Here is a 72,089-nt window from a genome sequence, read left to right as displayed (position 1 = left end):
AATATCTTTCATTTGCTAACTATCCCTATCAGTAGTTAGTGCCTTCCATAGTTTGAATCTTTTATTTAGCTGGCAGTAGTGGCGCTTGCTGTATTGCAGTAGTGGGAGTAACCAAGATTTTTGTGAGGTAAGCGATTTGTGAAACGCATAGGTTAATGTTAGTCTGGGCCATTTTTTTTTGTAGGGATTTTTGAAAGTCGGATTGCGTTGCGCTAAAAAAAATATTGTGTGTCAGTTTAAGCACAGTCGTGTATAATTCTTAAAAAAGGGGACGTTTCAATTTAAGTTACGACAGTCCTTGCAACAGATAATTTGCTGGAAACGGCTGTGCAGTTGTTGTACATAACTATGAAGTTGAAGTGCGAAATAGCCCGCATCTCGTGGTCGTGCGATAGCGTTCTCGCTTCCCACGCTTGGGTTCCCGGGTTCGATTCCCGGCGGGGTCAGGGATTTTCTCTGCCTCGTGGTGGCTGGGTGTTTTTGTTGTCCTTAGGTTAGTTAGGTTTAAGTAGTTCTAAGTTCTAGGGGACTGATGACCATAGATGTTAAGTCCCATAGTGCTCAGAGCCATTTGAACCATTTTTTTGAAGTGCGAAATAAACAAACCAAGCTTTGCGAGACTTTCTTTCCTTTTTGCTTCTAAATGGAGACTTAGACGGTATATGAATTTTAGATCTCTAATACTGTTCACATTACAGTACTCGAAATACTGCTTGCGCTTCCAAGCGATGGAATCGATGACCATGTAAACGTAATTTGACCTTATTTAAGTGATGTCAGCCGTTGACGCAACACTGCGCTTTTCGGACACTGAAAAACGTACGGTGGAAACAAAGAAAGAAGGAATAAGTATATTAATGCAAAGATAAATCCTTAAGCGATATGAAGAAATGCCAAATACAACCTATACGATCTGCAATACACATGAGTGTACCTCAAAGTATGACACACCAACGTAGATATCTCGTTGAACATTAAGACTACCTGTTCCTACCGAGCACTACAGTATAACATTAAAAAAATCACTTAAAATATAATTAAAATAAGGCAGTGATACTTACATTTCTAACTACTAATGCATCCTCTGAGCAAAGCGCTTTCGTCGTGCCGGTGGGAACACACAGTTTCTAAACAATTTCCCTAATAAAAATTTCCCGTATTATTGTACAACCATCAATGACTAATCATTATTGCAACACCTTTACATAAGTTGCGCCAATATGCGAGCAGCTAAGACGTTGAAATCAAAAGCAGGAGCGTTCGAGAGCTGCTTCTAGAGCTTCGCCGTTGGTTCGTCAGGTTTTCGTAACTTTACATTTTTCCGTTTATTCAGTCAGTTTCTCTATTACATGTGTCATTCAGATGCCGAGAGACGGGTTTTGTTAGTCTTCAGGACGTGATCTAGTTTATGTATTCACATAAATGAAGTTCAGAAAGCAACGTCAAAACTGTCTGAAGCACCATATTACAGTAGGATTGGGACACTCATGACTGATATATTCGGGATACGAAAATTATACTTCCAGATGCACGATCATACATTTTTACCGGTTTGAAAAGTATCAGACAGTATTGGTTCAAATGGCTCTGAGCACTATGGGATTTAACTTCTGTCATCAGTCCCCTAGAACTTAGAACTACTTAAACCTAATTAAACTAAGGGCATCACAAACATCCATGCCCGAGGCAGGATTGGAATCTGCGACCGTAGCGGTCGCGCGGTTCCAGACTGTAACGCCTAGAGCCGCTCGGCCACCCCGGCCGGCTGAGACTGTATTCTGCAGATCAGTACGCAGCGGTAAGACCTGTATTACACTGAGCAACTTGCGTTGTCTTTAACATCATAATTTTTCGATTGACTTCGTGACTTCTGCTTTTCTCAATTCAACGTGAACGCAACAGTATAACACAACATTTATAGATCCTGTGAACTCCAACGTATATTCAGTACGCCGGCCGCTGTGGCCGAGCGGTTCTAGGCGCTTCAGTCTGGAGCCGCGTGACCGCTACGGTCGCAGGTTCGAATCCTGCCTCGGGCATGGATGTGTGTGATGTCCTTAGGTTAGTTAGGTTTAAGTAGTTCTAAGTTCTAGGGGACTGATGACCTCAGATGTTGAGTCCCATAGTGCTCAGAGCCACTTGAACCAGCCATATTCGGTATGGTCAAACACAGTTGAAATAGTCTTGCATCGCTACTAAATTAGCATTAATATGGGAACAAGTGCGTTCTGTTGTAGAGAATGCGGCATTAGATACACTTTGATTGATTTGCAAGGAACCAGTTTTGACTCCCTGGACTGCCAATCGTCATTCGATATGTTAACTGGTTACATGACTGTTAAGGTCGCACGAGATTCAAACTGCAACAACTGATATAATTCTGAAATATTAAACTTTTGAACAGGTAACAGCAGGATGACAATCACAATTTACGCGAGATAGGGTGAGCAGTATTAGTACAAACGCAAACGTATGTTGTTGTGGACATGAAAACACAACGGCTACTGGGAGCATTCAGGCAACACGATACACGAGTAAAATGAAAAAGTGTTTGGTCATTATCTCCCTGAATAACAGACGTTCAACACTGACTATATCCCATGGACGCAGCAATTTTACGATGTTTTTTTGTACTTTTTAAAATTATTTTCTTTGAAACCACGTCCACACAGCCGCACTGATAGTTTGCACTACATTACGACTTTATTGGTATGAATTCTTTATGCAAAAAAGAATTCTTTCTATCATATATTAATAGTTAGCGTAGTATTATGCAGTGGTCTGTAAATGCGTCTCGAAAGCAACAACTTTGTCACGCAGGTTTGCATACCACAACTGAAGCTCAAGAGCGGTTCTATGAACCGATTGATTTCCGTTGATAGTTTGTGCGACAGACCAAAACTAGACATGATTTATACCTTATTCTTCACTGCCAAGAACATCTAGCGTGAAAACTTAATTCGCCAAATGATCCGACTCGCCTCATTCAACTTTTGACAGTCAATCAATCACCTTCAGAAAAGACTGTTAATAACTGGATCGCAGAGGTTCGTCGTGATCGTATTTCCATCAGTGATGAATTTTAGCAACTCGATGAATTTTAGCAACTCGGTGTTTGTTGTTGGGAAAAAAAGGTTGGTGCACGGCAAAAGGCACGTGCCTTACTGTGAGATAGAAGCACTACTAGACATAGAAAACAGCGGTACATTTGATTTTTTCTATTTATTTGTGAGAGAGATCCGTTCTCGGTGGATTCTGCACTATTTCACTGAAGCTCAAAACCGACTCGTCTCAACTGGAGTAAGCAAATGCATAACAAATTCGACCGAGGAGTTACAAACTCTGTATACAACACCTAAACATTGGTAACAGGAGACAAAGCTTGGATACATTCGTACAAGCCAGAAACATCGCTGCAGTCAGATGTTCGGGTGTTGCAAGATTACCCAAAAACGATAAAAGTTTTTCGTGCGCGAAGCACATACAAAAAAAAAATTAACGCTCGTTAACTGTTCATGTCGTGACCATTTGCTGTAAGGCATCGAAGGACAGTTAATATAGAATGGAATGCAATAATTTGTTCGCCACAAGTCATCGGGTGAAATCAAGACAAATACTTCATTATGATAACGCCAGCTGTGTCACAGCTCGTCAAATGCGAGATTATTCCGAACTTCCTGACATATTAAAAATGTGTGCCGGATCGGGGATCGAACTAAGAACTTTGCTCTTCGCGGGGGATTATCTTACCGACTGAGTCTAGAGTCTGGTTGAGCCATATCTCTCCGTAACGTCTTTAGTTCTCGCACTGCCAATGCCGCAAGATATGTAGTGGAACTGCTAAGTTTGGAAGGAGGAAATGAGATACTATAGAATGTAAAGCTATGAGGGCGGGTCTGTGTCCTGCCCGAGTAGCTCATCGTTCGACTCACTTGTATTATTAGTAAACATACCAACAGGTGAAACAAGGGAGTCGCTGAAAGTCTTACCTGGCTGAATTCCCGGGAGTTATTTGACAAGGGAGTTGTTTATGCTGATGATATTTAGAATAAATAACAATGATTTTCGTAATCTGTTCGGGAGAGTATGGCTGAGCATGTGGAGGAGGTTCTTTATTTATCTGTCTGTACCTTACTTTCTCCCAAGTGTGAACATCTTGTCTAAATTTATCGTGTGTATACTGAGATCGGGTGTGTACTGTGACGAGAGAATTAAAACCATAATTTCGTAGAAAAACGGTAGATAAGACCGTGGCTCTTGAAAAGTAACGTTCTAGGTTCGAGTATCGGCCAGGCAAAAAGTTTAAATCGACCAGGAAGATTCAAAACAGCGCACACTCCGCTGCAGAGTGAAAGATTTATACTGGAATTCATTATTCGACGAGAAAAAAATCGAGTTTAGATTTCATTGGCAGTATTAAGTTGATATTGTACCCTTATGCCAAACAAGATATGCGTGCATAACGATTTCATCTCTCCAAGAAGCGGCACGAGCCTTCGAAAATCTTTTTTTTTTCAAGAAAAAAGCAGAAAAAACGTTTCCAAATTTGGTTCGAACACATGCATAAGTGTGGCAGTTTTAAAGTGGAATATGTGGGGAAAACAGAGAAAAGATGGGGCAAAACAAGTTTTTCCTCCGTGGTTTTTACGAAAACTTAAAAGACTGCTCTCATACCAATTACGGTGGAAGACTTACAGCGAAAGAATAACAATGTACTCTACGTACATTGCTCCGATTTGGCAAATTTCTGGGAGAGGAGGTAGTCGGGCGAGTTGGAAAATTGCGAAGTGTTTCCCCCGCGGCCAACGTAGAGAATAATACACCACGCGGTAACAGTACAGTATTTCAGCGGGCATAAAACTACAATGATGTTTCCAGTGTGCTGCCTGAGCTACGGGAAGGAGATAGGGATGGCTGTTATAGTTGAAACAGCCAGTTTTCGGTTATCGGGTTTTTCAACGCCATTTTAATTTGAGCGTTAAAACCGCTCATAATAACCGGTTTCTGAAATTACCGAGTTTCGGTTTTTTATTCTTGATATTTCCTGTAATAAACGTACAACTCGAAGAAAGATCGAAAAATATCGACTCCTCAGTTTCAAGAGACACAGACTCGAAATACTAAGTGAAATAGGCAAATAAAACGAAAACTTTGCCCGTCCATCCTCCGCTACTTTTCTCTGAAAGTGATAAGTGGCTGAATACTACAAAAAAACTGCTGATTCTAATTTTTGGAACTACTCAAAAATCGCGTCGTAATCTGGGACCGTACCACTATTTGGGTATCAGGAACAGTTAGTGCTAACGGATGAAAACTGAAGTTGAGCAACTCTATTTTTCGTGTTAATTCGCCCAATTTCAAGGGCTACAAGCGGATAAGGTGCATTACGTAGTTACAGGCAACACATCAGCTCCTTTCATTTTTTATTGTAAACAACGATGTTATTAATTTGCTGTCCGCAATTTCGTTGTGGCTCCTGCCATTCTTGATGTTTTAACGGAAATGGAGCATTGTGCTTCACTTGTACCATACCTCGTAAAATACTTCCAGACAAGAGTTGGTGCCAATCTGTAATACAACTGCTGTGCGATGACGACAGGGTGAAACTAAAATGTAGACCAGATGGGGCAAGACCCACACAGTGCACATTCACGCGTACCATCCAACAGGCCACGCCACAACATAACAGATAGAGTATTGTCTCATCAGTGCAGTTCTTACGCTACGTGTCTGTTGCTCGTTTCTGTCGGATTTCTTATTAAAACCACGCTGACGGCTTTTCCCATTTTCTATAAAAGTGCAGTAGCTCACGGCAATGGAAATTTTGCGAATAAAAATTAGGCCCTACTCGTTTAAAAAGAAAATCATTTAAAAACAAAAAAGTTAGCACAGCTCCTATGGCTAGATGATATTTCTGTTTTTAGTAAAAAACGATAAAAGATAGCTCTTATAACCAGGATCAAAAAACTATCGAAAAATATCGGTTATTCAGAACTAAAATACCGGTATCAGGTTTAACTGGTCGGTTTTTCCGCATCCATGGAAGTTTCTCTTCCCCCGCATACTACCGCGTATTTACACTCCTAGCTTCCCCCCCCCCCCCCAAAAAAAAAAATGCAAAGTTGCTTTGTGCGTATAGAAGGAGAGGCTGCGGCAAGTTTAGTCTAGGACGCTCAATGGCTGCCAGCATCGGAGTTGAGCGTGCAGCGGCGTCCACTTACCTTGGCTGTGGCGACTGGAACGTAGAGCGGTGGTTCATCGTGGGGCGACTGCCCGGGCAGCGCTTGGGTGCCCACGATGGAGTCGGCGGGTTTGGGGACGTAACCCGGCGGTCGACCCATGCGGAAACCTTTCGCCTTCACCCAGAAGCGGAACTTGGAGTTTTCCACCGAATTGGTCTCCTCGCCGCGGAGCGTCCTCAAGATGCGCGCGTGCTTGCGAAGCGTGATGGTCTTCGTCTTGGCCGAGTCGCCGTACGTGGCGATAACCCACGGCTGGTAGTTGCGGAACATGTCGTCGCGGATGTTGGGGTTGGAGGGCTGACCGCCGGCGCTGCCCGCGGCGTGGTGGCGGCGCCGCTTGGCCGGAGGTGGGGGCGGCGGGGGCGGAGGCTGCGGCGACGTGGCCGGCGTGTCCTGTCCCGGGCCGGCGACGCCGTTGCTCTGCTGGGACGCGTCCGGCGTCGCGGGGGCGGATGACGACTTCCGGGAACGCTTGTGGCTCGTTCGGGGACTGCTGCCCGTGCTACTGCTCGGCGACGCCGGCTCCACCTGTTCGGAGTGGCTGTTGTTGTTGTTGTGCTGGTGGTTGTTGTTATGGTGGTGTGATTTCCCCGGCGAGGAGATGAGCAGCTTGTTGTTGGGCAGGGCAGTAGCTGTCGCCATGGCGCTGGAAGAACGTAGCTCTCTGTCTACTAAACCGTTGGACATTGTCGCATCATGTGGGGTAACTAGTGGGCACTCGCCCCAGAGTTCTTCTCAACCCAGGCAGCCTGTTTCAAGAAGGCAGGCGATCACACAGACGACAGTCTATCGCCAAATGGTTTTCTCAACAATATTTACCGTGACAACTGTTATTCCCCGGAACCTTATTTTAGTACGATCGGAACTGCGCTAGTCGCTGCACAAACTGAAAACAGGCAAACCAAACACGTCACTCCCTTTCGACGATTGCCTACCGTCAAAATATTTTCTTAACAATATTTTTTATTAGGCAAATGTTATTCCCGTGAAATTTTATTTCAGCGCGACCTAAACTACCCTAGTCACTGCAGAAACTGAAGGGAAAGAGAGCATCACACTCGGTAGCATGCAGTATTTGGGTGTTCGCGTTACTGTAAGAACGACGTGCACGAAAGAGTCGACAGAAACAGCGGCCTACTGTGGCAGATATTAAAAATATCACTGACGCGCAAGCAGGAGAACAGCTTCCACACAAAAGGAATGGGCTGATATTTTGGCAACTGAAATTTCACACCAACTTCGCACGGTCGTTTATTAGGAATCTGACACTTTCTGACACTTCTCGTAAACAACACAACGTCCCAAAAACACAGAGAACAAAAAAGTAATTACTGACAATGCTTCTCAAATTTGAAAATGTATGTTGGGCTCGGAATACGAGTAGTAATCTAGTTCTGCAATCACACGGTTTCTGTAAGTCGATCACAGCTCAGTTTCTTTTTTCAGTGTCGCTGCTCCAGTCGTTGTCAGCACAAGTTTTATGTGATGCAGTCGCCTAGACGAGAGAAGATAACGAGAAACTGCTGATAAATAGAAACCACAGTCTTTCGTAATTTTATATCAATGGCTGTAATCGCTGGGAGAGTGTAAACAATATATTCTCTTTTTTCGTACGGTTCACTGAGGACAGGATGGTAATAAACACAGGTAGCGTCGATTTTCAGAAGGTACTTGCGTAGCGTAACTAAGAACGGTACTTATTTTACACTGGCCACTGCACTTTAAGGCAAAATTCTATTGCGCCAAACACCACCACCGACTGGCAAGACACGCACACGGACGTCGAATTCTTGTCGCTTCGTACCGACGGCACTGTCACTGGCACACGACAACAATACCGCACCGCAGTAGTAGGCGTCAACAGTTGCGTCCAAAGTGCGAGCGCCTCGGGCGCAGCGCAGCGACTGACTCGGGCAGGCGGCACGCGCGCGAGCACAACAATGAGAGCGGCTGCGACGGCGACGGCAGCGGGTGTGGGGCGCACGCACGCTGAAGCAGACAGCTCGGGCTGGCACGCACGGTCGCGGCTGGCGGCTGGCTGCTGGTGCGGCGCCTGTGAAGGGACTGAGCGGCGTGTTAGTCAGGCGGCCCGCAGCGGCGGCGGCGGCGGGACCCGGCCCGCGCGCGGCCGCCCCCCGCCCCCCGCTCCCCGCCCCGGCGGCGGCGCGGCCCCGCCTCCCGCCCCTCCACGCCCCGCGCCGGCGCGCCTGGCCCTGCCGCCCGGCCCGTTCCCGGAACGGCCCGCGCGCGGATATCAACAGCGCCGCGGCGCGCCGTGCTGGGACGCCCGCCACCACACGCTCTCTGGGGGCCCTTCCATAGCAGGCATGCCACTGCACTTGCTTTCTAGTTTTTAAAACTCCACCGACTCAAAAACCCACTGCTTTTCTCTACCACCAATGTCAATATACACAACTCCTCATGCAATCTCAATCCGCGATACGTTAGGAGCACTCTACTTTACGAACTTCGAGCATGCTGGAGTAGCTTGGGTCAGCTTCTGTTAATCATTTGCTCGGAATACGCTCCATAGATATCACGATCAAATACAAGGTACTTGTTAAAGATAGATAAGGTACACACAATAACTTGTGTGCCGATACAGACGATAGGTCACCTTCAAAGTTGGCGTTTCGATATATGGCAAGGTGAGTGGGTTATAAGTGATCAGTAATCTTCGTTGATCCATTATGGATCGTGGGACTATGGCTGGCATCAACTTAGTGATGCAATAATTTACCAACAGCCCTATGATTTGTAGCAGTTTATTTTATTTTATGAACCAGTTTCGGCATTACATTGATGCCATCTTCAGGCCCCATTCGTCACAGTCGTAAAATCGCTATACACGGAAGGAGCCATACAACTGGATCCGTGAATCAATCGTCCTGCAACGTCTCTTGGTGGCTAGGAGACACAGACTGTGTGGTATAGCACTTAGCAGCCCCATCAGTCAAACAAATCAGTAACAGCTTGCACAGCCTGTGTCGCCTGGCCACCAAGAGCTGTTGCAGGACGATTGATTCACGGATCCAGTTATATGGCTCCTTCCAGGTATAGCGGTTTTACGACTATGACGAGTAGGGCCTGAAGATATCATCAATGCAATGCCGAAACTGCAGCACATAGAAGTTCATAAAATAAAATAAACTTCTACAAATCATACGAATGTTGGTAAATTATTGCATCAAGAAGTAAGTGATAAGGGACGTAGAGTGCACGACTTCCTCTCTGACATAAGGGAGTGGTTGCGAATAAAATATACCGATTCCAGCAGCGGTACGGTACATTTCTCAACCGGACACGAACGTTATCCCACGCACTTAAACCGCGAGTCTGAGGCAGACATCTACATGCACACGTGGGAAGAAGGTTCCCCAGAACACACTGTCTTTTTCCCGCTGGCAATAAGCTAACAATATACAAACACTACACGTAGACTATGTAATGTCTCTTGCAGCGGTCTCTCCGTGATATTTTCAGAAATTTTATAAATTATATAACTCAGTACATATCTCGAAATATCTCTTCTTATCTTACCGATTATCAATGCAAAGTAGTTTCAAGCCCAATTATTCCTTGGAGCGTCCATTTACTCCATGGAATAGCTTCTCTGCTATCTATGTTTTCTCTTATGAAAAGAATAGGAACTTCTTGCCGATTAGTCGTAAAAGAAGGATCTATATGTACGTATTGTTGAGCGAGTCGCCATCTTGATGAGATTCTGTATGAGAAGGAATTTAATACATGAACTAAACTAAAGTAAGTGTGTTCGCGTATTATTTAACGGATTATTATTATTGACAGTGTCTGCTTACTACGTTGTGTTGCACGGGATCAGTGGGGAACGTCTGATTTACACTGGACGAACCTGCCGTTTTGAATGCTCAAGATATCCAGTTACTTCAAATAAATAGGCTAACACGGTCTTACCAGCAGATCTCCGGTCTTCCCCATGTGATAACCGAAAGTTAATAATTATTACAAATGTTTCCAGGAGATCGGCTGACAATTTTCGTCGCACCGAGACTTCGAAATTGCTTGACTGCCTTATGGAATTTAAGTTAAGCTTAATTTAATCAGGACAGAACACTATCGAACTGTGTGAATGTGATAAGTCTGCTTTGTCAATGAAAATTCCCTTAATATACGCATGTTTTTACTATCCTGATCAGTGAAGCTAAATCAGGCCGGTGTGAGAGAACACACTGTCTTTTTCCCGCTGGCAATAAGCTAACAATAAACAAACACTACACGTAGACTACACAGAAACAGACATAGATACATGCACAGCAATAAGAGACAAAGAAGAATGGGCACAGCTAAACGTATTGACAAACAGTATTTCGAAAACAACACGTGAAGAGTACCTGCGGACACGACATAACAGATATGCCTATGTGCAACGAAAGCCCAACTCCGGAGGGTGGGCAGCAATACCCACAGTGGCAGCGACGATGAAGAGGAAAGGAGGAGAAAGACGATATGTGACAGAAAATAAGCATAACATGCTGGCTATCTAGCCGAGAAATCACCAAATGCTGTACACGGATGAGCACCTAAAATTAATACAGAGGATTAGCAATACTACGAGTGTTGGAACTTTAATAGTGGCAACTATTTATTTACAGCTCGTACAAAATAGATATGTCTTTCAAAGTTTTACTGATCTTCAAAGTAGTCACCAGCATTGTGTATAGCCCGTTCCCAGCGATGTGGAAGTCGTAGGTAACTCTTAGCAGTGCTAGTTGTGTTGACAGTTCGAGCGGCGCGATCAATGCTCGACGAATTTATAGCAGTTCTGAAGCGAATGCCGCGAAGTGTTTCCTTCAGTTTAGAAATCAAGTTCAACTCACGATGGCTTAATTCAGGGGAGTACAGTAGGTGGTATAGCACTTAGCAGCCCCATCAGTCAAACAAATCAGTAACAGCTTGCACTGTACGTGCTTCAGCATTGTCCTGCAAATTGATGGCCAGGTTCTGCAGAAAGTGTCATCACTTCTGCCTCTATGCTGTTCATTTTTGGAACACAACGTCGGTAGGCAACAGGAGCTTCCAACTATAGTAAGATAATTACGTGTTCTTGTCAATGTAGATTATATTTCTATTTTAAATTATTCAGAAATTCGTAAAATTCTCCCAAATTCCCAACTGTCCCTAAGGTGTGGAGATCGACAGACTGCGCTCCAGATATCCTTCTTACTTGAAAGCCAGGAAATTACTTACCGGTACTTTAACGTCACAGAAAATTGGCTGAAACAGCGGAATAGTACTCTCCATTACGTGCTAACTACCTGATCTTTATCACAGAAAAAAATCGCGGGCTTCGACTTAACACCGGCAAATATAGATCAGCCTCTACAAGTTGTTCGGACTCGTTATGCTGACTTGGAAAGAGTGTCAGTGTGATGCCAACAGACAAACCATCTACCACATTACAGCCACTGTCTTGTTCTTGCCAACTATTAGACTTTTCTAACTGCGACCAGGATACCAACGAATACATAAAAATATCTATGTGCATGTGACTCTAATGCCATTTTGATTTTATATGATTTTTTAATGCTATTGTTTGGGTGTTATATATGACTATAGCCGCGCGGGATTAGCCGAGCGGTCTCAGGCGCTGCAGTTATGGACTGTGCGGCTGGTCCCGGCGGAGGTTCGAGTCCTCGCTCGGGCATGGGTGTGTGTGTTTGTCCTTAGGATAATTTAGGTTAAGTAGTGTGTAAGTTTAGGGACTGATGACCTTAGCAGTTAAGTCCCATAAGATTTCACACAAAAATGGTTCAAATGGCTCTGAGCACTATGGGACTCAACTGCTGTGGTCATAAGTCCCCTAGAACTTAGAACTACTTAAACCTAACTAACCTAAGGACAGCACACAACACCCAGCCATCACGAGGCAGAGAAAATCCCTGACCCCGCCGGGAATCGAACCCGGGAACCCGGGCGTGGGAAGCGAGAACGCTACCGCACGACCACGAGATGCGGGCATTTCACACACATTTGAACACATGTATGATCATAATTTATTTGCGACACCATAATACGCTGAATAAAATAACATCATGACAAGTAATACGAATTTTATCAGAGGGTTTTTTAATGTGAAAGTTGCAGAATTGCTCTGCGGTGCAGAGTACACATGAAGCCGTTGGACTTCCTGTAACTGACTGGATAAGTCAGTTTGAACGTCGGAGGACGGCAATGGTACACAGCCTCATGTAAAACGCAGCCTAGTAACACCTGAGTGATCTTCAGCCTACATACAGCTTTACCATATGAACATTAATATCTCAGCTGCAGATTTCTATTTTTTGGAGGATGGTGAGCCGGGGGGGAGGGGAGGGGGGGAGGGGACGAGTGCACGTTTTCGAACGACAGAAAAGGGCTATAAGAATAACTGCGGCTCATTGTAAAGATCTCTTCAAAACATTAAGGATTTCAATTACACTATCTACCAAGGGGGGCTTACCAGGGGTGGTATCTGTATGGTGGAGTAGGTTAAGGTCCAAGTTACCACAGCTTGAAGCCATACATCAGACTGGGCCCTTTTTTGGAGTAGTAGGGGAAAAAGAAATAAAAATAAAAAACAATTACATTTAAACCAGTTAACTGACTAAAAATAACGATCAAAGTCATTTCGAAAATGATTTAAAAACAAAAATTTCAAAACCAACTGACCGGATTCAAACCCACAACCCCCTCCACATTATGAATAAAGCTTTTTGGAATTGCTTTTCAAAAACTGTAGAGGTGAGATTACATTGTTATTTATTTGCTTCATTATTATAACTCAAGTCCGAATTTCCTCATCCAAATGCAGACAATCTTAAACATTTTTAAATATCGTAGAAGCGATAAATACAGTCATAAAGTAATAATAAATGAAAAGCACCAGTTAGCTTTTGTTCTACAATATTATTTTTATTGCTAACCGGTTTTCGGCTTACAAGGCCATCTTCAGACATTTGACTCAGTAAATGTCTGAAGATGGCCTTGTAAGCCGAAAACCGGTTAGAAATAAAAATAATATTGTAGAACAAAAGCAAACTGGTGCTTTTCATTTATTATTATAATGTTGTTCTACCAAGAACCGACGGAAGATTCTGTTAACAGTCATAAAGGTTTATAGTCCGGTCAGTTTCAGATAAATTTTCCGATAACAGTATAGACGAAATGATAAGCCACATCGATAGAGAAATTTGACGTAAAAGGAAAAGATAGTATAGAATGCGCTAGAGTGTTACATGCTGTTACCCTGACTGCCCTCTACTAGGTCTCCCAGCGCAAAGACCGCCAACGGCATGTGTCTGGGCATCTCCAGATGCGCTGTGCTTGCACCACAAACACAATACATAAAGCAGTTAATTGCAAAATTACAGTAAGTGTACAAAGTTAATATATAAGTTAATATATACTAGTATTCCAAGATAACCCGCGGTCAGTTATTCTTAATAAAATACAACTGTACTACAGTAAATGTACAAAGTTCACATATTCTGTCTGGTAATCTAAAATATACCGCGTTCAATTATTTTTAATAACATACAGCTATTCTGTTCTATTCATGCAGGAATATTCACCTTACGGTGTGGCACGTGGATACAGCCTAATGCTCAAAACTTCCGGTGGGAACAACTGACTTGCGCAATAAATATCTTTCACATCTTCAGAGTCCCTGTGGGTTCCAAGGAGGCAAAAATAAGAGGAGATGGCGCTACAGGCTTAATGTGTACATTGTTTTGAAGCTGCTGCTCCCATGTTAGATGCCTCAAAACATTTTCAGACTATTGTTTACGTGCAGATTGTTTACGATCGCTTTCTGTTCGTAATTTTTGTCGTTACACGCGATAGATGTTTTAAGTAGTAAATGTTTCATTGTTTACGCTAATAACGTAGTGTCAAAACGCATTGTCACACGTTTACTGGTCTTAAATACGTATTTCGTAAAGTAACACTTCGCATTTGCCCTCGTTAATGTAACTTTATTTTTGTTTCTTGTTTCAAATAAACAAGAAGAGAAGTACGTGATGTGAAAACGGTTCTTTCGTAATCCACTTAAATCACCTTTTAAAATATTTACAACGATAACTGATGAAGCTAAAACTCCGAAAACATTGCTGTTCGCTTACTGGTACAGATTCTTACCCTTAACATTTTCAATTTTCAAATCATATGCACAGCATATTTAACGTTCACGTTTGCAAAAAAAAAAAAAAAAAAAAAACTTACGTTTCCTTTAGTATATTAAAAGTGTGTGCAGTGAGTTAAGAAGTAAGCAAGGCATGTTTTCTTGACTTGTGAATGTCAACAAAGTAACAGTCTCTTGAAATGCCGAAAGAACAAAATTTTATTAGGCTGTCAGTGCGTCAGTCATTATAGTTTACACATCCTATCGCCTTGAAATCCTACCAATAAAATTTCATTCAGTGTGTGGCCAATAATAGCAAAAAACGATAAATACATTTGAAAGCACATCCCAGCAATTCGTAATCCAATAAATGGTGTGAGTAGACAGTTATTATGGTATTAATGGGCGCTTAAACTAATACCTCCTATATGAGTTGGTGCAAAAGACCGCACTGTGTTTGAAGGAATGGGCTAAATAGCCTAGACGCTGTAAAACGGGTATTTTGCTTCAAGATGTATGTAATTAATTTTTTTTAATTTCTGACAGCCCAACCTCTGTAACTGTACATGTTTCCTGAGCAGAAATTTCTCATACATTTTAATAAAGATTTAATTAATGGCCTATAGTTTCGCACTTGCTTTTCACACTAAATTATTGTAGCTTTTTAACAATGCTCAGTTTGTTTCATTTCCAAGAATATTTCTTTACAGGACCTCCATGTGTCATTTTTTCAGGAATAACCTGCTTGATTTTACGTTAGGCTTGCATTTTGAGATTTTCAAAGTACTTAATCGTATACCAAGCTTTGTGATAAACCAACTAGGATGCCATGTGAATGCTGCTTTTATTTATCAATTCATCCCTCACATAGGAGATCACATCAGGTACAATATACTTCTCAGATACAATCATGAACATAAGTGTACATAGTAAGATATATCATTTATATATGAAGGAGACACGGGAACAACGATCAAGGTCCATCAACACTTAAAATTTAGCTCATAGTGCCATTTTCAACGGTCATCAATTTAGTATTTGATGGAAGGTGTGGGGGATGGGTAAAAATCGTAGAGGGAGACCAAGAGATGAATGCAGTAAGCAGACTCAGAAAGACGTAGGTTGCAGTAGTTATTAGGAGATGAAGAGTCTCGCACAGATAGCTTGGAGAGCTGCATCAGACCAGTCTTCGTACTGAAGACGACCACAACAACAACAGTGCAATTTTATAGAGGAACTGAAGTGCTATTATGAGACAAGGTTTCTTTTTATGCAGAAACCATCAAGATTCTTGAAAATCTGTGCTAAGGTTTTGCAGTACTCTGTGCTAATGTATTGATGTACTGATGAAAAACGATCAAGATTCACTCTGTGCTGAGGAAGAAAGATCGAGGTCCATTTTCTAGTAAAAACTTTTTCCTTCTCCTTATATGTTTCATTTTATAAAACTGTAGCTTCACGTTACTGGCTTTTCAACAATACTTGCTAGTCACTCACATATTGTAAACGTAGTTCGAATTGTTATATTGTTTAGTAATAAATCATAAACCGATATAAGACTGCACCACGTTGTGCATTAAAAGTAGGCTGGAATTACTGTTACCGTGATTGCGCATAAAACTAATTCTTAAGTGAACTGAAGACATTAGAAATATCAGCGTATTTCTGATTCTTCGAAGCGATTATGGGCCATGAGTTACGTTGTAGGTGATGGCTTTAAGTGCTTACGATTGAAATGTTTTCCGAACATTCCAGTTATAGAAACTAGTAGGTTAATTAAGGAATTTAATCAAATGTCTTCCTATGATACAGAAAACTGTCCGGACAGAACTTATCAATGTAAATCCTGCGGTGCAAGAAAGACCAAAGAAAAATCCAGATGCAGTTACATGTCATGATTTTTTCTATGAATTTAGGGTACTTATTAATAAAGATCGAAAAATATGGTGTTCAGGAATATCAACCATCGTTCTTGGCATTACATGACATTGCCAACAGACGTCTTATTACACTCAATTGGCTACTACACAGAAAGCACATATGGAGACCAGAAGAAAACATAACAGTACCCAAACAAACTTAAAGGAGAAACCGTATCCAAAGTGCAGTAACATATATATCAACGACAGGCCGCAAATCAAATTAGAGCTTTATAATAGAAAACGGAAATATATACCAGAAGAACATGATATTTGAAATTTACAGCTGTTATATTCAGAGAAAAATCTTCCAAATCCTAGGTCATACGAAAAATATCGACTGATTTTTATGACCAACTACAACATAATTTTTGGGTGCCTCAGAACTGACACACGTTCAATGTGTGACAAATTTAGAGCCGACTGTTCTAAATTTGATTTGCAGATAAACAACGAGAAAAATGCATCTCAGATACAAACTCTGAATAAGCAGAAACAACAGCTAATGACTTAAAATGAACTACGTGTGGTGAAAACAGGCAAGTTTCACAAGGTTAAACGTTCCCAACGTTTGAAGTGCGGAAAATGTGTGATTAAGAAAGCAATGTGGATTGGCAGAAACTTCTGCTTCCTAATATTTCAACCAATGAAGCACATTACCGCAGGCAGCTATCATTTTATTTCTTGAATATTCATTTGGTTTCTTCCGGGAAATCTGTGTTTTATATATATGACGAAAACACGACAAGGTAACGTTTTGGGGCAATTAAGACGGCGGACTTCGGCTTTAAGCTTTTGAAGTCATGACAACCCCCTATACTTTTGCCTCTATGGCAGGTGCCTCCTGCTAGAAGTAAAAAGCCCCTATTGCAATCTTAGGTAACATTTGCAAAATAAACTGACATTTTGATAGACCTCCCAACACAGTTTTGTCTACGATATATACGTATCAGCGATGGTTTTTGTAAGCTCAGTTACAGTCCTCCACTGTTACATCAGCCCAATTACTTGTGCAGTGCAGTCCACTGTTCGGAATTATTTTTCGTACTTACACAGCTTTGTACTAATTGTGCGTTAGTTTTACTTGTGCCATGTGCCTGAAAGAAATATGTGTAACTAACAGAACAGAATAAGCAACATACATCGTGTAGGTATTAATTACGTTTCCCGCTTAGAAGTTCAAGCCATTCGAACGTAGGACACTCTATGCTATAGAAAGTAAAACGCTTGGAAAAAACTAAAAACACAATTTTTTTGTTTTGTATAAGTTTTGCATTAGTGTGTCTTAATAGTGGCATTCCAATGGGAGGGCCAGTGGTGGATTAAACCAGTTTGAAAGCGGCCGCACCACCTGTATCAGGATTCCCCTAAGATCAGTGGGATCCGTACCAAACGGGTCAGACTGCGGACCATGAAATGACAAGAGATAGGGAGGGACTGGGGTTGACCGGTTTTCCAACCCTCAGCAACTCGCTTTCTCTTAGTGGAAGACACAACTGCTTACGGTTGAAATATCAATGAACATCTGAGAGCTAAACTTATTTTACGCGTTCGGAGATGATTTGTGGAATCTACTTAAAGTAGAAGCTGTGGAAATGTGGATTAAATGACGCACGGTAATAGTTGCGTTTAGGGGAAAAGGTACGAACTATTACGAATTCCTGCTACCAGGTTAGGGGCTCTCAAATATCGAACACCAATATCCTATTGAATTCGTGATGTGAACCCTTTCGAAAGTTAAATTAAAAGGAAGGTCAGCATTGGCCGTAATGTTGATGGTTTATTGATAGCAAAATCGATTTTCAATCACATAGTGGTCATTTTCAGTGCTGTGGTGTACAAATTAAACTCATAGGCACTGGTATCAAGTTATCAGTAACCAAATCTGAGAAACGATCACAATAACTGTAGCAAACAGGAAAGTTGTATTTATGGTTTCTTAACTTATTGTCAGAATACTATTACAGACTGTTGTTCAGTTATTGTGATCGTTTCTCAGTTCTCGAGCTTAGCCATCACACACAAACCAGCTCACACACTCATATACACTATAATGGTGTACAGTGTGTTTGGTAAGTCACCGTCTGTCTTCATGTTACTGTAACGTTATTACCAATAATGATATTGAGACTTGGTCCGGACACACACACACACATACACGGATTCATATTAGACCTCGTGATTTTGTCTCATGTGACTTTCCTGTGCTGCAGGTTACAGCATTTCGATATAAGTTTGGCGCTCTGTGAAGCGTAAGGAACCTGGAAATAGTGTGAGTTAGGTAAGAAAAAAAGACTGAAAAATTGTCATTGGAGATTGTTCACGGTTTCACTGTTGTTGTTGTTGTTGTGGTCTTCAGTCCTGAGACTGATTTGATGCAGCTCTCCATGCTACTCTATCCTCTGCAAGCTTCTCCATCTCCCAGTACTTACTGCAACCTACGTCCTTCTGAATCTGCTTACTGTATTCATCTCTTGGTCTCCCTCTGCGATTTTTACCGTCCATGCTACCCTCCAATACTAAATTGGTGATCCCTTGATGTCTCAGAACATGTCCTACCACCCGGTCCCTTCTTTTTGTCAAGTTGTGCCACATACTCCTCCCCAATTCTATTCAATACCTCCTCATTAGTTATGTGATCTACCCATCTAATCTTCAGCATTCTTCTGTAGCACCACATGTGGAAAGCTTCTATTCTCTTCTTGTCCAAACTATTTATCGTCCACGTTTCACTTCCATACACGGTTACACTCCTGACACTTAAATCTATACTCGATGTTAACAAATTTCTCTTCTTCAGAAACACTTCCCTTGCCATTGCCAGTCTACATTTTATATCCTCTCTACTTCGACCATCATAAGGTACGTTGCTCCCCAAATAGCAAAACTCATTTACTACTTCAAGCGTCTCATTTCCTAATCGAATTCCCCTAACAAGCTTCGCCTAACAGATATACTTTTGATTTGTTTACGTGATAGCCTGGTGACGTTGGTGGTCTTACGCTCCGACGGCGTAACATTCCAGCCGGATAAAGGCACCCATTCACAGGCTAACCAACCTGCTATCATAAACAAATACGGTACGGTTCGTGAATCCAGGAATAGAAATGGAAAGCCACAGTAAACTGAATAGGAGAAGGCGGAAAAAAAACTGTCTTCCGAATCTTAGCCGGGATCGACTAAAATATACAGCATTAGCCTTATTTACATTCTCGTATAGCCATCTTTTGTAGACCTGTCTTAACAATCGTAGTGCTTAATGAAATCCTTCTAACTGTCAGTGCACACTTACTTTGTATATTGAGTAAGTTATAAAATTATCATAGTTATGAGAACTTGTTGCTGTTATAGACTTAAATTACTTACGTGACACACAGACTTAACCAATTTTCTGACGTATGCTATCTAAAGCCTATGTTTTTCTATATTGTAATTTCTTGGTCGTTATGCTACAGTACTGTACTAATCACTGTTGAAAACAAATAATTCTTATTATTACATTAAAATACTTTGTATGTATTATGCTATCTATACAAATAAATATGTAAATGTACGTTTGTTCAAAATTGTATATTTCAGAAAATTCACCAACTGCTTTGAAAATTTGGCACAACGTTGCATTCAAACACGCGAGTGTTTTTACATACCTCTCTTTCAATATATGTGGTATATATGAAGGGGAACCGTTATTACCAAAAATTTCAAAAATTATTAACCGATTTACTTCAGCTTTTTACACAATAGTTTAATCAACATTGCAGCGGACACAGTATGTATAAAGGGGAAACGTTGTTAACAAAAATCTCAAAAAGAAGTCGACCGATTTTCTTGAGATTTTATACGTTACTACACTAAACGTTTGGACACCTATCAGATGCATGTTTTTAATGTGTATAGTACATAAATGTATGTGTATGTAAAATATATAATAGCGAATCATTGTTAGCAAACAGGAAAGTTGTATTTCTGGTTTATCAACTTATTATTAGAATACTATTACAGACTCTAAATTTTCTGTAACAATAAACAAGGCTTAAGGTCAGAGAGGGGGGACGGAGGAGAAAGAGAAGATGAATAGAAGGCACAGAGGAGATGAACAAATGGTTCAAATGGTTCTAAGCACAATGGGACTTAACATCTGAGGTCATCAGTCCATTAGACTTAGAACTGCTTAAACCTAAATAACCTAAGGACATCACACAAATCCATGCCTGAGGCAAGATTCGAACTTGCGACCGTAGCAACAGCGCGGCTCCGGACTGAAGCGCCTAGAACCGTTCGGCCACAGCCGGCTGAAATGAACAAAAAGCGGAAAAAAGAGACAGGTGGCAGGAGGATATGGAGAGAGGGTGGAGGAGAACGTGAACATAGAAAGGGAGGAGATGATGGACAGAGAAAAGGATAAGAAAGGGGGCAGGAGGGGCTGGAGAGAGAAGGGCAGGGAGGGGAAGAAGAAGACGGAATGAGAGAGAGAGAGAGAGAGAGAAGGTGATAGCGAGAGAGATGCACGATGTGAGGGGATGGGGGAGGGGGGGAGGGAGGGAGTAGAAGGACAAATATAGGAGAAATAAGAAGAGTAGGACATACGCACATATTAGAAATGTGTACTTTGTCTTTTCTTCAATTACCATTAAACCAGACTGAGCCGCAACAACACGTGCCCCCGAGCTGCTAGTTGTTAATTTAGAGGGTGTCCTGTTTATCATGACCACCGAAGTAACTTTTTGTCTAGAGGCAAAAAAAAAAAAAAATATCGATCAAATGTTGTTTACCTACCAGGAGGACAATAATGAAAAAAGTGCTTTTCTTATGATGTTGGTCATTAAGAAAATATGAACAGCAGCACGTCTTTCTAAAATGTTGGTGTTGTGGTTTTGAGCTAGATTTCACAGTGTATAAATCGAAACGCAAGAAAAGTTGCCACCGTTCCTTCTGTCAGCCGAATATAAGTTGAGCAAAAACGCAGTTGTAACTGTTCTGCTAACTTAGGTCCTTCGTAGATGAGTAGCGTTTCCACCTTTTCTTCGTTGGTATACATAGTACTTACACTAGAGAGCAGAAACGGAGGGAGTATCAATTTAATGTTACGGGTCGCATACTTCACAAATCGAGTCGCCGGTATGTCAGAGCTAACGGATTTCTTTCGTTCCCGCTGTAGTTCCGCGTGTGTGACGAGCCTGAGAACTGTGGCGCTGCGGTCGCTTCATACTCGTCGACTCGTTCTCTCTTGCTGAAGAATAACCTGTTACTACTGCGGATGAGTCCACGACCTTGCGGCTGTAAGTAGCGCTGATAAGCCCAAGTGGCCGACTGTCTGCCTAAGATGGCGTTTAACGAAGCTGTGTTTTGGGAGACTGTGGAGGATTTAAGACGAAAATTAACTGAAGCAAAGTGCACAATTGCATATGTCTTCTGTTAGAGAAAGAGTGATATCTGGAATAAGTTTCACGCTATAGTCAACACTTCAGACGGAAAACATACAAATTTCGAGCAATACAAGTAAAATTATTGTGTTCATGTTTATTCCATTATCACCAGGAGGAAACGTATGTAATGAGTCAAACGCAACCTGAGCACAGAGCAACGTCACTATCATACCCTTGCGACAAAAACGCGCGCTATTTCTGTAATCATTTGATCATGACGACCTGGGTCTGTGGGCTAAAAGCGAGTTGTGTAACTTATCATTTGTTCCTGTAATTTACTTTTAATAATTAATTACCTTTTACAGATTACACTTCATCCACATGTCATGACTTCTGGTACTCACTCGGTAAAGGCTTAATTGTTAGACCTTTTCTGAACAGTATATCAGCTCAGTGTTAAATAAATTTACAGCAGTCTTCGAAAAAGTTTTATCTATATGTATAAGCATCATAATATTCACAGCTAACCCATCAGTCGTTATATTAGTATATGACTTGCTTGTGTTATTTATGCAGGTCGCTATAAAGCTACACTCCTGGAAATTGAAATAGGAACACCGTGAATTCATTGTCCCAGGAAAGGGAAACTTTATTGACACATTCCTGGGGTCAGATACATCACATGATCACACTGACAGAACCACAGGCACATAGACACAGGCAACAGAGCATGCACAATGTCGGCACTAGTACAGTGTATATCCACCTTTCGCAGCAATGCAGGCTGCTATTCTCCCATGGAGACGATCGTAGAGATGCTGGATGTAGTCCTGTGGAACGGCTTGCCATGCCATTTCCACCTGGCGCCTCAGTTGGACCAGCGTTCGTACTGGACGTGCAGACCGCGTGAGACGACGCTTCATCCAGTCCCAAACATGCTCAATGGGGGACAGATCCGGAGATCTTGCTGGCCAGGGTAGTTGACTTACACCTTCTAGAGCACGTTGGGTGGCACGGGATACATGCGGACGTGCATTGTCCTGTTGGAACAGCAAGTTCCCTTGCCGGTCTAGGAATGGTAGAACGATGGGTTCGATGACGGTTTGGATTTACCGTGCACTATTTAGTGTCCCCTCGACGATCACCAGTGGTGTACGGCCAGTGTAGGAGATCGCTCCCCACACCATGATGCCGGGTGTTGGCCCTGTGTGAATCGGTCGTATGCAGTCCTGATTGTGGCGCTCACCTGCACGGCGCCAAACACGCATACGACCATCATTGGCACCAAGGCAGAAGCGACTCTCATCGCTGAAGACGACACGTCTCCATTCGTCCCTCCATTCACGCCTGTCGCGACACCACTGGAGGCGGGCTGCACGATGTTGGGGCGTGAGCGGAAGACGGCCTAACGGTGTGCGGGACCGTAGCCCAGCTTCATGGAGACGGTTGCGAATGGTCCTCGCCGATACCCCAGGAGCAACAGTGTCCCTAATTTGCTGGGAAGTGGCGGTGCGGTCCCCTACGGCACTGCGTAGGATCCTACGGTCTTGGCGTGCATCCGTGCGTCGCTGCGGTCCGGTCCCAGGTCGACGGGCACGTGCACCTTCCGCCGACCACTGGCGACAACATCGATGTACTGTGGAGACCTCACGCCCCACGTGTTGAGCAATTCGGCGGTACGTCCACCCGGCCTCCCGCATGCCCACTATACGCCCTCGCTCAAAGTCCGTCAACTGCACATACGGTTCACGTCCACGCTGTCGCGGCATGCTACCAGTGTTAAAGACTGCGATGGAGATCCGTATGCCACGGAAAACTGGCTGACACTGACGGCGGCGGTGCACAAATGCTGCGCAGCTAGCGCCATTCGACGGCCAACACCGCGGTTCCTGGTGTGTCCGCTGTGCCGTGCGTGTGATCATTGCTTGTACAGCCCTCTCGCAGTGTCCGGAGCAAGTATGGTGGGTCTGACACACCGGTGTCAATGTGTTCTTTTTTCCATTTCCAGGAGTGTGTAAAGCAGAAATTATCAAATGGTTCAAAAGGCTCTGAGCACTATGCGACTTAACTTCTGAGGTCATCAGTCGCCTAGAACTTAGAACTAATTAAACCTAACTAACCTAAGGACATCACACACATCCACGCCCGAGGCAGGATTCGAACCTGCGCCCGTAGCGGTCACTCGGCTCCAGACTGTAGCGCCTAGAACCGCACGGCCACTCCGGCCGCCAGAAATTATCATTGTGTGAAATAAATAAGTAGTAATTAACAGCTTAATGGCGGAAATTTCCTCAAAAACGGTTTGCGTATGTAGCGGGAATGTCGCGAGTTCGGTGCCAGTTGCAAACCCGTATACTCTCTTTTCTTTCTGAGCTGCTGGAGTCCACTTGTACAGACTCAGGTGACGAGTGGGCGTAGGCGGAGACTCACGAGCCCGGTGTACGGGCACACGGCGAGATCGGAGATGACGTCACAGGACTCACTGGCGAGTTTAAAGCGAGTACACGGAGCTCATAACTGATTTCTGTCTCACACAGACCTTGTAAGGTACCCTTTATTTGCAGATAAGAGTGCATTTTACTTTATTCACAGTTTTGCTGTGTCACATGCGTAAAGTGAACGTATCACCGCTGCAGTACATATGGAGTGAGGGCCGAGCGATTGATTGGTCAACTGTCGCTTTCACAGCCAGTCCGATGAGGTGCCGATCCAAAATCGCACGTGACGTCAGCAAGGAGATTCTTAGGGAATGTAAATTTATTCTGGTACGAAACAAGTAATTTTTATTAATAAATAATTGCTAACAAAAACTGCTTTTTGATACTCAGACACAATCTTTCAGTAATTTTACAATGCCAGGAAACGTTGATATTAATAAATAAATGAATGTTGTATTGCAGTAGTTCGAGTAACGAAGATTTTTGTGAGGTAAGTGATTCATGAAAGGTATAGGTTATTGTCAGTCTGGGACATTCTTGTGTAGGGATTATTGAAAGTCAGATTGCGTAGCGCTAAAAAAAATGTTGTGTGTCAGTTTAGTGATGACCAGAATAAGTAAAGAGAGAGATGTCTGAGTACGTTGAGTTTTGCTCAGCTGTTTGAAAATCAAATAACGTAAGAGGTTTTCCAGCATTGTCATTTTTAAATGTTTCCAAGGGGACGTTTCAAACTGTATCTGGCATAATTTCTTAGAAACAAATGCCGGCCGTTGTGGCTGAGCGGTTCTAGGCGCTTCAATCCGGAACCGCGCTGCTGCTACGGTTGCAGGTTCGAATCCTACCTCGAGCGTGGATGTGTGTGATGTCCTTAGGTTAGTTAGGTTTAAGTAGTTCTAAGGGACTGATGACCTCAGCAGTTAAGTCCCATAGTGCTCAGAGCCGTTTGGAACAAATCTTTGTAGTCAAGTGAAGAATTCATGCTCAGCCTGTCTACTAAAACATTTTTCTACATATAATGAATATTATTAAAATCGTACACATCTGTGGCACATTATAAGAGGGAATGACAGCGGCATGTATATGGGTGGGGAGAAACACAGGCAGAAATATACTGTGCCGTTCCTCCCCTTCACCCTCTCCCCATTCTCCTCCCCCGGCGCAACCTGGATCCGCACCTGAATATCAGTGACTATACCGCTGCTTGCTAACCGCTCGTAGGGAGTCGCGCAGACGGAACCAGTTTGGTCGAAGTGCAGTGCAGTGCAGTGTTGCTACTGGACAATAGGAGAGAGAGAGAGAAAGAGAGAGGGAGGGAGAGAGAGCGAGAGACAGCATACGGCAGCGCGCCGCGAGGTTATAGAAGGCTACTGCTCCCCTCGCATCCAGCACGCACGTATCTGGCGAGGCGGACCGCACGAGTAGGGAAACGCGATACTCCCGACTGCCACGAAGAGAGGCGCTCCCTCCCCCACACGACACGGCGAGGCGCGACGGGCCGGCGCCTATTTGCGCAGGTCAGATTCCGGCAGAGCCGAGGCGGCGATAGCACGGCCAGATAGGCAGCAGGTTGTAGGCGGCTGGGCGGAGCGAACCGAAGATATGCAGGCGACCCGTGCCGCTGCGGGCCGCCCATCTCCACGGCCCTCCACCAGAGATACCGCCACCAGGCTTCCCCCTCACAGTTAGCCCCCGCCGCTTCACGACTTCACTTCCTCCGTCACGCAGCATGCGCTCGGCTGCCTTATGAAACGGAATACCCTGACGGAGGTGAAATGTCTTGCACCACGAGGCACCAGTCAGACATTTATCAAACTTTGTGTAATGTCCAACGTATGTTGTTGTTGTTGTGGTCTTCAGTCCCGAGACTGGTTTGATGCAGCTCTCCATGCTACTCTATCCTATGCAAGTTTCTTCATCTCACAGAACCTACTGCAGCCTACATCCTTCTGAATCTGTTTAGTGTATTCATCTCTTGGTCTCCCTCTACGATTTGTTCCCTCCACGCTGCCTTCCAGTACCAAATTGGTGATCCCTTGATGCCACAGAACATGTCCTACCAACCGATCCCTTCTTCTTATGAAGTTGTGCCACAAACTCCTCTTCTCCCCAATTCCATTCAATACCACCTCATTAGTTATGCGATCTACCCATCTTCAGCATTCTTCTGTAGCACCACATTTCGAAAGCTTCTATTCTTTTCTTGTGTAAACTATTTATCGTCCACGTTTCACTTCCATACACGGCTACAGTCCATACAAATACTTTCAGAAACGACTTCCTGACACATAAATCTATACTCGAAGTTAACAAATTTCTCTTCTTCAGAAACGCTTTCCTTGCCATTGCCAGTCTACATTTTATATCCTCTCTACTTCGACCATCATCAGTTATTTTGCTCCCCAAATAGCAAAACTCCTTTACTACTTTAAGTGTCTCATTTTCTAATCTAATTCCCCCAGCGTCACCCGACTTAGTTCGACTACATTCCATTATCCTTGTTTTGCTTTTGTTGATGTTCATCTTATACCATCCTTTCAAGACACTGCCTATTCCGTTCAACTGCTCTGCCAAGTCCTTTGCTGTCTCTGACAGAATTACAATGTCATCGGCGAACCTTAAAGTTTTTATTTCTTCTCCATGGATTTTAATACCTACTCCGAACTTTTCTTTTGTTTCCTTTACTGCTTGCTCAATATACAGATTGAATAGCATCGGGGAGAGGCTACAACCCTGTCTCACTCCCTTCCCAACCACTGCTTCCCTTTCAAGTCCCTCGACTCTTATAACTGCCATCTGGTTTCTGTACAAATTGTAAATAGCCTTTCGCTCCCTGTATTTTACCCCTGCCACCTTCAGAATTTGAAACAGAGTATTCCAATCAACATTGTCAAAAGCTTTCTCTAAGTCTACAAATGCTACAAACGTAGGTTTGCCTTTCCTTAATCTTTGGCTCAAATGGCTCTGAGCACTATGGGACCTAACTTCTAATGGTCATCAGTCCCCTAGAACTTAGAACTACTTATACCTAACTAACCTAAGGACATCACACAACACCCAGTCATCACGAGGCAGAGAAAATCCCTGACCCCACCGGGAATCGAACCCGGGAACCCGGGCGTGGGAAGTGAGAACACTACCGCACGACGACGAGCTGCGTACCCTTAATCTTTGTTCTATGATAAGTCGTAAGGTCAGTAAGTCCACCACATATGGTTATTAAATGATTAAAAGTTCCTTTTCATCGTCAACGTTACTATCAGGTATAGTCTGTCTGTAAATTCAAGAGCGAGCAGCGCTTTTGGTGGGGGACGTGGCCTTTCGCGGAAGAACCCTGCCAGCGGCCAACAGGGGCACCCAAAATCTGTTGCCCGTTACCTGTCTAGCAGTGTAGATCGGCCTGCAACGATATACGTCGTTTCTGTTCGTGGGATCTTAGTTACTAGTGTCAGTCAGTTGATTTTGTGTGCTCACTGATATACTTCAATATGCGGGAGTGATGGATAATAGCCCTGCACTGCAAGAAAATGTGCAGAATACGAAGAAGAGGACGTATTTGCGGAGTAACGAGCCTTCGATCGCTATTACAGCGTGTGTTACGGGGGTGACACAAAAAGGACTGTTGGCTAATATGTCCAGTCCCAATCAAAGGGCTACAGCTTATGCCAACGTTATCCTCGCCACAATAGGACTAATGGTTTACTGGAATCACCGCGAAGGAAAATTAGCCTCACTCTCCTCATACACTATAAAGTTTCTTTTGGTAGAAATGTACTACATGGTAGCGGAAGTGTTAAACAGATTTCGAAGATAAATACAAATGTGGTCCAAAGCAATAAACATCTTTATCACTAGTTGTACAAAATCAGGAATAACTTGAGAACTTTATGGTAAAATCAATTAACTTTGCCGCGCGAGATTAGCCGAGCGGTCTGGGCGCTGCAGTCATCGACTGGGCGGCTGGTCCCGGCGGAGGTTCGAGTCCTCCCTCGGGCATGGGTGTGTGTGTTTGTGCTTAGGATAATTTAGGTTAAGTAGTCTGTAAGCTTAGGGACTGATGACCTTGGCAGTTTAAGTTCCATAAGGTTTCACACACATTTGAACATCAATTAACTTTTCGCTAGTAGAACGTGATTCAATCACGTAAAACCTTTGATGCTTATAGAACAGCAGCATTTGAATGTATTCTGTCACTAAAACTCTATCTCGGTTACTATTTACATGATTCTAAGACATATTGCTTAAAACATGCCTCCAATAGCTATTCTAAACACTGCTGAAATTCCTTTCCAAACATGTACACCGATTCTGGAGTTCTATGTAAAAAGTTTGACATACGAGGTGTGTTCACATATTAATTTTTATCTTTTGGTAAGTACTTTACTTGTTAATCTACAACAATGTTATCCTCTTCAAAATATTTCCCATTACATGCTATACACTCATGCCAGTGCTTTTTCCAATTCCCGAAACACTTTAGAAACTGTTTCCTCGGGATAGTTTATAGGTCTCTTAAGTGTGCATTTTTAATATCATCCATTCTTGTAAAACCGCTGTCCTTTAAGGCCTGCTTTGAAATATTTATACCACTTGTATGCTCTTGGTTTACTCATAAGAGACGCACCAAAAGCAATATTTAACATTTCTAAAAATTTGGTACACTTTATTACATTCTTATAACAAAATTTAGTACAGATTCTCTAATATATTTTTATACAAAACAAATAGTAGTTGATGCTACCAAAACACATGTAACCTTTTTGACAGCGGACAGCAGAGTAAATACCCAATATGCATAACATTGTACAGATACTTATCAGGCATGTTTACGAAGACAGTGACAAAAACAGTAGTGCACATCGGACTAATACAACACACGAAATTACAAATTTCTGGTTACTTTTTAAACACTCTTCGTGCTGCAAGTTTCAATGCAGCCCTTCATAGAAAACTTCTGCCTTTTAATAGAAACACAAAGTAAGAACAAGCCTCAAATTCTACAGACTGATTGCACTGTATCTGGTTCGTCTTATGAATAGAGGAACATACATTAACGTGAATAGGCATTCGGTTCTATGTTTGTAGTAGAATCCTGACTTCCGCTCTTATGTTAATATTACGTACTCTACAGTGTTTTGTTTCGAAGAAGCTATCGTCTTTTGTATTCATTATGGTTTTAACGCATTTGTCTAAAAATAAACGCAGCAGCCGGGACGTATCTGTACACGGCGTCGCCACAGATTTAAAGCGGGCGCCGCGGCAGGGCCGGTACTACGTTGTGAAACAGCCCGTAGAAGCGCCTTGTGACGTAGCTGGGTAGGCAGGGACTCGCTAGCTCGCTCTTCAGTTTACCGATAGACTGTATGACCTCTGAGGGCACGAGTATATACTATTGTCGCCGGCCGGTGTGGCCGAGCGGTTCTAGGAGCTTCAGTCTGGAACCGCGCGACTGCTACTGTCGCAGGTTCGAATCCTGCCTCGGGCATGGATGTGTGTGATGTCCTTAGGTTAGTTAGGTTTAAGTAGTTCTACGTTCTAGGAAACTGATGACCTCAGAAGTTAAGTCCCATAGTGCTCACAGCCATTTGAACCATTTTACACTATTGTCCGATTAAAGCTACTTGGTAGTTGACGTCTAACTTGCCGCTACAGTGTTGCCACATCGGCTGCCGGCTGCCGCTCTGTTCCAAGTGACACACACACACACACTCACACACACACACACACACACACACACACGCACACACACACAAACACAAACACGACGGGCCATTTCACAATTGTCCGCCCCGATAGCTGAGTGGTCAGCCAACGGGGCCCGGGTTCGATTCCCGGCTGGGTCGAGGGTTTTCCCCGCTCAGGGACTGGGTGTTGTGTTGTCTTCATCATCACTTCATCCGCATCCGGCGCGCAGGTCGCTCAATGTGACGTCAATATAATAAGACCTGCACCAAGGCGGCCGGACCTGCCCTGTAAGGGGCCTCCCGGCCAATGACGCCAAACATTCGTTTCCACTTTTTTCCATTTCACAAATTCTGTGAATGTGTGACACGGAGTGATATTGGAGCGGTCGTCTCTGATATGTCGGAAATGCGATATTCTCTGTCGACAGCTGATTTCATATGACCAATAACTGAGCTGGGGCAGATGACCCATTTTTAGCCCTGAATCGAACCACAACCTCGTTATATGAAACGTTTCCCAGTAAAGAGCGGACAACACTGTGCGGCACAGCTAACATCACGATCGCTTTGTTTACGGAGATTCAAGTTAACCTCTACGAGCAAACTCAAGAGAGAAAAAGTTCAGTTTCAGCGCTGGAAGCAAACTGTAATTTCTCGTTGTCACTGGTTTCTTGAAAGTACCCTCTCACTGGCTACACGACCTGCCACGTAACCAACCGATCAGCAATCCTCGTTGGCATTTGGTAGCAGATTATAGACGATAAAGGCAGATTCCACACAAAAAAAGGATAGTGGGATGTAAATAAGAGCAAATAAAAAAGTCAATACGAGGATTAATAGGACGTGGTAAAGAATTAGAAACAAAAAGTTACACATAAACCAATTAACCTGGACAAAAATAATAATCAGACTCTTTTCATTAGATTTAGAAAAAAAATTTCGCTACATTTGAGTGGATTGAACACGTTCACCGCTGCGCTACGCTACAACTGTTATAGGCGCTGTTTCCTTTGTGGCTATGATAGTCCAGTCGCTAAGATGAACTGCAGCCTTCAAAAATTCGGTTTCCCGCAACGTCGTGGGAAGCTTACCTAATGTAAGCCGATGTCTGTGATAGCGACAACCGTTTATGTGACGCTGAATTGAAAAAAAAAAAAATGTTCAAATGTGTGTGAAATCTTATGGGACTTAACTGCTAAGGCCATCAGTCCCTAAGCTTACACACTACGTAACCTAAATTATTCTAAGGACAAACACACACATGCCCGAGGGAGGACTCGAACCTCCGCCGGGACCAGCCGCACAGTCCATGACTGCAGCTCCCACACCGCTCGGCTAATCCCGCGCGGCGCTGAATTGCATTTTGTGCTGAAGTATCCAGTAGTGTTTACTTAATGCTGTGAATGACACATGCGTATTTCATCAGCGTCGTTATGTGTGTGTGTGTGTGTGTGTGTGTGTGTGTGTGTGTGTGTGTGCGTGTGTGTGTGTGTTGGTCTTAGTGGGGTATTGTGTTTGACGAAATACGAAATAAAAGTACCAGACCCATGATCCTAACACCAAATCCAAACCCATAAAGAAAGAATGCCGGACAAGGAATTGGAAGTGAACTGACCAACTGACCAAAAGTTTGGCAATGGCGAACGGTTTGGGCGTGACGTTGAGCGTTCGATTGGAGAAAACCAGCTCCAACGCGTGAAGTGTCAACTGTCAAGTAATTTTAATCAGATTATAATATTCCTTGTGCCGTGGAAGCAAACATCCCCTGAATGTCACTTTCAGGAAATTTTTGCCGTGCCTGGAACACTGTGTCAGTTCATGAAGATTGGTGACTTCGAGGCTGGTGAAATTGTACGTGTTCTCACAACATCCCAGACATGCTGAAGGGCTGATAATTTAGGTGACGTGGCAGCAGACTCAGGATCTGTTTACTCTCAAGGTGTTTGTGTTGTATTAGCGCAAGATCTTGCATTGTACTGTTTGATTATGATATGTGGTACCATGCTGAAGCGTCTGCCGTTCTAGCCACACATTGGCAAACAAAATAAAACGACGCAGCGCGACGAACTTATTCGAAATGGACAGAAATCGAGAGATGTGATGTACATGTACAGAAAAACAAATCATAAGTTTCAGAAAAATCGGATGATTTATTCAAGAGATAGAGCTTCACAAATTGGTCCACCTCTGTGCTTTATGTAAGCAGTTATTGAGCTTGACATTGATTAAGAGAGCAACTGGGTGACGCCTTGAGGGATAGCGTACCAAAATCTCTGATTTCTTCCTTCCATTTCATCTGCTAATCTTTATTATTTTTCCTCTCAACAGACAATTTCTTCTCCACATTGTTTCCCTCTGTACTTTGTCAGACGCTTCTGTAGCTTTCACCACTCACGTTCGACAATAACGTAACAAGGAAATTGCTTAACACTTATTTAGTTTTGTTGTCACTATTATTTCGCTCGTGCTATCTGTATCTACGTTTAATGTAGTTACATTTCACAGTCAATTTTCTTTCTTTGAAGCCCAAATTTCTTCCACCCTCTGTGAGTGGTCTTGCTTAAGATCCTCGGTCCAACAGACACTGTGCCTCCATTTTTGTTGCTCGTCTTACCGCAGCCCGTTTGTCACTATCTCCTCAGGGAAGAGGTCCTTGTCACAGGTGTCTTCGCGTTTGATTTGTGGTAGCTGGTGTTCTTTGATAATTCTAAACCAGGGCACAGTGGTTTTGGGGTTTGAGTAAAAAAAGCGGAAAATCTTCTTGATCAGGCTCTTCCCGTCCTTTGGTCTGAAGTGACCGTGAAGTCGTACATGTCTTTTGCGGATTATGTCTGTGATTTTCTCTATATCGCGACTTCCTTGTTGGATTTTTTTTAGTGGATGCCATTCTTATAGGTAGATTCATGATTGTTCCAATGACTCTGTGCTTTTTCTGTGCCGTTCTCGTCGGAGATCTTTATTCGCATTTAGAGATAGGGTTTTTGATACATTCACAAAAAGTGGCTTCAGAACCGTTTCATTGTAATGTATCTTAGTGTTCTGTGAAAGACATTTTTGTTGTAGGTCTCGCGCGACCTCTGATAGCCTATTTCAGATTTACGTTTTCGTCGCTTAACTGCTTCCCTGTCCAGTCCATTTTTCATAATGACCTCACTCAGGTACTTAATTTTTTCTACTCAGCTGATGTCTTCATATTTCGTCTGGATTTTTGTTTTGTTTTGTTTTGTGGGAAGGAGCTTCTTTATTGTTAGCCATTACTTCTATTTTTCCAAATGATACCTGCAGGCCAATTTGTTAGGCGGTTTCCTTTAACAATTTGATTTGATTCCAAGCAGTTACTACGTCGTTTGACAAGATGTCTGTATCAGCGACAAAAGCTAGACAGTCTACCATGATTCCCTTGGATTTAGTTCCCATTCTTACAGGATTACAGCCGCTTCCGATCAGTCTCGTTCACCAGGTCATGACGATTTTCTGCAACAACGCAGCTGAAAAGGATCAGAGGCGGGGGATCGCCTTGCCTGACTCCTTTTCTGATCTCAAAGGAATCTTAGAGGCATCTTTGGAACGTTATCTTGAAGTTTGCATCCGTCAGGGTGTCTCTAATTAATGCCAGCAGGATTCCTATTATTATTATTCTTATTGTTATTATGTAATACTCACGTCTTAGGGATAATTTAGTGTTAAGTCACAAGGTTCTGACCTTGCCAGGTAGAATAAAAGCATAAAAAATACATACGTATATTTATGAAAAACCGTAAGATACATATAAATTTTGTTTTCGAATCCTTAACTCACGTTCATTTTGGCAGCAAATTCCCTGGCTCAGTGTGGTGTCAGATGAGACTTAACACGAGGGTATGTGCTATCCATTTAACATTAGTCTGCGGGTGCTTGGTGGCCCAGTTTTACCAGTGGTCAAAAGAGCCGATCGATATCACTTTACTGCTGTTGATGTCTCAGAGGCTACATATCCGGATGCTGAAGCAAGGAGCGGTTAGACCTTCTGTCGATCTGGATGGTTCAAAGTTCACCAAGGGCTTGGCGAGCTGTGTCCCACGATCTCAGCCCCTTCTCGGCGGAAACCTCTCGGCATAAATGTTTGCTAGCTTCGTTTCCGGATGGTGAAACGGGACGCGGTGGTACAAGTCCGACCTGCTACGAAGCTGGGTGGTCCAGGATTCTCCGAGCATCCGGAGAGCGTGACCTGGTCCTGTTCGTGAGACTGGCGGAATCGGCCGAGGCCGGTGTCTCCCGTTGACCACTTCGGGATGCTGACACAGGGCGCGGTTGGGCTCCTCAGACCTGCCCCCGACGCCGGCTCGTCCTAGGGGAGACAGACCGGCTTGCGGCAGGCGCTATTGTTGCGATGACCCGTCGCCTCCTGACCGAGAAGACAGGGCAAGTCTGCTGCGCTTCCGGGGTCTGCTTCCCAAGACCTCCCGTACTGGTCCCTGGGGTCAGTTATCTCTGAAGAATTCGGAGTCTGAGATGCTTTATAACGAGATGACCCATCCAACCTGTACCCGCGCCCCTTTAGTGGAAGATCAGTTGCCGATGAACAGGAAAAGGAGGAAACCGTTCCTCGGGTATTCACTTACATATTACCACCTGTCTACAACTACCAGCCCCTTTGTACTTCAGATAATTCTTTGTACACCAAGACCGAATTTTTACTTTTGTATTATTCGTGGTAACTAAATTTTAGATTGTGCTTTCATAACGCATTTAGGAAAGATGCATAGGACTAAAGACTCATTAATTTTTATGCCAGGGGTACACACAAATTATGCAAAAATGCTTAGTAATCATCTAGAAAAGACTACAGACTTTTACCTGCGAAAAGACTTAACTGGCTTTAGAATTGTGTATAATCCAGTGGACAATCTACGGGTTGTCAGTGAAGTTACTGTACAAATATCGCCACTTTGTACCGGGTTTGCAGACGATGAGAAGGCGTTTGACTTAGTTGCAAAAAAATCTGTTCTGTCAGCATTTGAGAACAAAGGAATATATATGGCCTATCTCACTATTCGCTTTAGAATCTGATTTTTTTCTTTTTTTTCCTGCTCCATATCTATTTTTACGGTTCCAGATGCATTTCACGTTGTACAATAAGGCATCTTCAGTGGATTTGATCTAGAATCATTTAGATTTGTTTTTGTATGTGATATTTACAGATTCCCCCCCATGAACCATGGACCTTGCCGTTGGTGGGGAGGCTTGCGTGCCTCAGCGATACAGATAGCCGTACCGTAGGTGCCACCACAACGGAGGGGTATCTGTTGAGAGGCCACACAAACGTGTGGTTCCTGAAGAGGGGCAGCAGCCTCTTCAGTAGTTGCAAGGGCAACAGTCTGGATGATTGACTGATCTGGCCTTGTAACAATAACCAAAACGACCTTGCTGTGCTTGTACTGCGAACGGCTGAAAGCAAGGGGAAACTACGGCCGTAATTTTTCCCGAGGGCATGCAGCTTTACTGTATGATTAAATGATGATGGCGTCCTCTTGGGTAAAATATTCCGGATGTAAAATAGTCCCCCATTCGGATCTCCGGGCGGGGACTACTCAAGAGGATGTCGTTATCAGGAGAAAGAAAACTGGCGTTCTACGGATCGGAGCGTGGAATGTCAGATCCCTTAATCGGGCAGGTAGGTTAGAAAATTTAAAAAGGGAAATGGATAGGTTAAAGTTAGATATAGTGGGAATTAGTGAAGTTCGGTGGCAGGAGGAACAAGACTTCTGGTCAGGTGACTACAGGGTTATAAACACAAAATCAAATAGGGGTAATACAGGAGTAGGTTTAATAACGAATAGGAAAACAGGAATGCGGGTAAGCTACTACAAACAGCACAGTGAACGCATTGTTGTGGCCAAGATAGACACGAAGCCCACACCTACTACAGTAGTACAAGTTTATATGCCAACTAGCTCTGGAGATGACGAAGAAATTGAAGAAATGTATGATGAAATAAAAGAAATTATTCAGATAGTGAAGGGTGGTGAAAATTTAATAGTCGTGGGTGACTGGAATTCGGTAGTAGGAAAAGGGAGAGAAGGAAACGTAGTAGGTGAATATGGATTGGGGCTAAGAAATGAAAGAGGAATCCGCCTGGTAGAATTTTGCACAGAACACAACTTAATCTAACACTTGGTTTAAGAATCATGAAAGAAGGTTCTATACATGGAAGAACCCTGGAGATACTAAAAGGTATCAGATAGATTATATAATGGTAAGACGGAGATTTAGGAACCAGGTTTTAAATTGTAAGACATTTCCAGGGGCAGATGTGGACTCTGACCACAATCTATTGGTTATGACCTGTAGATTAAAACCGAAGAAACTGCAAAAAGGTGGGAATTTAAGGAGATGGGACCTGGATAAACTGACTAAACCAGAGGTTGTACAGAGTTTCAGGGAGAGCATAAGGGAACAATTGACAGGAATGGGGGAAAGAAATACAGTAGAAGAAGAATGGGTAGCTTTGAGGAATGAAGTAGTGAAGGCAGCAGAGGATCAAGTAGGTAAAAAGACGAGGGCTAGTAGAAATCCTTGGGTAACAAAAGAAATATTGAATTTAACTGATGAAAGGAGAGAATATAAAAATGCAGTAAATGAAGCAGGCAAAAAGGAATACAAACGTCTCATAAATGAGAACGACGGGAAGTGCAAAATGGCTAAGCAGGGATGGATAGAGGACAAATGTAAGGATGTAGAGATTTATCTCACTAGGGGTAAGATAGATACAGCCTACAGGAAAATTAAAGTGACCTTTGGACATAAGAGAACCACTTGCATGAACATCAAGAGCTCAGATGGAAACCCAGTCCTAAGCAAAGAAGGGAAAGCAGAAAGGTGGAAGGAGTATACAGAGGGTCTATACAAGGGCGATGTACTTGAGGACAATATTATGGAAATGGAAGAGGATGTAGATGAAGATGAAATGGGAGATACGATACTGCGTGAAGAGATTGACAGAGCACTGAAAGACCTGAGTCGAAACAAGGCCCCCGGAGTAGACAACATTCAATTAGAACGACTGACGGCCTTGGGAGAGCCAGTCCTGACGAAACTCTACCATCTGGCGAGCAAGATGTATGAAACAAGCGAAATACCCTCAGACTTCAAGAAGAATATAATAATTCCAATCCCAAAGAAAGCAGGTGTTGACAAATGTGAAAATTACCGAACAATCAGCTTAATAAGCCACAGCTGCAAAATACTAACACGAATTCATTAAAAACGAATGGAAAAACTAGTAGAAGCCGACCTCGGGGAAGATCAGTTTGGATTCCGTAGAAACACTGGAACACGTGAGGCAATACTGACCATACGACTTATCTTAGAAGAAATATTAAGGAAAGGCAAACCTACGTTTCTAGCATTTGTAGACTTAGAGAAAGCTTTTGACAATGTTGACTGGAATACTCTCTTTCAAATTCTAAAGGTGGCAGGGGTAAAATATAGGGAGCGAAAGGCTATTTACAATTTGTACAGAAACCAGATGGCAGTTATAAGAGTCGAGGGACATGAAAGGGAAGCAGTGGTTGGGAAGGGAGTAAGACAGGGTTGTAGCCTCTCCCCGATGTTATTCAATCTGTATATTGAGCAAGCAGTGAAGGAAACAAAAAAATTCGGAGTAGGTATTAAAATCCATGGAGAAGAAATAAAAACTTTGAGGTTCGCCGGTGACATTGTAATTCTGTCAGAGACAGCAAAGGACTTGGAAGAGCAGTTGAATGGAATGGACAGTGCCTTGAAAGGAGGATATAAGATGAACATCAACAAAAGCAAAACGAGGATAATGGGATGTTGTCGAATTAAGTCGGGTGATGCTGAGGGAATTAGATTAGGAAATGAGACACTTAAAGTAGTAAAGGAGTTTTGCTATTTGGGGAGCAAAATAACTGATGATGGTCGAAGTAGAGAGGATATAAAATGTAGACTGGCAATGGCAAGGATAGCGTTTCTGAAGACGAGAAATTTGTTAACATCGAGTATAGATTTAAGTGTCAGGAAGTCATTTCTGAAAGTATTTGTATGGAGTGTAGCCATGTATGGAAGTGAAACATGGACGATAAATAGTTTGGACAAGAAGAGAATAGAAGCTTTCGAAATGTGGTGCTACAGGAGAATGCTGAAGATTAGATGGGTAGATCACATAACTAATGAGGAAGTATTGAATAGGATTGGGGAGAAGAGAAGTTTGTGGCACAACTTGACCAGAAGAAGGGATCGGTTGGTAGGACATGTTCTGAGGCATCAAGGGATCACCAGTTTAGTATTGGAGGGCAGCGTGGAGGGTAAAAATCGTAGAGGGAGACCAAAAGATGAATACACTAAGCAGATTTAGAAGGATGTAGGCTGCAGTAGGTACTGGGAGATGAAGAAGCTTGCACAGGATAGAGTAGCATGGAGAGCTGCATCAAACCAGTGTCAGGACTGAAGACCACAACAACAACAACACTTACAGATTAGAAAACACTAAAGACCATAATTTTTTCCGTGAATAAATTATGACCAAAGTATTTTGTTTTTCCGGCCGAAATCTACGTTTCCTCTCATCTGGTCACACCACTCAGGAAACATCGAAACATTTTCAAGTCGCGCTCTTTTTGGTTTGTAGTTTTCATATTTCGTTAGCTAACCGCTGCAGAACACCAAATCTACAGTTGTTCCCAGATCAATAGTGGTGCTCCACTTCCGATGGATAGTTGGCATGGGGCTTTTGTGCTCGTTGATCTTTTTTAAAACGTCTCAATTGCATTTTCTTTCTGTTCGGTTCATTATCGTTTGCCTTTTCCAGAGCAGTATTTCCATCGCTTTTGAGTACTTTCTGTCTGTCTGCAACATTTCCCAACTTTGACACTAGTACAAGAGCACACTTCAGGTAAACGTCTTGACATTTTTTCCTTCCTAAATGACTTCCTCACTAGCAGCTCGTTCATCGACAGCACGTTTAGCTTTTGCAGTTCCCGTATTGCATCTGTTGTCGTGTCTAATTAGGGTGCCTAAATAACATAATTTTTCAACATTTTCATTTTTTTTTGCTATTTAGATTGCATATATCCTCCTCATTTCTTATGTCCTTACTATAATAATTTTAGCTCTTTACTATTAAGTTTGAGAAATTTTTTTTTTATAAATGCTGAATATTTAGAAATTATATTCTGCAAAAGCTTTACTCAGTCAGCTACTAAATTTATATCGTCTGCAAAACGTGAGTAGTGAATGGGAGATCGCTTTAATTCCAGGTGTTTTTCCTTTGAAGATCCCCTTAACCCTTTCTATGAAAAAGGTAAACAAATAATGAAATACTGAGCATCGTTCTGGCTTTAAATATTTCTCTCTTAATGTCTATCCCCAAACTTTGGTTCTGGTACGTGTGTAACGATTTTTTGCCTTTTTATCTGAAGTTTGTATCTTTTAAGGTAAGAGTATCTCCCAGCTAACACTAGACAGCTACAAGTATTAATAATTTATTTACTTATTCTTCTGTGATCTAGTGTTACATGATGAGTCGTGCTAATTTAGAGTTAATTTCTGCCACAGCCACAAAAATTGACGAATTTTTGCAATGGTATTTCCCAATCTTATTTATCTTGTTGGAAACAGCCGTGACTTCGGTAATTGAGATTGGCGTATACTGTGACGGGAATTGGTAGCCGGAACTCACCTGTGCTTCTCCCTACAGCTACCAGAAACTAGAGCCCTGAAGTGGCAACGTGTATACATCAAAAAAAGTTTTGCATCACCTCGGTACCGAGAGTTCCGGAGTCTGCACAGAAAATTGGCATAGAGATCAACATAAACATCATTTCCGCCCTTTCTTTGCTCATGAAAACCACACATTGCATGTTGTACCACCATACAGCGAGACCTTCAGAAGTGATGGTACAGATTGCTGTACACACCAATACCTCTAATAGCCAGTAGCACGTCTTCTTGCATTGATGCATGCCTGTATTCGTCGTGGACTACTATCAATGAGTTCATTAAGGCACTGTTCGTCCAGATTGTCCCACTCCTCGACGGCGATTCGGCATAGATCTCTCAGAGTGGTTGGTGGGTCACGTTGTCCATAGACAGACAGCCCTTTTCAATCCATCCCAGGCATGTTCAATAGGGTTCACGCCTGGAGAACATGCTGGACACTCTAGTCGAGCGATGTCGTTATCCTGGAGGCAGTCATTAACAAGATGTGCACGATTGGGGTGTGAATTGTCGTCCATGAAGACGAATGTCTCACCAATGCTGCCGATATGGTTGCACTAACGGTCGGGGGGTGACATTCACGTATCGTACAGCCGTTACTGCGCGTTCCATAACAACCAGTGGCTTACGTCGGCCCCACAGAATGCCACTCCAAAACAGCAGTGAACCTCCACCTTGCTGCACTCGCTGAACAGTTTGTCTAACGCGTTCAGCCTGACCGGATTGCCTCTAAACACGTCTACAACGATTGTCTGGTTGAAGACATATTCGGTGAAGAGAACGTGATGCCAATCCTGAGCGGTCCATTCGGCATATTTTTGGGGCCATCTGCACCACGCTGCACGGTGTCGTGATTGCAAAGATGGAGCTCACCATGGACGTCGGGAGTGAAGTTGCGAACCATGCGGCCTATTGTGCACAGTTTTAGTCGGAACACGACATCCTGTGGCTGCACGAAAAGCATTATTCAACATAGTGGCGTTGCTGTCAGGGTTTCTCCGAGTCCACTGCACCAGTAGCCCTTGTGCGGCCTGAGCGAGGCATATCATCGACAGTTCCTGTCTCTCTGTATCTCCTCCATGTCTGAACAACATCGCTTTGGTTCGAGACGCCTAGACAATTCCCTTGTTGAGAACCCTTCCTGGCACAAAGTAACAATGCGGACGCGATCGAACCGCGGTATTGACCGTGTAGGAATGGTTGAACAACAAACGCGAGCCGTGTACCTTCTTCCTGGTGGGTTCAAATGGCTCTGAGCACTATGGGACTCAACTGCTGAGGTCATTAGTCCCCTAGAACTTAGAACTAGTTAAACCTAACTAACCTAAGGACATCACAAACATCCATGCCCGAGGCAGGATTCGAACCTGCGACCGTAGCGGTCTTGCGGTTCCAGACTGCAGCGCCTTTAACCGCACGGCCACTTCGGCCGGCTCTTCCTGGTGGAATGACTGGAACTGATCGGCCGTCGGGCCCCTTCTATCTAATAAGCGCTGCTCATGCGTGGTAGTTTATATCTTTGGGCGGGTTTAGCGACTTATCTGGTCAAAGGGACTGTGTCTGTGACAGAATATCCACAGTCAACATCTATCTTCAGGAGTTCTGGGAACCGGGGTGATGAAAAACTTTTTTTTGATGTGTGTACAACGAAGTTGTTTCTCGAAGGAACACACGTCTCTAGGCAATGAAAATATTCACTTTGCACCCCACGTGTTGGTCAGATTAGAAATATTTCGCAGTGGTTTTTCGCAGTCTGGCCAAGAGTAGACGAAATTCCTCGGAATAACTTATATCGTTGGGGCAGCCCGTCACCACAAAACTACTCCATCTGGTGTGCAAACTGTGGGAGACAAGTGAAATTTCCTCCGATTTCAAAACGAATGGAGTAACTGCAGTTCAAAAGAAGGCACTTACTGATAGGTTTGAATACTACCGAACCATCAGTTTAATAAGTAATGTTTACAAAATATTGACACGCATTATATATAGAAGAATGGAAAAACTAGTAGAAGCTGAAGATCACTCTGGGTTCCAGAGGAGTGTGGGAACAAGCGAGATAATACTGAATACTGACCCTACGACGTAGTTCAGAAGATAGAATAAAGAAAGGTGAACCTACGTTTATAGCATTTATAGATTTAAGTGAAGCGTGTGACAATGTTCACTAGAATATAATCTTTGAAATTCTGAAGGTAGCGGTGATGACATACAGGAAGCGTAAGGTTATTTACAACTTCCACAGAAAGGAAACTACAGTTATAACAGTAGAAGGGTCTAAAAGAGAAGCAATGATTGAAAGGGCGTGAGGCAAGGCTGCAGCCATTCTCCGTGTCATTCAGTCTGTACGGTGAGCGAGCAAGAAAGGGAATAAAAGAGAAATTTAGAAAGTGAATTAAAGTTCAGAGTGAAGAAATAAAAAGTTTGAGGTTTGCCGATGACATTGTAATCTTGTAAGAGGCAGCAAAGGAAGAACAGTTGAACGGAATGGGTATTGCTCAAACAGTCCACGGCTATACTGCCGGTTCTTAGTGTCCAACGGGCCGTTGGACACTATGAACCGCCAGTATACCCGTGGACTGTTTGAGCAACAAATACGCCGGGAGAAACTGAAGAATCACGGAATGGATATTGTATTGAACATAGGTAATAAAATGGACATCAAGAACGATAAAATAAGGGTAATCCAATGCAATCAGATTAAATCAAGCTAAGATGAGGGGATCAGGACAGGAAATGAGAGACTAAGACGAGTTTTGCTATTTGGGCAAGAAAACCTGACGGTGGCCGAAGAAAAGAGGATATAAAATGTACACTGGCCACAGCAAGATAAGCACGACTGAAAAAGGGAAATTAGTTAAATCGAATATAAATGTAAATATTGAGAAGTATTGTTTTCAGCGTAGCCTTGTACAGTAGTGAAACGTGGACGATAAACAATTGAGAGATGAGAAGAAAACCTTTTGGAATTTGATGTTGCAGATAAGATGCAGGCATCATATACCGAAGAAAAACAGAATAGAATTGAATATATATGTGTATCTATATCTACATTAACATAGATACTCCACAAGCCACAGTAAGGTGCGTGGCGGAGGGTACCCTACACCACTACTTGTCATTTCCTTTCGCGTCCAATCGCAAACAGAGCGATGGAAAAACGACTGTCTGGCGGTAGTACAATCATTCGGCAGTCAGCTTCAGATGCCGGTTCTCTAAGTTTTCTCAGTAGTGTTTGTCTAAAGAGACATCGCCTTCCCTCCGGGTATTCTCATTTTAGTTCCCGAAACATCTCCGTAACAATTATATGTTGTTCGAAATTTTGGTAATAAATCTAGCAGTCTGCCTCTGAATTGCTTCAATATCATCCTTCAATCCGACCTGGTACGGATCCCAGTCACTCGATCAGTACTCAAGAATAGATCCCACCAGCGTCCTATATGCGTTCTCCTTTACCTAAAACTCTCCCAATAAAATGAAGTAGACCATTCACCATCCCTATCGCGGTTCCCACATACTCGTTACACCTCGTATCGCTTTGCAACGTTATGCCCAGATATTTAAAAGACTTGACCGTGTCAAGCAGGACGTTAGTAATACTGTATCCGAACATTACAGGTTTGATCTTCCTACTCATCCGCATTAACTTATATTCATCACACCACCTGGAAATTTTGTGTAATTCGCCTTGTATCTTCCTACAGTCACTCAACTTCGACATCTGACCGTGCACCACGCCATCATCGGCAAACAACCGCAAATCGTTGCCCACCCTGCTACCAAATCATTTCTGTTCATAGAGAACAGCGGTGCTATCACATTTCCCTGGGGTACTCCTGACGATACCCTTGTCTCTGATGAACGCTCACCGTCGAGGACAACATACTAGGTTCTCTTACTTAAGAACTCTTCTAACCACTCACATATTTGTGATCTTATTACATATGCTCGTACCTTCGTTTATAGCCTGCAGTGGGAAACCGTGCTGAACGCTTTCCGGAAATCTAGAAATACGGAATCTGACTGTTACCCTTCATCCATAGTTCTCAGAATATCATGTCAAATAAGGGCAAGCTAAGTTTCGCACGAGCAATGCTTTCTAAAGCCATGCTGATTCGTGCACATAAACTTCTCAGTTTCAATGAAGTTTATTAAACTGAGTATATGTTAAAGGATTCAGCAACGAACAGAAGTTAGGGATTTAGGGATGCTGGTCTGTAATTTTGCGGGTCCGTTATTTTACTTTCTTATAAACTGGAGTCACCTGCGCTTATTTGCAGTCGCTTGGGACTTGGTGCTGTGCGAGAGATTCACGATCAATACAAGCTAGGTAAGGGGCCAGTGCATTAGAGTACTGTTTCTAAAATCGAACTGGGATTCCATTTGGACCTGGTGATTGATTTGCCTTCGAATCCTTCAGTTGTTTCTCTGCGCCAGGTATGCTTATTACTATGTCGTCCATAAGGGAATCTGTGCGATGGTCAAATGACGGTATGTTTCTACGATTCTCCTGTGTGAAAGATTTCTTGAACGCGAAGTTTAAAACTTTGACTTTCATTTTGCTATCTTCAACTGCCACGCCAGAGTGGTCAACATGGGACTGAATGGAAGCTTTAGATCCGCTTAGCGGCTTTACACACGACCAGAATTTTCTCGGGTTCTGGCACAACCTGACTAAAAGCAGAGACCAGATGAAAGGACATAAAAATTGTTGAGGGAGAGCAAGGGATGTATACAGTAAGCAGGTTGCGGAAGTTGCACAGTGATAATGCGTTTGCACAGGATTGTCTAGTCTGGAGAGCTGCATCAAATCAGTCTTTGTTCTGAAGACCACAACCAGAAACATGTCCAAATGAGCTGAAGTGACCTCCTGGAATCCGTCAAACGTGCCAAGAAATACAGTCTGTCTGCGAGCAACGCACAGAGCACCTTAAGAAACAAGATTAATATGGGGACCACGCCCACTTGTCACCATCGATTTCGTACAAATACATTGTGTATGTGCCGAGCTTGACCTGAAATCAAATTGACGGGAGTGGCATCTCCACATGGTCAAGAGTTCAGAGAAAATAACATATTTGGCGAGGGTCGGATGAGGCCCGAGACAGACATTTACGTCAATGTAGATTCTAGGTGGGCAGATTGCGAAGGTCGTGGGTTCGATTGTTTATGCGGACGTTTTTTATTTTGAATATTTCTGTTATTTACACTGCAAGTAAACCGAAGTAATGCAGAATGTGTTGCAGTTATTCACATTTTCGTAAAAGTAACGAAAGCGGAAGGCCAGGGAAAATTTGGGATTGCAATAAATTTCCAGAAAGGGATGGTAAAGCGTACACCAGAATTTCGTATAAAAATTATATACTTTTAATATTTTATAGTTGATGATTAACGCGTGCTGGAGTGATGTTCATTGCAAAAACGTAGTTTTCTTGGTATCTTACACACGTTATAAACGTCGCATTTTTACAATTACCTGCTCGTTTAAAAGTTTCTCCTATCTTACAGGGGCAGCAAAGCACGGATGATGCCATTTCGCCAAATATTTGGTGGAAAGCTAGTGATTTACAATGGAATGCATTTTAATGCAGCCTTCTCCAAGGTCAAAATAAAACTAACGAAATATGAAGTCAGGTAAGCTTTCATTAGAATTCCTTCTTGAAATATTAGTTTTTGAGTCCTCGCGGACGCAGTAAGTAAAATCCTTTCACGGAAATTTATTTGCAATCCCAAATTTTCTTATGCCTTTCCTTTAGGTGCCTTTTATGGAAATATTAGTAACTATAATCCACTCAACATTATTTTGGTTTATTTGCAGTATAAGTGACATAAAAATTGAAAATAAGAAGAAACGAAAAAAGCCTCTGCATGAGGGTTCGACCCCCGGATCATCGGATTACCGTTCTGGGCTCTTCACGCCGCGGCAACCACTGCCTGGAAACCACGTTAACGTAAATGACTCATGCCTCGTACGACTCGCGCTAAGAAAGCTATTTTCTTTCTCTCTAAACGCATGGTCATCTGGAGAACCCACTTTTGTTGCTTTCATTTCTGGCCAAGCCCTGCATGTACCATAAATCTGAACGGGTAGGAGCGGTCGCCTTGTAAGTTTAGCTTTAGCTGCGGGATACCATTTCTGTAAGGTAAGCTCAGTTTGAATTCACTGCGCCATCAGTAAATCAATAAATTTGACGCAAGTTCAGATGTGCTACTACAGAAAGGAAGGTAACCGTATGGGGAGGGTTTAGTGGCTTCAGTCATTGGTGGGAAATTATGAAGTGTGATCAAAAAGTATCTGGAATTTTTTAGTTACACAGCTTTACTAGACACGATTTTCACTTTTTTATCTTTTTGATACACATGTTTCTGATGTATGTTTGCGCTCTTAACTGATTTGAATGTTTAGTTTGCTGTTGACAGTCAAAAGGATTATACGCGTTTTCGAGTGATCGGTGAATTTTTACTTTCGAAAAAGACGTATGAAAGAAGCTGCATTTAATTTTGCTTGAAAAATATACTAAAGTGCAGCTCCGCATTTGAAATAGTGACTATGGGTTTTGGTGAAGCTCCTATGAGTAAGACGAGAGTTAACGAGTGGTATAAATTTTTCAAAGAGAGTCGGGAAGACGTAGAAGACGATGACTGTTCTAGACTCTTTAGCACATCAGTTACTGACGACAATGTGGCAGAAGTAAAGAAAATGATTTTGCAAAATCGTTGTATCACCATCAGAGAGGTTACTGTTGATGACGGCATATCTTTGGTTCATGCCAAGCAATTTTTTTTTATGTTTTGGGTATGAAACGTATAGCAGCAAAGTTTATTCCGAAACTGTTGAATTTCGACCAAAAACAACGTCGAGTGGACATCGCTCAGGATTTGATGAATGAAGTCGACAACGATCCATCACTTCTAAAGAAGGTTATAACAGGTGGTGAAACATCGGTGTACGCGTATGACGTCGAAACTAAGGTCCAGTCGTCCCAGTGGAAACTGCCTGAAGAGCCAAGACGGGAAAAAATTCGACAGGTTCGATCACCTCTGAAATTTCTTCTCACTGTTTTTTTCGATTACAATGGTATAGTGTGTCATGAGTTCCTGCCTTATGGTCGTACAATCAGTAAGGAATACTACCCGTAATTTATGCGCCGTTTGCGTGAAGAAACCCGAAGAAAACGATCAGAATTGGGGCAAAACCATTCGTGCAAATTGCATCACTGTAGTGCTCCTGCTCACACCTTAATCCTTGTTCGTGAATTTTTGGCAAGAAACAGGACCGTTAAGTTGCCTCAGCCACTATATTCGTCGGACGTGGCCTCCTGTGACTTTTTTTATGATTCCAAGGCTGAAGGGAACCACGAAAGAGGTCGTTTTGCCACCATTGATGAGATAAAAACAGAATCGTATAACGAAAAGTGAATTCTAGTAGCGCTTTCAAGAATCGAGAAAACGTTCGCCCAAGTGTATTATATCGGAGGGGTATTACTTTAAAGGGGACAAAGTTGATGTTAATGAATAAATAAAGATTCCTTAAGAAGGACATTTTGGTGGCAACTCCTTCAGTACTCTTGACTTTTAAGAGTTGAGCAATTAAATGAAATTAGGCAGAATACACTACTGCCTTCACAATAGTTTGTTAGCTTCTACTGTTTCGTTCATAGTGTTGAGACTTATGGGAGTACTGTATCAAAAAAAAAAAAAGTATAAACCAGCGCATACTGTCATTCACTCGCAGTACTCACTGAAACATATTTTGAGTTAAAAATACAGTGTAAATTGTATAATGGAGGAAAAACGATCTTTTTTCCCTTTTGGCATTAACAATAAATCTCACACATACCCTAAAAGTGAATTGGGTGGAGATCTTTCTTCGAGTTTTCTTTATTTCTTTTTAGAGTTGGATCTACGTACTGTAGATGCACCCTGTGTTTTACAAAGAGTACAAATTTCTTAAATAGGACTTATGACGAGTATTAGTTTGGAAAGGAGGAAGTACTTTTTGTGTGATTAATATTGGTCAAATTTCTATCCACAGAGGTAACGACTACGAAGATGTTTTCTTTTTTTTAATAGAATGATAGTTTGTCCTGAAGGAAAATTGAAGGAAGGAAGAAAATCAGATCAGAGATTATCGTGCAGTCGACAACAGGGTCATTAGAGACGGAGGATAGGAGGATGGGGAAGAACTTGGACTTCGTTATTTTCAAAGTGACGATTCCGGCATTTACTTTAAGAAAATTATCGATACTGCTAAAATCTAAATCAGAATGGCTGCATTGGGACTCAAACTACGTCCTCCAAAATCTAAACTCAGTTTGCTAATCACTGCGCCACCTCGCTCGGTTCAAAGTCTGAGAGTTTTTGGAAATATATCTACAATATTTCTATGTCTTGTGCAACCTAACTCCCTTATTGTGGTATTTTTCATCTTATTCTGCTGTTTCGTTTCGACTTGATTTGTGGCGAAGTCACTACCTTTCTGTCTAAAATTCAGTCATCACGTCCATATTTGTTTCGTTTGTTTTCTACTAAAATTCGGCCACCAGTCGCCCCATGTGGCGCCGACTAAAATAAGACTTGCACTTGGCTTCCGAACCCGTAGGGGGCCTCCCGGCCAACAATGCCATACGATCATTTCATTTTCTACTAAAATTTTGTGCTAATGCGTTTCCCAAACCACGGAGCATTTCGTATATATCTTCTTTACCTTAAGCCAAAAGGACTATGTAATGTTCAGAGCTGAACACCAGCATCTGTTATATGTGCACACATGATGTTTAGGACGGGTGGTAGGGACAGAGCATCGAGTGACATTATACTGAGTGCACTATCCGAAAATTACCTCGAGCAATTAAACAGAGAACCGACTCTTGGAGATAACATCTTGGACCTACTGATAACAAACAGACCCGAACTTTTCGACTCCGTATGTGCAGAACAGGGAATCAGTGATCATAAGACCGTTGCAGCATCCCTGAATATGGAAGTTAATAGGAATATAAAAAAAGGGAGGAAGGTTTATCTGTTTAGCACGAGTAATAGAAGGCAGATTTCAGACTACCTAACAGATCAAAACGAAACTTTCTGTTCCGACACTGACAATGTTGAGTGTTTATGGAAAAAGTTCAAGGCAATCGTAAAATGCGTTTTAGACGGGTACGTGCCGGGTAAAACTGTGAGGGAGGGAAAAACCCACCGTGGTACAACAACAAAGCAAAGAGAGCTTCACTCCAAGTTTAAACGCAGCCAAAACCTCTCAGACAAACAGAAGCTAAACGATGTCAAAGTTAGCGTAAGGAGGGCTATGCGTGGAGCGTTCAGTGAATTCGAAAGTAAAATTCTATGTACCGACTTGACAGAAAATCCTAGAAAGTTCTGGTCTTACGTTAAATCAGTAAGTGGCTCGAAACAGCATATCCAGACACTCCAGGGTGATGATGGCATTGAAACAGAGGATGACACGCGTAAAGCTGAAATACTAAACACCTTTTTCGAAAGCTGTATCACAGAGGAAGACCGCACTGCACTTCCTTCTCTAAATCCTCGCACAAACGAAAAAATGGCTGACATCGAAATAAGTGTCCAAGGAATAGAAAAGCAACTGGAATCACTCAACAGAGGAAAGTACACTGGACCTGACGGGATACCAATTCTACACAGAGTACGCGAAAGAACTTGCCCCCCTTCTAACAGCCGTGTACCGCAAGTCTCTAGAGGAACGGAGGGTTCCAAATGATTGGAAAAGAGCACAGGTAGTCCCAGTCTTCAAGAAGGGTCGTCGAGCAGATGCGCAAAACTATAGATCTATATCTCTGACGTCGATCTGTTGTAGAATTTTAGAAGATGTTTTTTGCTCGAGTATCATGTCGTTTTTGGAAACCCAGAATCTACTATGTAGGAATCAACATGGATTCCGGAAACAGCGATTGTGTGAGACCCAACTCACTTTATTTGTTCATGAGACCCAGAAAATATTAGATACAGGCTCCCAGGTAGATGCTATTTTCCTTGACTTCCGGAAGGCGTTCGATACAGTTACGCACTGTCGCCTGATAAACAAAGTAAGAGCCTACGGAATATCAGACCAGCTGTGTGGCTGGATTGAAGAGTTTTTAGCAAACAGAACACAGCATGTTGTTATCAATGGAGAGACGTCTACAGACGTTAAAGTAATCTCTGGCGTGCCACAGGGGAGTGTTATGGGACCATTGGTTTTCACAGTATATATAAATGACATAGTAGATAGTGTCGGAAGTTCCATGAAGCTTTTCGCGGATGATGCTGTAGTATACAGAGAAGTTGCACCATTAGAAAATTGTAGCGAAATGCAGGAAGATCTGCAGCGGATAGGCACTTGGTGCAGGGAGTGGCAACTGTCCCTTAACATAGGTAAGTGTAATGTATTGCGAATACATAGAAAGAAGGATCCTTTATTGTATGATTATGTGATAGCGGAACAAACACTGGTAGCAGTTACTTACGTAAAATATCTGCGAGTATGCGTGCGGAACGATTTGTAGTGGAATGATCATATAAAATTAATTGTTGATAAGGCGGGTACCAGGTTGAGATTCATTGGGAGAGTCCTTAGAAAATGTAGTCCATCAACAAAGGAGGTGGCTTACAAAACATTCGTTCGACCTATACTTGAGTATTGCTCATCAGTGTGGGATCCGTACCAGATCGGGTTGACGGAGGAGATAGAGAAGATCCAAAGAAGAGCGGCGCGTTTCGTCACAGGGTTATTTGGTAACCGTGATAGCGTTACGGAGATGTTTAACAAACTCAAATGGCAGACTCTGCAAGAGAGGCACTCTGCATCGCGGTGTAGTTTGCTCGCCAGGTTTCGAGAGGGTGCGTTTCTGGATGAGGTATCGAATATATTGCTTCCCCCTACTTATACCTCCCGAGGAGATCACGAATGTAAAATTAGAGAGATTAGAGCGCGCACGGAGGCTTTCAGACAGTCGTTCTTCCCGCGAACCATACGCGACTGGAACCGGAAAGCGAGGTAATGACAGTGGCACGTAAAGTGCCCTCCGCCACACACCGTTGGGTGGCTTGCGGAGTATAAATGTAGATGTAGATGTACTGACATTTGATCTCTTTTTACGACATTGCTTTTGCAAGATACAAATTAAACAGTCGTGGCAACAAGCCACAATTTTATGTTACATGTGAGGAGTCGGTTGAGCATTTATCGTACGCCTGAGACGCTAAGAGATCTGAACTCAGTGTCCTATACAGTGAACAGGTCGTTTCCCATGAGATGATGTGAAATGAAAAAGCAAAGTCATGCAACGAATGCCTGAATTAAACAGGAATGACCCATTAAACCTGAAATATGAGTACCACAACTCTCATGGATATCTGTTTACACAAGTTGCTAAAAGAACATAAGGGTCACAATAACAATCAAATTTATTGCTGGATACATAAATGTGATTCCAGCCACGAAATAAACAATACAAAAAATTACAGAAAGGTAGAAGTGTATAAAAACTTGTGCGAAAGACATTGGTAAAGATGGGCGGATTCGAGATAGAAATTATACAAAAACTGCGTCCACGAAACTCTCCACTATTGCTGAATGAGTTGAGGGTCTAAAGAAAAGACCCAGAAAAGTACATACAAGCACTACTTCTCTCGCATAGCCGCGTATTGAGTGTGCTAGCTGGTTGTACGTATTAATTCAGAAAAACGAAAATTTAACGTGAAACACAGTTCAGCCGCAGAATATAAGATCAGCTCTTAATCGTCCGCAATACTAAAGATCCAGGACGAAGTGTAACGCAATGAGTCAGTCCTTGTCCTCTTCTCCACAAAATCTAGTCGGTACTGCCAGTGCCGGAAACTCAGTAGCCAACAGCAGTATAGTTTCTGAGTTCCGCCTTATGAAAAGTTTATAACCACTGCAATGATTTCCTTTCTCCAAACGAAATTGCCATGATTAACCAGTACTATTCAGTTCTCTTAGTGTGGGACAGTGGACTGAAATTCTCTGCCTGTATATGTGTGAAGTTGCGCTTCATCCAATAGAAACGGTTGCTCGCCCCACCCGCAAGTCTCTGACCGCCACTGCCCCGAAATTAATTGTCATGAGCAAATGATGGGCCTCCTTACAAAATTGAAACATCGACACCTGCAACCTCCTCGAGCTACCAATGGCTACGTCCCGTGCTGAGCGCATCATGCTCTTCTCTTCCTTTTGCATACCTTATCTTTTCTAAAATGCATTCTTTAAGCATCTCACACTGTCAGTTCACAACGTGCTGGGCACTTTTGGTCTGCCGCCCCTATGGCGACCACCCAAGCCGCGCGAAGGGGCCGCGCGGTTAGAGGCGTCATGTCACTGACTGCCGGCCGGGAGGGCCGAGCGGTTCTAGGCGCTACAGTCTGGAACAGCGCGGCCGCTACGGTCGCAGGTTCGAATCCTGCCTCAGGCATGGTCGTGTGTGATGTCCTTAGGTTAGTTAGGTTTAAGTAGTTCTAAGTTCTAGGGGACTGACGACCTCAGAAGTTAAGTCCCATAGACATCTGAACCATTTGTCACTGACTGCGCGGCCCCTCCCGCCGGAGGTTTGAGTCCTCCCTCGGGCATGGGTGTGTGCTGTTCTTAATATAGGTTAGTTTAAATTAAAGTAGTGTGTAAGTCTAGGGACCGATGACCTCTGCAGTTTGGTCCCTTAAAAACTAACAGGCATTTGGACATTTTTGAGCGACCACCCGGGATTCTTGGATTTGTCGAAAACCAGGACTCGATTCTCAGCGGGTACCTTATGGAATCCTGACTTTCATCAGAAACACTTTTATGGTGTGGACACAATGCTCCCCTCGGGGCTCTTGTGCTTTCTCATAGCCAGCTAGCCACCCCAAGTCTCAGAAAAGCACTGCAAGACCCTGTCACCATGCAGAATGAAATGAAACAGTACTTCTCAGATTTTCAATCATTGATGATAGATTTAATTGTTTGCATATTTTCATGCAGCATTACTAATTTAAATGCATTGGGTATCACCATGTGAATAATAGTTTATTAATATGGTTATGGAGCTTTTTTTTGTTGAAAACTGTTGTGTAACACCGGCCGAAATGGCCGTGCGGTTCTAGGCGCTGCAGTCTGGAACCGCGAGACCGCTACGCTCGCAGGTTCGAATCCTGCCTCGGGCATGTATGTGTGTGATGTCCTTAGGTTTAACTAGTTCTAAGTTTTAGGGGACTAATGACCTCAGAAGTTGAGTCCCATAGTGCTCAGAGCCATTTGAACCATTTTTTTGTTGTGTAACATAGACCCAACATAATGTGTATTTTCGATTTTTCATTTTTACTATCGCTGTTTAGGTTCCTCATTTGTCTTTACACTGTGTCTCTACTTTTTCTGGAATTATTGGACATCTTATCCCACTCTTAGCTCTTGAAGGTTTCCTCATGGTTCCCAGATTCAACGAGGCTCTCCTTGATTTTCTTTATTATCTGTTCCATTACTAATGATTGTATTTCTTCTCCAGTAAGTTTACTTTGTGTAACAACAAATGAAATCTTTCTCGATTTTCCTCTTTTGTGGACATTAGTTATGTAGAAGCAGAAATATCAGGCTGATGGCATGTATGTGTGTGTGTATGTGTGTGTGTGTGTGTGTGTGTGTGTGTGTGTTGAAGGGTCTCTATGAACCTCTTCGTGAGATTTTATTTGAAGTAACCTCATTTCAATATCTCTGTCATCTGTCATCTCAATATCTCTGGGACCTGAATTTAAGGTGCGGTTAGTAAACTCCCTCTAGTAAAAAAATTGTGGGCAGCTCAGTGCTTTGACATGAGCCTCAGCTTACATAGACTGACGCAAATAAATCGCAACACCAAAAAATAATTAATGTAGAGTAATGAAATAATCTAGATAACATAATTAAGTGATTAACATTGCGAGACCGCAGGTTAATGAAAGCGCGAGAAAAGCTATAGCAAATGTGAGACGCTGGTACAATAATAACAGATGTAGCCACCAGAATGTTGAATGTAAGCATGCAAGTGTGCGTACATTCCGTCGTACAGGTGCCGGATGTCGGTTTGTGGGATGGAGTTGATGCCTGTGGCACTTGGTCGGTCAGTACAAACACGACTAAATGCTGTTTATGGATGACGCTGGAGTTATCGTCTGATGGTATCCCATATGTGCTCAATTGGAGACAGCTTTAGTCATCCAGCAGGCCAAGGCAACAAGTCGACACTACGTAGAGCATGTTGGGCTGCAACAGCGGTATATGGGCGAGCGATATCTGGTTGTGAAACACCCTCTGGTATGCTGTTCATGAATGACAGCACAACAGGTCGAATCACCAGACTGACGCACATTTTGCAGTCAGAGTGCTTGGGATAACTACGCAGTTGCACCCCAGACGGTAACTTCAAGTGTAGGTCCAGTGTGCCTAGCACGCAGATTGGTTGGTTGAAGGCCCTCAACTGACCTCCTTCTAGCCATCACACGGCCATCATTGACACCTGGGCAGAACCAGCTTTCATCAGAATACACAACAGTCCTCCACCCCGCCCTCTTCCAATGAGCTTTCGCTTGACACCACTGAAGTCGCCAATGGCGGCCGTTTGGGATCAGTGGAATCCATGCTACAGGGCAACTGGATCGGAGCTGTCCTTGGAGTAAACGCTTTGTAACAGTTGGTTGTTTCACTGTAGTGCCAACTGATACTCATATTGCTGCTGCAGACGCGATAGAATTAGAACGCGATGGTCTTCCCTCTCGGTAGTGCTACCGTTCGTCCGTAGCCTGGCGGTCTTGCGACCGTACATTCTCGTAACCACCGCTGCCAGCAATGTCGTGCAGTGACTACATTCCGGCCAAGTTTTTCTGCAGTACTGCAGAAGGAACTTTCATCTTCTCATAGCCCTTTTACACGACCTTTTTCAAACTCAGTGATGTGTTGAAATGTCGTCTTTGACGCCTTAAAGGCATTCTTTACTAACATCAACTCACCACGTCCAATCTCAAAGGTATTTAACGCTTACGACCGTTACAGCGTGTATTTACAATAAACCCGATTTGCATCCTAGTAGCGCCACTCTTATGCGACTGGCGCGACACATGAATAGACATGATCTTTCAGATGTAGAAACACGCCTATCAATTTCGGTTCATATCGCACTCCTTTTTGGTGTTGCGCTTTTTTCCATCTGTCCGTTTTTCGTATTTTATACTAAACTTGTCTGCATATTGTGTGATTCTCATGCACTTTTGCAAGGTCCATTGAGTTTTGCTACTTCTCTGAGTCCCACACTCAGTTTACAATGCCCAAGTGCCACATTCTATTGTATCTGTCCTTCCCTTTCACTCCTTGATAGTGAAAAGAATGAATGTGCTTGTGAGCGTTTACGAATTCTGTGGGCATACCCTTTGCGGCTACTCTGCTACGGTGACAGTATGGTCAACTTTAGTAGGTTCTTTGTGAGTAGCAAAGAGGTTTCTGTTTGTCCTGGTTGAACCTTCTGTGTTGGTTGCCACAACACAGGAGGCCTGCTTCTAATCACTTCCGTTGGAGGGATAAACGCCTGTTTCGTTAGGAAAGCTCTTCAATGTTCGCTGGGAGCTTGGGAAGATGGGTTGCTCGTAAGAACTTATCCTCCATACCTTAGTTAATTTTTAAATTTGTGTAGGTTTACAGTCTAACTGTAGCCCTTAGGCTTTTCTCATAGCTTTACAGGCTATTAGTTTGTATGACGAGTTTTAATATCGCGAGTGTTGAACGGTTTAAGGTGATTTCGTACACTATTGTAAGTTCACAAATTTTTTTAGTTGAGCTAACGAAGTTAATAAAGGTTCATTTCTAACCATAATTATATTCTGGCTTTTCATAACTGAAATTCATCTCACGTTGAAACTTCCCCTTTGTATGTAAAGAATGACATTACTGGAAAAACTCTTACCTTATTTGATACTGAAACAGCTGAGTAAAACTGAACGTACTCAGCCACGCGGGATTAGCCGAGCGGTCTAAGTCGCTGCAGTCATGGACAGTGCAGCTGGTCCCGGCGGAGGTTCGAGTCCTCCCTCGGGCATGGGTGTGCGTGTTTGTCCTTAGGATATTTTAGGTTAAGTAGTGTGTAAGCTTAGGGACTGATGACCTTAGCAGTTAAGTCCCATAAGATATTACACTCATTTGAACACATTTTTGAACGTACTCAGAGCGTTCTCTCTTTACTTATTCTGATCGTCACTAAACTGACACACAATATTTTTAGAGCAACGCAATCTGACTTTCAATAATCCCTACAAAAGAATGGCCCTGACTAACAATAACCTATGCTTTTCATGAATCACTTACCTCACAAAAATCTGGTTACTCGAACTACTGCAATACAGCTAGCGCCAATACTGCCAGCTAAGTGAAAGATTCTAACTACTGAAGGCACTAACTACCGATAGGCATAGTTAGCAGATGAAAGATTTTGATGGAGAACAAACAATGTATTTACCTTAATAGAGTTCAAAAGTCGTAATATATATATCAGTCTTAGACATTTCCTTTTTCTGACGGACACACATCCAGATCGTCCGCTCTCGAAACTCTTCCATCTCTCTCCCCACATCCACTACTGCTGGCGGCTCACCTCCAACTGCCCAACGCTACGCGCTGTTCACGTCCAACTGCCCAACCCCACAACAGCGAATATTCCAGCAATGAGTCCATCCAGCCACAGACTGCACACAGCGCAATCAGCGATTTTCATACAGAGCACTACGTGGCGTCACCAATATAAAAACTACTTACAAGGTCCCATCCACCTCTGATCCAGGAATCATCCCTCAACACTTCCTTGCGCAATAACTAAATAAAGGCCATTATGTTTCATGAATAAAAATTCGCTCGAAGTAGCGGTAGCAGCAGCGATTACTCTGTTTCTCGGTTAAATATTACACCCATTACAGGTAACATAGCAACCTTTCAGTGTGTGTGTGTCTGTGTGTGTGTGTGTGTGTGTGTGTGTGTGTGCGTGAGAGAGAGAGAGAGAGAGAGAGAGAAGGCATTTGTGGGGAAGGGCTGGAGGGTGAGGATGGAGAGGCAAGTGAGAGTTGCTAGAAATACGAGCTACAAAGAAAGGGGTGAGCATGAAGTAGAAGGTGAGACAGATATAATGATATCGAAGCAGCTACTAAGAATGGAAGAGATCACGGAGGAGGGTACAGGGAAATGAAGGTTTTGTATGGAGACATTATGGAGGAAGTGAAACGTTCCTTCTGCCCCGGAGGTTCCGTGGAGTCGCGCAAAATCGCAGTCGCGGCCACCGCCTGAATTCACGCACTCTTGGCGCTATCTTAGTGAAATGGGGCGCGCAAGACGCACTTCTCCATAGATTTAATGGAAAACGTGAAAACGTTTGTTGTCGGACCCTTACTAATTATTAACTGGTACACATTTACAAGCACTTTAAATAAGGGCTGCCAGCATCTCTTTGACCCGTGAGACACGGCTGAACTTCTCACTGCTCTCATTACAACAGTAGAAGTCCTGTAGCAATCCAACAGCTTTAAAAAAGATTAAGAGAGCCAAAAACTGGAATATGTACACCGCTTACAATTCCTACACCACTTAATCTACTCCGAACAACTGCAGCCGATAGACTTCACATAAAAAAATATAAATACAGTTTAGTGTTAACGAAGGGATAAGTTTCACAATAACGTAACACCCAAATTCCCACGGAAACAGCTGGAAATTATTTTCTTTGATTAAACCTGTCCAAGTATGTCTCGGTTATTAAAACACTACCGTCCGGCTAGCTACTAACTTGGCGACTTAACGTAAGGGACCGGCCTACTGGTCAAGTGCGCGCCCACTTAGAGGCAGCACTCGTCTAGAAAGCCAGGCAGGACCTAAGCGGAATTGCCCGTTGCCTAACGGGAATTACTTTTCATTCTTGTAAGCTTCGTGTATTGGAAAATCATCTCTGGATCAGCAAACAGTGACTTCGGAAACACGCTTCAGATCACTACCTCTGCCCCATAGAGCACACACCACGACCTACACCCGCGAAGACTGTCGATCCACTCGTCGACTTCACGACCTCCAGACCGCTCCACGAAAATTATTTTACATTCACGACTTTCATCGAACCAGACTCAGGAGCCGCAGTTTCATTGGTCCTTCCCCACTCGCGCTGTTCACTCCATAGTTCTGCCTGTTGCCAGCGCTTTCCAAACGTTTGTGTCTCAGGAGGTGCCTGGAAACATTGGCCATTCTGGGAAAATCACCCGACCTTTTAGGTCTCATTTACAACACTTTTACAAGGTTAGGTAACGACGATTCCGGGATGTAGGAAGCCTCTTCCCCTAGCGTGCCACAGAAAGGAGAAAACAGGCGCGGTCCGCAAATGATATGTTCCGGAGGCAGTGAAGAAAGAGTAAACAGACGTCAGCCAGCCCGGTTAGCCGGGCGGTCTAACGCACGGCTTTCCGGAGAGGGAAGGAGCGCCTGGTCCCCGGCACGAATCCGCCCTGCGGACTTGTGTCGAAGTCCGGTGAGCTGACCAGCCTGTGGATGGTTTTTAGGTGGTTTTCTATCTTCCTCGGTGAATGCGGGCTGTCTCCCCTTATTCCGCCTCAGCTACACTACGTCGGCGATTGTTGCGCAAACAAGTTCTCCACGTACGCCTACACCATCATTACTCTACTACGCAAACATATGGGTTACACTCGTGTGAGATTCTCTGGGGTGGGAGGGGGTCCACCGGGGGCCGAACCGCACAATAACCCTGGGTTCGGTGTGGGGCGGCGGAGGGGTGAAGTCGACTGTGGTAGTCGTCGTGCGGTTGTGGACGACTGCGGCTGCGGCGGGGACGGAGCCTCTCCGTCGTTTCTAGGTCCCCGGTTAACATACAATACAGTATATTACAAACAGACGTCAGCATGAGGGTGCACATAGAAGTAGATGAAAACAGAAGCTAAGGATAATGTGTCTCCCGTACACGTTTTCCTGACAGTATACAGGGTGTCCCGTTTATCTTGACCACTCTAGCAACTGTTTGTGCAGATGCAAATTACAAAATGTTTCAAGCAAATGTTCTTTATCTGTCAGGGGGACATCAATCAGCATGATTGCCTTCGTTGTAGCTTTGTTTTTTGCAAAGATATGTATAGTGTTATGACTTTTTTAAATGGCATCCTTTATTTTTTATTCGGCAATCCATTTCCTCTCCTAAATACATATTCAAAAATGTATTACAGAGTACTATTGAGTGAAACACAACGTTATTAATTACATAACACAACATTGACGTTGATGCTCCCAGCGCTTACTGCAGGTACTCGGGGTAATGGAGCACATCCACGTGCTGGCGTTGACAGAGGACAAATGTAAGCATAAGTAAAATGCACACCCGTCATTCTGTCAACCATCGTGAGTTGAAGAGTTATGTGAGTAGAGTGTACACCAACGAAGAGCAGGTAGAAATGCTACTCATCTACGGGGAATGTAAGCTACCAGAACAGTAATTGCAATACTGTTTTCTTATGTACGGGTACGTTTAGTGCAGTAGTTTAGTCGTTTTAAATACTTTAGTATAGAGTAGGCATACAGCAAAGGCTGTCCTTCCTACAAGCTGCATGGACATAACGTTTCTTTTATTGTTGTTGTTGAAGGTAGGCGAAAGGCTACGCATCAGTGGAACTGTGCAGAGAGCGATATCCTGACAAGAATCCACTTTCCCGACGGATGTATTCTTGTCTTGTTGCGACGCTTCAGGAAACGGGAAGTTTCAACCCACGACAATGCAATCGTCGTAGCACTCGCACATACGAAGCTGCCGAAGTTACTGTTCTCGCTTCCGTTACTATGAATCCACATGTGAGTACACGACAGCTTGAACACCAGATTGGCATTCCTAAGGCCAGTGTACATCGTATTCTTACACGTCACTGGTTCCATCCTTACCATGTACACCTACATCAAGAACTGCATGGGAATGATTTCCAGAATCGTGTACAGTTTTATCAGTGGGCCTAACGACAAATCCTCGCCAACCTGAACCTCTTTTTCAGCGTTGTATTTATCGATGAATGTTTCTTCTCAAACGAAAGACAGGTAAATACAAAGAACATGCGTTATTGCTCTAGCGACAACCTACGATGGGTTACACGGGTGGAACATCAGCGTCAATGGAGAGTTAACGTCTGGTATGGGATGCTTGGTACTACAATTATTGGCCCTTATTTCATCATTGGTAGTCCAAACAGCGTATGCCAACTTCCTCATACGAATTCTTCCTCTTCTTCTGGATGAAATGCCGCAAAGAACCAGAATGCTTATGTGGTTCAATATGATGGATGTCCAGCACACAATACCTTGCTTGCACGTCGTGTCCTGAGCCGAAGGTATCCTGCCAGATGGGTTGGTGAGTAGGAACAGTTACTTGGCCTGCTAGGTCTCGTGATTTAAATCCTCTGGACTTGTTTCTTTGGGGGTGCGTTAAAGACCAGTGTATCGGTGACCAGGGTCACCACTTTGAGCACCTTTGAATGTTCTACTCCTAGGCAATGGTACAGGAGGGTCAAAGTCAACTTTGTGTTGCGTTTTTACTTGATTTTCATTTGTTTTCTGACAACTCCAACAAGTGGACGAATTTGTGATCCCGGGCTCATCGTCAATGTTGTGTTATGTAATTAATAACGTTGTGTTTCAGTGAATGGTACACATTTTTGAATAGGTCTTTAGGAGACGAAATGAATACCGCTGTTCATATCTATGAAAAAAAAAGGAAAACAAAGATACACCGAAGGAAATCATGCTGATTGATGTCCCCCTGACAGATAAAGAACATTTGCTAGAAACATTTTGTAATTTGCATCTGGACGAACAAATATTTCTGGTGGTCAAGATAAATGGGACACCCTGTACATTAAATTAATGGAGGACTGTAACAGTTTCTCATTTATCGTGCCGTATTAGTTCTCATTTCTAGCAGAATAAAACTTTGTGCTGGATCGGTACTCAAACCCGGACCTATGCGTTTTATTTAAGTATTTAACGGGTAGCGGTCGTGTTGGCCACGACTCCTGACAGGATAAGGGACAGGAAGCGGGAAGGAAACACTGCACCTTCATTTAAATTTATTTGTTTTTTATTATTTTATATCCCACGGAAGAAAAAACCCAATACTTTCTTTTAGAAGAACAACTGATGTAAACCATCTCTCGTTTCAGGAAGGACGCAGTGTGCGAGTCATGGAAAAAGCTCCCGGACAAATATGAAAGAGAAAGAAAGCCCTGTAGGGCCGAAATGATATGCTCGTCACTCCACCGGGGGAGGGGGAGGGGAGGGGGCTGTGCAGAGGGGAATATCCGCCTGTGAAACTGCACAGGCCTGGAACTCCCAACTGCTCCGTGGGATCATGAAACATACTGCCGAGAAATTTCTATAAGTACGTTTTGTATTTCGACTGACGTCTGATGATCTCACCAGCTGAACTATGGGAGTACAATGCAGAACCCATATTCACTTGCGACACACTCCGCTGCAGAGTGAAAATACATTCTCGAAACGATCCACCAGCCTGTGGCTAAGCCAAGTCTTCGCAATACCCTCTCTTCCACGAGTGCTAGTCCTACAATTTACGCATGAGATCTTCTGCGGTGTTTGGTAGGTAGTAGATGAGGACGGGTCGTAGAGCACTTGCGCACGAAAGGCAAAGGTCACGGGTTCGAGTTCCAATCCGCCACCCAGTTTTAATTTGCCAGGAAGTTTCACGTCATAGACGTTTCTTCCCTTTTTCAGGAGCACATAATGCAGTACTCTTTCCAAGCTAATCGTTGAGTGTTATTTCTTTCAGGAACAAAGTTAGCACCGAAGAAGTGGAAATTACAGCTTGCCAAGTTCTTTGGTTCTAGCGCCGCCGACAGTTCAGCAGCGAAGTAGTGTTCACGCGGCGGCGACTTGCAGCGGAGCTAGCGGACTGTACGGCTCAATAGGTTCTTGGCCGTCTGTGTCTGCTGCCAGCGGGCACCTGTTGATTATCCCCCGTCTGGCCACGTTCGTCTCCCGCAGCCGTCTGAGGAATATTTTAATCAACAGAATTATAAATACAATGAATGCAAGCAAGTGAATCAATGGGGGTCAAGATGCAGTGACATGGAATATCAGAGCAGACGTGCAGGTATGCTAAACCTGCAGTGTAGTGAAGAGGTAGTGACAACTAAACTTTCGTGCGAGAGCATTAATTAATGGTTAAGTTGATTAAGAACGATAAGCAGCAAATTCTTGTTAGAGTTCCAGTCTGGCACAAATTTTCAGTTGCCATCAGATACTCGTTACATGGCAGGTTGAGCATATCTGAAAGACTTACTCTGATTCGTCTTATAGCACTGAATTTTGATTGATTCCTTCTGACATGAAGAATAACATCATCCGTACAGTTCCGAAGACTGCGAGAGCTGACCAGTACGAGAATTATCACACAGCCAGCTTGACAGCTCATGCATCAAAATTGCTAACAAGAATCTTATAATCCGAAGATCGCAAGACCTCAAAGGTGAGAGAATTATCGCACAGTCAGCTTAAGAACTCATGCATCCAAGTGTCTGACAAGAATAATAAACAGAAGGATGGAAAAGAAAATTGTGGATTGATTAGATGACGATCAGGAGAGGTAAAGGAACCATTGAGGCTGTTCTGACGTTTCAGTTGATAATGAAAGTAAGACTGATAAAAATCAAGACACATTCGTATCATTTGTCGACCTGTAAAAAGGGTTCGATAGTGTAAAATGGTGAAAGATGTTCAGTAGAGTTGTTTGGGGGGTGGGTTGTTTGGGGAAGGAGACCAGACGGCGAGGTCATCGGTCTCATCGGATTAGGGAAGGACGGGGAAGGAAGTCGGCCGTGCCCTTTGAAAGGAACCTTCCCGGCATTTGCCTGGAGCGATTTAGGGAAATCACGGAAAACCTAAATCAGGATGGCCGGACGCGGGATTGAACCCTCGTCCTCCCGAATGCGAGTCCAGTGTCTAACCACTGCGCCACCTCGCTCGGTGTTCAATAGAGAATGGCTGGGAATATACAAATGTACAAGAGCCCAGAGGGAACAATAAAAGTGAAAGACCAAGAACGAAGTGCTCTGATAAAAAAGAATGTAAGACAGGGCTGTAGTCTTTCGCCTCTTCTGTTCAATCTACACACCGAAGAAGGAATGATGGAAATAAAACACAGGTTCAAGAGTTGAATTAAAACTCATGGTGAAAGGATATCCATGATAAGATTTGATGATGACATTTCCGTCCTCAGTAAAAGTGAAGGAGAATTATAGGATCTGCTCAATGGATGAACAGTCTCATCAGTTCAGGAAATGGATTGAGAGTAAATAGAAGGAAGATGAAAGTAATGAAAAGTAGCAGACATGAGAAACAGCGAGAAACGTAACACAAGGATTGATGGTCACGCAGTAGATGAAGTTAAGGAATTCTGCTACCTGGGCGGTAAAATGACCCAAGACGGACAGAGCAACGAGGTCAGGCAACCTAGCACTAGCAAAAAGGGTATTCCTGGCCAAGAGAAGTCTACAGTCTATTATATTAAACACAGATATTAATTTGAGGAAGAAATTTCTGAGAATGTGCGTTTGGAGCACAACATTATACGGTAGTGAAACATGGACTGTGGCAAAACCTGAATAGAAGAGGAATGAAGCATTTGGGATGTGCTCTACAGAAGAATGTTCAAAATTAAGAGGACCTAATCTTACAGCTGGCTAAACGGCCGTTAGATACGAGTATGGAACACATGCCACAGCTCTCACCGGCTTACTTACTTCTGTCAGTAAGAAGACGATACAATATAGTCTGGAGTTGATTGGTAACGTCTCATAAAAGTAACTGCTATTTTCAAGCACTGGTTTTGCTAAAAAAAATAATAAAGAGTCATTCCAGAAACAAAATAAAACAAAGAAAAATAAATTTCAGAAGTTAAACAAAACTATAGAAACACTGTGAGAAATGTATGCTTGGACACAAATGCTGATATGCTTTCAGATTGTGCTGTTGTTTGTGACCACCAATGGCACCTATCCATAGTCCTCAGTATGTTACAAGTAACAGTCGCCATGGTTGGAACAGTGTCCTGCGTAGTTTTGAGTGTCTTATGTAACGGCTAAGTTAATTCAGACATGGGAAAATTCTTGGTGCTCGTATGGTGCGTGCATCCGTAACCAAGATAGCCCAAGTGTTTGGGGTTTCAAGAGGTACCGTATCGAAGTTTTATACTGCATACAGGGAAATCGGAAAAACATTATCTGCTAAGTCACAACATGGTCGAAAGTGAGTGTTGGATGTGTAGATGGAATGTTGGATGAGAATGGAAACTGCCAGGATGCGCCGTATTAAAACTCACCCGAGTTTCCCAAGTGATTTGTTATTTCCAGCTACAGTGCCCCTGTTCCCTTCGGTCTGCATCACTGGGTCGCGCAATGCTGAGGACACCACTTCACTGTCTGTGAAACGGCTTGGCGCAGAATGGCTGCCTCAGCGACCTGTGCAGCGCCCTGCTGAGTTGTGACGACGACAGGATGCACTGGCAATCGACTCAGTGATCTCCGTCCCCGCCACCTCAATGCCGCCCACTGTGAGCTGTGACGCGCTTCCTCTCAGGCGTGGCTAAGATCACGGCGACAACTAGCGCCAGCGATCCGGCGTCCGAATCTGCGGCCCTCGCCTCAGGATGCCTGGGGCGTGTGTTGGGAGCCAACAAGACTACCTGCAGTAGCGAGCAGTGGCGTGGCCGGCCGCTGGCTGGCTGCGGACCCCGCATTGGCTTCATGGGGTCGAACCAGCTAGGTAGGTGGCCGCCAGGCCCGGTATATTTTGTGTGAACAGAGGCCTGCCAGTCTAGCACCGTCAGCCTTTCTCAGACGGGAGTCGTGCTTGCATTCTAAGCAACGGGAAGCTATTGAGTCGTAGACAGTTCGAGGTTGTGTGCTCTGGGCTTCGTGAGATTGAGTTCCTACAGTTTCTACAGTGGAAATCCAGTACTGAACCTTTTACTATTTCCCACTGAGCCGTGGCGAGCTGGCGCCAGTCTTATTTTTTTACGTATCGTTGAGTCGATTGTGGTTGATGTAAGCTATCTTTGCTTTTGGCATGTTTTATCTTGCGGCTTCGCAGGCAAAGCGAGTTGGTTGTTAGTCTTCGACAGGAGCTCCCGAGTTCTTCGCTGGGAATAAAATTTGAAGGGAATTGGTGAAGCTGTGGAACCCACTCCCTCGTATTGTGTACCTGATATAGGGTAAGTCGTCGTAATTTTTTGTTCACCGACGCACTCAGAGATTTTAAACTTTATTATTATTATGGGAGATTTTCTTGGCCTAGTTAAATGGTGGCCGCTGTTTGAAAATTTTCTCAGACGTTTTTTTGTGTCTTTTGCAATCTAATGATTTCATGTTGCTGTTTTTAAAGCCTGCACTCTTTAAATGCAGTTGTCCACGTGTGAGTCAAAGGTTCTGCCCAGTGTTTCTATGTTTCGGCGTTATTGGAACGTCTTTGAGATTGGGGCTAAAACTTAATTGTGCCAGCGCCTTGGTGGGGAGTGAAACAGCATCAGAGGTCTAGGCCTGGCAGTGTTTAAGAACCTGGCCAGCACCAGAGTTGGTCACATATTCCCTTCCAAATTTTAGTATTTATCTTCCTTCCGTCAAGGCGGGTTAAGCTGGTAGATATATATTTTGTATGTAACCTGTTTGTATATGAACTTGTTTTCTTAATTATTACGGACTGGCAACTGGCTAAACCTTAAACTGCATAGCATCCGCTGAGTTCCTTGAGCAGCTTTTTCTAGTAATTATTTTATTAACACGTTTGAGTATGTAAACACTTATTTTTTTAAGATCAGTGTCTCTGTTGTAGTTTTTTTATTAAGTGATTCTATCATTTTATGTAATGGTTTCTTAGTTTGGCACTAGTGCTCAAGTGTTATTAAGTCATCCTTCACCTGTAGTTGTTTCATTACATCTATTTTGAGGGAAGTCGTATATGGGAGTTTGAAGTTCTCAAGTTTGTCAGTAACCCCCTTTTCTTAATTTGGAATTTTTTGTTTGAGTACTGAGTACGTTGGGTTTCTAATTGTATTTGAAAAGTTTTATCTAGTGGCTCGTCCAGAATTTATATTCCTCAAATTATTTTTTGAAGGTGTAATGCCAATAAAGTGCCTTAATTATAAAGTGTGACTACCAACCATGATTCCACCCCTATTCCTCTTTTATGGTATTTAAGATATGGTGTGCAAGTGTGGTACGACTAAGGAACCACGTATCACCCACTATTTATCTTTCGAACTGGTTGATAAGTACACCATCAGTCTATAACTTTTGGTCTTATCAACTAATCGGGGATAGGATCAGTAAGTTGCAGCTTTTAATATTTTCGACTTATCGCCTCCTTAGCGGCTTAGTTTTCATCCTAAATTGACAACGAATGTTGACTGTGATTTATATTCCCAGTGTTGCTCATCTTATGACCTGAGGTATACGTCCACCGGAAGTTGTGGTTGTACTGCCACGAAGCTGATGGTGAGTCCATTAAGAAGGATTTTCATACAGCTCAAGCGGCTTTCCAATTTCTAAGATGGATATTCGCAGCTGTGGTTGCGCTGACTAAACAGTCTTTTGCACTTTTTATAGGATCAGCACCGATCCTGCGATACACTGAATCAGATAATAAACACAGCATGCTACCTTTCGCAGCAAGCATATCCAACAGCATTGGTCGTATTTTACAGAGTCCTTTTAGGATCAGTAAATGATGATCTTGATTTCGTAAGGCGGACGTGTGTCGTATTCCTTGCAGTTGTGCCAAGTCATACATTGGCCTGACCATCATAACCGTCGAGGACCGGTGTTCTGAGCATAAGTATCGCACATGGTTACTACAGCCGAGCAAAACTGGTGCTGCAGAGCATTGCCTTAGCACCGGTCATCCTACAGAATGTAACAGCACGGAGATTCTGGCATGTACTTCTAGCATTTGGGATATCGTTATTACGAAAGCAGTTTAAATTAGGAAGTGAACTTGTAAATAGTGTAAAGTTCTTTTAAAAAATGAAATAATAAACTTTACTATTACGTTAAATAAATGGGTCGCCAAGTGTAACTTTCTTAAAAAATGATTTGAAATAATTACTTTACGATTATGTTGAATGAAGTCTGATCTGTGGAATGGATACAGAACTCGAATTTTCTTTGCGTGTTGTAAGTGCAAGTGGTGTTCTTATTCTCTTATTGTTAGCAAAGCTTTACTTGAGTTGACTGGGCAATGTAACTTCCAATACAAATAAGGAAATACAGTCACTGCAAAATACATTCAGCTCCTTAGGCATTGAATCTTCTGGCCCTTTTCAAAACTAATAAGTTTGGTCCCTGTGCACATAACAAATAAATCAAATTATCTTACCTCTAAAGCAGCAACGGAGTAACACTATATATTCTGGTCTCTCATAAAAAATATGAATGCAGTGGGCAATTCTGGCCATAATACTCGAAATGCAATGAAATTCTTTTGGCTGATAAACGAGAATATTGAAGAAAACTCAACTTCTTTAAAAAATATATGACCTGGACTAGGAGGCGGTACTGATTACGGTGATTTACTAACACTCAGTTTTCTTAGCAAAATTATGTTGCAAGTTAAGTTTGTCTCTTCAAAAACATCGCTCAATTGAAGTTGCACGACTCACAATTGATTCACAAACAATGACATTTAAATAGCAAGTATTATCTAAATTCATTAATCCTACATAAATGAAGATCATCACATTACACATAGCTCTATTAACAAATATTAAAATGAAACTTTTAACTAGTCCTTTTCTCAAAGCGGTTTACGTACATTCTGGGGTTACTCAATAATTGTAAATTATCAGCGAGCTCACCTATACTAACACGTTGGCAAAAACAGAAATCATAATTACTGAACATCTTCACCTTATTTCCCTGAAGACTTCTGCTTCCACGTTCAACAACATTGACATTACTGTAACTCTTGGTGGCTTCACACAGCATACCACGGAAACTGCCTACTCCAAGGTCTCTCCCTCACAGACAGCTACCTACAACTGTGCACCTAGCACTCTCTTACTCCAACAAAGCAGTACAGTATCTTTGGCTCTGTGGTCGCGCACAGTCAGCGATCCTCATTGTTCAGCCTATTAGAGACGTTCGTTGTTTATAGTACACTAGTTACATTTTAATTTATTAATATTCGTATGTTATTCTGGTGCCACATAAAAATTTGCCCCAGTATACTCCTTTCATTAGACATGCAGCTTTTTGCATGACTTCTGCTTGGAATCCTGTTCTCTCCTGTGTCAAAAAACAGAGGGGCAGAGTTAATACTACCTCACCCAACGGTTATTCATTTTCACTATCGTTAACTTCTGACGTCGTTGGTCTTTGGTTGTGTGGTGACGTTAGTATTTACAGTATGTGTGACTGTGTGTGTGGGTAGATGTGCTTCTGTTCCATAAACGCCCTGCATGCTGATGTTTTATGTTCCTTTTCATCGAGGTTCTTTGATGCATCTGTGCCTTTAAATGACAAGGTATGCGCCTATCGAAATATCGTCGGTTGCCGAACACATCGTCCGGCTGCGTTCCCCTAAGTTATTTGAACGGATTAACCATGTTTGATAAATAGATCATTTATACAGTTAGACGAAGCCCAAGACTTTTGTATCATAGTCCCATCAAATCCTTGATTTATTAACCATATGATAAGATCAAACGCTCATATCTAAAATTAGGTGTGCTACTCTGACCTTTTAGTTGAATAACTGACGCGAAATAAAGTTATTCTTTGCATTTTTATGAGGGGCATAGCTAGATTTCAATCATGATACATGAGCCAGTAAATAAATTAAGACAAGAGAAACAATTACTGCAATTGAAGTAACAGTTTGTTTCATGGCGGGGCTGCAAGACATATGTTTCACGTCGCAACACGTGTCTATGTTACTGCAATAAACGGACCGTTTATGCGCTTCCCCTTCACAGGATTAATACAAATCATTAACAGTAAGAACCTATTACGTGGGTGTCCCTGCCAGAATATATTTTTATCGTAAGAATAATCTTTAAATATCAACAAGCATTACAGCAACCATTGGCACACACACTATTGACAGACTGGAATGGGACTTGGCTGAAATTTTATAAAAAATCATGTTGCCAAATGTCAAATACACTTCCTAGATGTAATCTATTGGAAGTCCGCAACAAGAAACTAGTTACATAATATCAGTATAACAGCGAACACTTTCTGCAGGAAGCAACAGTTACAGGAGACTCTAGCACATAAAACGGAAATGAGCGTATGAAATCGTTGGCCGGCAGACCCCATCCGGAGAACTTCGGCCGCCGAGCGCAAGTGTGACACTATGTGATCAAAAGTATCCGGTCACCCTTAAAAACATACGTTTTTCATATTAGGTGCACTGTGCTGCTACCTACTGCCAGGTACTCTATATCAGCGATCTTAGTAGTCATTAACATCGTGAGTGTGCAGAATGGGGCGCTCCGCGGAACTCACGGACTTCGAACGTGGCCAGGTGATTGGGTGTCACTTGTGTCATACGTCTGTACGCGAGATTTCCACGATACTAAACATGCCTAGGTCCACTGTTTCCGATTTGATAGTGAAGTGGAAACGTGAAGGGATATGTACAGCACAAAAGAGTACAGGCCGACCTCGTCTATTGACTGACAACAGACCGCCGACAGTTGAAGAGGGTCGTAATGTGTAATAGGCAGACATCTATCCAGAACATTACACCGGAATTGCAAACTGCATCAGGATCCACTGCAAGTACTATGACATTTACGCAGGAGGAGAGAAAACTTGGATTTCATGATCGAGCGGCTGCTCATTAGCCACACATCAAGCCGGTAAATGCTAAACGACGCCTCGCTTGGTGGAAGGAGCGTAAACATTGGACGAATGAACAGTGGAAAAACGCTGTGTGGAGTGACGAATCACGGTACGCAATGTGCCGATCCTATGCGAGGGTGTGGGTGTGGCGAATGCCCGGTGAACGTCATCCGTCAGCGTGTGTGGTGCCAACAGTAAAATTCGGAGGCGGTGGTGTTACGGTGTGGTGGTGGTTTTCATGGAGGAGGCATGCACAACTCGTTGTTTTGCGTGAAACTGTCACAGCACAGGCCTACATTGATGTTTTTCGTACCTTCTTGCTTCCCACTGTTGATAGAAATTCGGGGATGGCGATTCACCTGTTCGTAATGTACGGCCTGTGGCGGGATGGTTTCATGACAATAACATTCCTGTAATGGACTGGCCTGCACACAGTCCTAACCTGAATCCTACAGACAACTGTTGGGATGTTTTGGAACGCCGACTTCGTGCCAGGGCCCACCGACCGACATCGATACCTCTCCTCAGTGCAGCATTCCGTGAAGAATGGGCTGCCATTCCCCAAGAAACCTTCCAATACCTGATTGAACGTATGCCTGCGAGAGTGGAAGCTGTCATCAAGGCTAAGGGTGGGCCAACATCACACTGAATTCCAGCTTTACCGATGGAGAGCGTCACGAACTTTTAAGTCATTTTCAGCCAGGTGTCCGGATACTTTTGATCACATAGTGTATTTTAGTCGACTCCACATTGGGCCACTTGCGTGCCGGTGATGAGGATGAAATGATAATGAAGAGAATACAACACTCAGCCGACGGCCGGAGAAAATACCCAACCCGGCCGGGAATCGAACTCGGGCCCACTGCACGGGAGGCAAGCACGTAATCAACCAGCTAAGGCGGCGGACTCTAGACATAAATTCATTTACTCTGACCAGAAATGCTATTTGGTCATGCGTGAGAAAGAAACTTAATTACCAAATCGAGCACCACGGCTACAATCCTTCAGATGGACTTCGCTTGGTCCCGAGAACCCTACACCGGCCATACACTCGGTATGTGGCTAAATTTCGCTCACTCTGCCCCTCCGGTTGTATTATGCATTCACTCACCTGCAGCAGCAACACTGGATCAAGCAGCAAAGGTGCAAAACGTTTTCAATAATCTCTCACTGTTTGCGTTAAGAGCACAAGCGATGTGGAATACGACGAGGAACAACCTCTCTCCTGGTGTGCTAATGCCATTTTTGCACAAGGAACAATATTTTAACGTCTAAGAATGCTTATGAGGAATTTATTTTCAGGGATTAAGACATTTAACTTCAAAGAATGAACAATCATTTAGTTTTTAACACAAAAGAAATTATTTGTGAATGCTTTCAAGATGGAAGGACTTTTAGCTTTCTAGAGAAAAAGCCATAGTGGATAAACAGAGCCTACGCGAATGAAAGCAAAGATTTGGCGAGCGTACGGATGGGCCGAAGAGACGAGGTAAACCCCGAAAATAAAATTAATAGAAAAGCTGTTTGCGATAAACCACAAACCCGTTTTCGTGTCCCGACAGATAACAAATTTTCGAGAATGAGATTTTCACTCTGCAGCGGAGTGTGCGCTGATATGACACTTCCTGGCAGATTAAAACTCTCGCAGGAGAGCTTCTGTAAAGTTTAGAAGGTAGGAGACGAGGTACTGGCGTAAGTAAAGCTGTGAGGATGGGGCGTGAATCATGCTTGGGTAGCTCAGACGATACAGCACTTGCCCGCAAAAGGCAAAGGTCCCCAGTTGAGTCTTGGTCTGGCACGCAGTTTTATTTGCCAGGAAGTTTCATATCAGAGCACACTCCGCTGCAGAGTGAAAATCTCATTCTGGAAACATCCCCCAGGCTGTGGCTAAGCCATGTCTCCGCAATATCCTTTCTTTCAGGAGTGCTAGTCCTGCGAGTTTTGCAGGAGAGCTTCTTTAAAGTTTGGATGGTAGGAGACGAGGTACTGGCGGAAGTAAAGCTATGAGGACGGGGCGTGAGTCGAGCTTGGGTAGCTCAGATGGTAGAGCACTTGCCCGCGAAAGGCAAAGGTCCCGAGTTCGAGTCTCGGTCCGGCACACAACAAAGTTTCAGTCACCATTGCAATTCACTGTACTGAAATCATCGGCGGGTGGCCCCCGTGGCAGTATGGCGGACTTATAGCGTACTGCACCTCCAGACGAAGCCTCACTAAGCTCTGCAGCAAGATGCAACGACAACACACGGAACGTCTTTCAATCTACATTTTTTAAGATTATGACTGGAACTAAGCCTCTGGAGGAGCAGTAGTTTGTGCGTGGAGAGCGAGAACGTTTCGGGAGACTTGTGCTGTTTTTCAAGTCATAAATCACGTTATACCTATTGTAAATGAGAAAATATTCCCAACTAATACTTTTTGTGACTTGTCAATGGTATTTTTGATTGCGAAGTTTTAGATAGTTCCCTACAGAAACTCAAATGTAACGGTTTAAGAGCTCTTATTGACAGGTGGTTTTCACCCCATAAAACTAAGAGGATGTAGCATGTCGCACTAAGGAACCCAGGGAGTGCATACAAAGAAACAGCGGCTTGAGAAGGGGAACTGCAACTACAGTTGTACATTATCACTACAGGTGTACCACGGTGTCTGATTTTGGATCTGCTCTTCTTCTTGTTACATATAAGAGCGACC

Source organism: Schistocerca serialis, chromosome 8 (genome assembly GCF_023864345.2).
Source record: "Schistocerca serialis cubense isolate TAMUIC-IGC-003099 chromosome 8, iqSchSeri2.2, whole genome shotgun sequence".
Classification (NCBI taxonomy): domain Eukaryota; kingdom Metazoa; phylum Arthropoda; class Insecta; order Orthoptera; family Acrididae; genus Schistocerca; species Schistocerca serialis.
The sequence above is the reverse complement of the archived record's forward strand: the minus strand, read 5'-3'. Positions refer to the sequence as shown.